Raw genomic sequence first — 72,089 nt, 5'->3', positions numbered from 1 at the left:
TTCAAGCTTTACAGAATCTTTATTTATTTTTACTTTTGCCTGCCATTGTCTAATATCCAATTTATACGACAAATAAAGGAGATATTCCATAAAACGGATCCAGCAATAAAATGTGGACACGATTGATAAGAAGTTGTTTCAGTGATTTACGCTAAAACATTTTTTTATTGATGGTTGTTTAAAATAAAGAGCTTTAGATATGAGGAACTTTTCCATTTGATAGCTGCATCATAATATGAAGAAGTTTATTTATTTGTTATTCAACAAAAAATTTTGCTTCGAGAATAAACACTTTACTTTCTTTAGTATACTTTAAGATCATTGGTCTGCAAAATTTAACATAATTAGGATTTGGGTTAGCCAAAAATACATCCTAGCCATATGTTTGAAACCTTAAGGGTAGAGTTGTAACAAAAAAAGCGAATCATCTGATAAACTTTCAGATAACTCATCAAACTTTTAGTTGAATTGGGAAAATTACTGGCTCCATCAAACCCCTAATTTACAACAAAAATCAATTCAATTGAGTCCCGTTCTTTAAGAGTAATTATATATATGATTTGCGTCTCTTGTGGTTCTCTTATTCTTTGAACAGTATCTAATAGAAGATTTTTTAATGGCACATTTGCCTTCTTGTCAGAGATATGCATATTATTTGGTCTACAATTTTTATAAGATTCCAGAATACCGCTATAAAGCGGAAAAATATCTGCACCACTCTCTTTACTTTCCAATCTTATAGCCATGTATTGAGATTGTAAAACCATAATTAAATAGAAAAGAAAGCCCTTCTTCTGGAGACATTTTTTCTATTTCTTTGTCAATGTTTTTATTGATACCATATACGAATTGTTGATTTTGTATAATGCACTTGATTTATTTTTCAAGTCCTTATTACCTATTTGTTTGGCTGTGTATCTTGCTGTTTCGAGTATATACTTTGTATCATATTCAACTTTTTCAGACATTTGAAATTGCTATTCTTTTAGCTTGTTTTCCTTTATCTTTGAAAGGCAATGTATGCCTATTTGAAAGGCAATGTATGCCTATTTGAAAGGCAATGTATGCCTATTTGAAAGGCAATGTATGCGTATTTGAAAGGCAATGTATGCGTATTTGAAAGGCAATGTATGCCTATTTGAAAGGCAATGTATGCCTATTTGAAAGGTAATGTATGCGTATTTGAAAGGCAATGTATGCGTATTTGAAAGGCAATGTATGCGTATTTGAAAGGCAATGTATGCCTCTTTAAATATAGCCTTTCTGATATGTTTAAGAGTTTTCAAATAAGTTCTTTAAATTCAAAATTAAATTCATTTTCTAACGAGTAAATTGACTTTCTATGAAGTGAAATACTTGGAGTATTGAATATCCTTCATTTTTTGTTTGTACGTGGTTTGTAATGTTAATAATTTTTTTTCTAACTCTTTTTCTTGAGCACCTTTAACTTTCGTAACATTCTTCTTCTCCGAAATCTTTACACATTCCGAGATTTTAATAATATCACCAGTCGCAAAGAAAGAACATCTTGATTCTTTAATTTCATTTAAGACGGTTTGTACTTTATTATTTAGAGCCGATGACTCCGGGGAGGAGGAAAGAGAGAGGACACTGGTCCTCCCACTTTTTTTCTGAAAAACTTCTTTTTTTTTTAAATTTCTAGATATAAAAAACTTTTTTTGTAAATTGACAATTGTGCCAAACCCCTCCCCCTACTTCGAAACCCGTGTCGTCGGCCCTGTTATTTATTTACACAATTTTAAATCAGCAAAAAGGTTTTTTGTTAATTCTTTCAACTTGCAGAGATTTTGAGGTTACATTAATTTAAAAGAAGTATTTTGATGTTTTATTAATTGTAAACCTTTCAGTTATTACAAATATATCTTTTTATGATCATAAAAACAGCCATTTTCAATCAAATTCAATAATATTGTCGACAATATTATTGAATTTGATTGAAAATAGCTGTCAAATTCAACGTGAAAAAAAAAATTAAAAAAAATTTGAAAATAGTTGTTCTTGGGCGGGTCCGGGCGTCATCAAAACCTATACATTGGTTTAAAATAAAAAGGGTCGAAGTTTATCCATACGTATTCAGATTCTTACAGTAACACAGAATTTAATAAAAGTCACATTCAAGTATGCTATTATTTCCTAGTCTTAAAAGTTATCTTTCTCTGAATTTATACGGTATGAAATGTAATTTTATTAAACATTTTCCATTAAACTCTGAAAGCCTGCTTAATATTCTTCCGATATATATATAATATATGGAAGTTCACATGTGTGGTTTAAGAAATAAAATAAAAGTTCAAAACTATTGCTTTTTCACTAAAAAATTGTTCTTTAATAAATGACAACTTTGAGCATCTGCGGGTAAGCGCCAAGTGGTCTAAAAAACCTTTCAAAATATGAAAATATGATCAATTTGCAACAATCTTGCAAAGTCAGAACTTTTTATATCGGATTTTTGCAAATCTGAAATTAGTGCCACTTTTTGATTATTTCAAGCCATTGTGGAGCGAGAGCGCAAAAATAGAATTATTTTATGCCTTGAAGTATAAAGTAATACAAGTTAACCACAAGGACCTATAATTTCTAGAAACATTCTTGTCGCCATTCTTATATTTGGTAAATTCGCCTACTCTGAATGCTTTGAGAATGCTTTTAAGATGATCAGCAATCCTTTCTATTCTGTTTCATTTTTTCGTTTTTCAGAGTTTTTTTTTTTTGTATTGTTGTGAATTAATATACTTAGAAAATACTTTTTAAATTTGTTTAAAAAGATTGTTGATAAAGCTTAAAATCCTTTTAAAGCCTTATCAACAATCATTTATTCATGTTTAAGAAAATTTCTATGAAAATTGATGAAAATAATTTTTTTTTATGGTTTTATAAGTTACGGTTATTTATAGGTTACGTGTAAGTTACATTTTTCTTTTGCATTGCTAACTTGTCATACATTTCTTAAACATTTTTTTTGTAAGCGTTTTCTCTCGCTTATTTATATAAAATTTCTCAACCGCATATGTCACTCGATTATTATCCGTCAAAAAATATATTGGAAATATCGAGACATTTGTGTTTAAACGACGTCGTGACTGAAGCGAAAAACCAATTCTATCTGGTTTTGTATAACAAACAAAGTTACTGACAATATTTTATAATTATATCTATTGCTTGCTAAACATGCCTAAAAATAAGGGTAAGTCTATTTTGAAATTTTTTTAAAAAGTATTATAGTTTAAGTAATAATGTATAAAGATTTTATATATGAACTAGCAATGCAAAAAACAGATACATTTTTACAAGAAATCAGTAATTATTTATAGACAACTCTTAGGATATGTTTCAGCGTGTTCCTATTTTAGAAAACGAAAATGTTTTTATTTAGAATTTGTGTTACTGATACAATTACTTAATTTATATTAATTTTTAGTATAAGGTCTACTTAAGAACCATAATTTCATAATAACAATTTTGTGGTAATATCTATCCCAAATATTTAAAATAGTATTTTTAGTATAAAAATAGCTCTACTCTGTTAGATCTGTTCGTTTTAGACTGTTTTAATATAATGATAAAATATAAGTAACCAAAATTTCTCAAGGTGTGTTATTCAGCTGATCTACTTGTACTTTGTGAGAGATCTGGTGGAGGTGTACTTGATTCACGTGTGAATAAAAAGATGATTAATTTTAGCTGTTTTTTAATTGAAATCAACTAGGATATGTTGCCCTCCCCTAACACCGGGAATCAAGTGCACCTCCGTCAGAGATCTTGCTTTTTGTGAAACTAATTTTTCTGTTTTGTCTCTAAATTGTAGTGCTGAAAATAATTATCATCTGATTCTTTATAAATCATTAATGGCCAAATTTTAAAAGTTGCACGTTTTCCCATTTTTATCTTATTTTGATTGAATCTTTTTATATTAAGCTCATTATTATGGCAGGTCACAATTGTTAAACTATTGAAACAGGTTCAAGACATTATTTAACATTTTTACCTATAATATGAAACAAATATATGACTTTTTTATTTAGATTATGTTTTAGAGGGTGTTTATGATCTTTAAAATTATATAACCTTGCCGAAAATTTATATAATTAATTAAAGTTATAAATTAAGCATTTGTACATAAAAGAAGTTTTTAATAATTAATTTTATTTTTCCTTACATAGACTGTTAACTAAAAAAAAATAGTTTCTATTATTCTTTTTTAAGTTAAAGATATACTCATCTTTTTAATTTAAAAAATTAAACTTTATAAAGAAAAAGTATACTTCTGTTTGCAACTTATAGGATTGTTTGCATTTGCTTTGTCAAGTTTACTTTATATAAATTCTCTTATTTTTATAGCCATATTGTATAACTCAACCATTGTTTTGATTGATTAATTGGTTTTATCAATAAAGTGTCTATGCATACACACAGTTAAAATTACTTTGTAATTGATTATCATGTAACTCATCAAAAGAATTAGTTGATATGCCTTTGTGTTATCTGCATAAACATTAATATGTTTTTTTAGGGTTCTAGGTTAAATCTCATTTATATGAATTATAAAAGGTAGTTTACCTAATACAAAAACTTAAGGACTCTACTATATTACTAAGTTGAAACATAATTTCAATATCATAAGCAATGATAACAATTCTCTATCTTTCTTTTATATTATAGATAAGAAAGCTTTAAGCTAATAGAGCCAATAATGTGCCATTTTTTAATTATTATTATTTATTCTTTATAATATTTTAAAACCATGTTTTGTTGTAAAATATAAAGTGTAAAGGATACAATAAATTAGATTAAATAATAAGAAACAAAATAACATAGAATATCATAAGGTCTTGTATTCAAGAACCACTATAACAGTGTTAAATTTTCTTGTGATAAATAAAAATAGTATCAAAATTTTACATGGAGGGTGTTTGCAACTTTTAAGATTGTTTGTATTTGCTGGTTTTTAATGAGCCATTTCTTTATACATCTACAAAAAAAAAAGTTCATAATTCTTTTATTATTATTTTTTTCTTTGTGACAAAAATTTTTTTAAATTGTTTACTCCAATTTGAAACAATGAAATGCTAATACTGCACCCTCTAGGTACAATATTAGCATTTTATTTTTAATTAATTTTTGGTCACTTTATCATACCAAAGGTCACAAAATTATCATACCAAATAGTAACTTTAGTTCCAGTAACTTTGCTTTTGAACTAAGATTCAAAACTTTTATTTTTTTCTGTCTCTTACGCAGATAGGTAAATTAATGACTCCAGACAACCCAGCTCACTTTTATCTCTTGGATTTAGACAGGCATGGAAACTTTTTTCCTTTTTGTTGGCTTCAAGTCAAGTCTCACTCAATAATTTTTTTTTTTATACAACTGCTATTTATAATCATTATTTCTTTTCTTCTTTTTTTTTCATTAAAGCAACTCACCAACAAATAACTTTTTCAAAATTCTTTCAAAAATCTATTGTTTAATGCTAAAGCTCATTATTGACCATGTCATGACTGCAAAAAATTATGCTAATTTATTTAACACATTCTATTTGCTCTTTTGATCTCTTTTAAACTTTGTGGTATGAACAGTTTTCCTGTTGCAGTCTTGTGGAAAGGTTCTCCAAAATGCTCTTCAGTGATTTCTTTATTTAACAAGAACTTGACCAAATCTTTATTTCTTGCCTGCTGGAAAATAGAATCTGGCATTCCCATTTTTATAAACTCTAGAGGTTCTTTTGGTTTTTCCAACTATTATCCAAATAGTCTTGTTTTTTTTTTTAAATTAAGAAAGTCTATGAGTTTTCAATTAACATAAGCATTAACAAAACTTGTCTAACAAAATTAAAAAAATTAGTTTTAAATTTTATTTTAAATGTTAGTGATTTTTATTTTCCTTATAACAGGCCTTCCCAGGAGAGGCGTGCGGTCGCACGCCTTGAGTGAACACGGATATATATTTTTTTTTGGATAACTCGGCCACGCTTTTTTAGCATATATTAAAAATAACGCATTTTTAAAAAGACGCTGAAAAAATCAAATTAAATTCGTTGTATTATTTTGTAATTTTTTTAATAATTTATTCTTTTCATTAATAAGGAAATAATAACATAAAAATAATATATATATATATATATATTTTTTTTGAATTTTTTTTTCTTATAACAAATTTTTATTTTTTTATTTTACATTTTTTTTTTTTTAATTTTAAATTTTTTCGCATAAGTATGTCTTTTTACAAAAAATAACTTCTAAGTTCTAGAAGAATTATTATCTACAAGGTTCTTGATAAGTATATGAATGTTTAGCTCATTCGGTTAAGACATTACAAAGCGCCGCGGAGACCCGGGTTCGCATCCCGCGTCGGCAGAGCATATTTTTCAAAATTGATTAAAAAAGTTTTCGGTCACATTTTCTGTTTATTTTTTCGACTTGTCTCAAATATCGTTGCTGAAAAAATCAACACCTAAAAATATATTATAAATAATTATAATATAAATAAATATAAATAAATAAATTTTTTTTTTAATGTTTACTAGACATAAAAAAAAAAAATTGTAATAAGAAAAAAAAATTTTTTTTAAATAAGTATAAATATATATATTTCATTTTTATGTTCATATTTTTATATTAATAATAGGAATAAATTATGAATAAAAATAATAAAATAATACGACAATTAAGTTAGGTTTTTTCAGCGCCTTTTTAAAAATGCGTCATTAATATATGCTAAAAAACCGTGGCCAAACTCTCAAAAAATATATATATATGCGTGGTCACTCAAAGCGACCGACCGCACGCCTCTCCTGGGAAGGCCTGTTATAATTTTTTTATTTTTTTATATTTAATTTATTTTTTTTATTTGTTACACAGGAAAAGGAGGTAAAAACAGAAGGAGAGGTAAGAATGAAAATGAAACAGAAAAGCGTGAGTTGGTTTTTAAAGAAGAAGGACAAGAGTATGCTCAAGTCATAAAAATGCTTGGAAATGGTAGACTTGATGCACTATGCTTTGATGGAACTAAACGTTTATGTCATATTAGAGGAAAGCTCAGAAAAAAAGTTTGGATTAATGCTGGTGATATTATATTACTTGGTCTCAGAGACTACCAAGTAGGTTTTTTTTTTTCATTTTCTTAAAACTTTAAACTATCTATTAATTGTGATACAATTATAAATAATATTAAATTTTATGATATTATATGCACATTTAAAAACGTCGAATACATTTTTTCATATTGTTTTTTTTTGTTGTTTGTTTTTTAAATCAGCTTTTATAAATAAAAGTTTGTTGAAACTTAAATTTCCCATATAAAAGAAGTTTTTCTAAACTTAACTCAGACTTCAACATAATTTAATGCATCCTTTTATGACATATTGCAGTGTACTACCCAGCGATAGTTTGGGCAGTACCGTTTATGAAAATACCCCTCCCCTATTGGTGATTTCACCTACATCTTCAGCAATTTACGTTAAGCAAAAACTTTTATCCATTGGAATATTTAAATTATTTTTTGATTTGTTTATGCAGTGTTGATTTAGATTAAATTAATTATAAAAAACTTTTTTACAATAATTAAAAAAAAAACAGACAAATAAATTTTTTTCAATTAAAAAACAAAAGGAAAAGTGTTTTTATTTAAAAAATTTTTTCATGAATAGAATTAAAATTTTTTGTTTCTTATTGTTTCTTAATCATCTTAAATTCCTATAAACTAAGTTTTATAAAAAAAAATTATGTTTTTAAACATCTTACTGGTAACTGATAAAATATATCTAGAAATTGTTTACAATTTTTATATATAATCTCATACCGTCAACAATCACATACATATATTTAAAATAGTTCATTAGATGTGTGAATGTTCTGATACTCTTCGTTTTCTACTAGAACTTTTAATTGTATTCAAAACAAAATCAGTTATCATTCTTACAAGTTCTTTGTATTGAACAAAAACATCTTTTCCATCCAAAGCATGAGTAATTGTAAAGTGGAGTTTTTTTCTTCCTTCAATCTTAATTTTTTCATTTATTTCTTACCAAGTGTAAGGAAATGCATTAAAGCTTTTGAGTTATTTATATTAAAGGTTTCTTTTGTTTTTAATTGGTTTGTAAAAAATGCAATCCCAACAAAAGCAATACTTCTATTATTTTGTATATTATTTCTTTGTAAGAGGTAATTGTGTAAATAAGTGGTGATTTTTTAACAATCTGAGTTTGTCAATTTTAATGAGTTTTTTGAAAAAATCAAACATGGGTTTTGCATTTTAATTTTTTAACATAACAATGGCTTTCTTAGTGTACTTTGTCTGAAAAACAAACAAACTCAAATGAATAAATAAAATGTCAAATATTTTACTTGTTTTTAACTAAAAATAGAATATTTAATTATTTTTAGGAAATACAGTGTTTACAGTTTTTTAAAAACTAAAAATTTAAAGACAAAAAGCATTTTTAGATATTGCAATTCACAATCACTTAATTTGCTCTTTGCGATGGGTTATTTTTAAAGTTTTGTTCCTTTTAGCTATAGTTTTACAAGCATGACAAATTTATGAAATTTAATAATATGTTCCTGACTTTGTTATGTCAATACAAATTTTGCTATTATATATTTACACTAATAATTAATGAATGTTATATGATTAATAAAAGATTGCTAAATTAAATTAAATTTAATTATGTTTCAATCATGTATAAGAGGAAGTCATATAGTATGACACATACATACAAATAAAGTGTCTCAGTAATTTTTCATAAATTAATGTGAATGTTATCTCTGAAAAACATTAATTTTATTAAATCTTTCGCGATCAAATTTATTTCAATATTAAACTATAAAAACTTTGTTTATCTTTACCATCCCAAAGAAGACTTTGATATTGATGCTAAATGTTTTTGTTTTTTTGTTGTTGCTACATGTTTTGTTGTTACAACATTGTTACACCATGGTTAGGGATCGTCCATAAATTATGCAATGCTTAATTTCCACACCTTTCCAAAATTGGTAGAAACTACTTTGAAGCCCTCCAGAAAAACCCTTTTGAGGGATGATTTTTGTAATATTCCTGATCACAAAAATGTAAAATTTGAAATCATCTGTAACCGTCCTTGGAAGAAAATTTGATTTGAAAATTACATCCTACACAATAGAGAGAAAATGAGAGCATTCTGTTTATTTTGATTTTCTAGAGTATTCAAATTTGAAAGTTTATATTTAAACATAAATATTATCATATGTGTACATAACTAGATTAAAACATAAGGTAAAGAGCTAAAAAACTTTGTGACATTTTCATAAAGTGATGTATTCTTTAGTAAATATTAGTTTTTAAATTCTACATTGCAAAGCATTCTTAACCACACATGAAACCACAATCATGTCCATAATATTGGTAGGAATAAAAAGAAGTATTCTGTGTGTTCCTAAAAAAAAAAAATCTTAGTTTACTGGCAGAATAAAAAAATAGTTTTTACTCCCAATTTAGATATTCTTGCTGTTGTAGTCCACGAGGCAAGTTTGCAGCCACTTTCCATATTCTGGATGGTCTACTGGCCTCTTGTATCTGCTCCAATGAGACTTGAAGCTGTGGTGAAGAGCTTCAGTGGCCTGCTCATTATATTTTCCAAGGGAGTCTTGATTCTTTTCTATGAAGTGTTTGATGTGGTAAAACACTGCATGGACTTTTGGAGTAACACTTACTCTGTCAAGAGCCAGATAGGAGGCTTGGAATGATGATAGTTTTTCATAATAGTCAGGTTCCAAGGTCATTCCAAAGCAGGCAGACACCACTGCATCAAATTTTCTCAGCGCATCAACAATGCCAAAAATGTTGAACGCACAGTCTTCTTCTGCAAGTCTTTGAAGGATATCTACATTTTTGAGGAGTTTTCTACACTCATTTCCTGCAAACTGACCACCATGGAAAGGCTGAGGCTTGATGTGAAGAGCCTTGGGCCACTCATCAGCTTTCAACCACTCTTTCTTCAATGCTCTGAGCAGATGGTTGACTACTCCAAGTAAGAGATAGAGTTCCATTGGTGGAATGAAGTCCAAGACTAGGACATTATCAGGCAAGCTTAAAAGAGGCTCATGGACAACATTCTTAAAATCTTTGGCTCTTTTGTAGTCCTGACCATTGTCCTGGAATGCTTTGAAGCATTTTCTCAATGAACCAAATGTTCAACTTCCACATGGAGACAAATCCTTTGAGTCAACTTTACACCAAGTGCATGGGTGAGAGCTTGAATGGGACTGCAAACCACAGATAATATTGGCTAACTTCAAATTACATGAGATGAGGAAATGGGCACCCTCAGGATGAATAAGATTCAAAATTTTTCTTACATTGTTGTAGTTTTCTGGAACTTCTTCTGCTACAGCAACAAGAAGTTGACGCTTCACTCCACTTTCTTTAGCTACTTGTCAAGGTTTTCTTGCAAGGTGGAGACCTAGACTCTAACACTTGCTCCATCTCTTGAATGCCCAGACTGACCTTAAAGAAGCCACCACCACCATCTAGACCAAGCTTCACAATGTGCTGTGTATAGACTTGTTTTTGAAGCAGGACATCATTCAGAAGTTCTCCTAGGTTTTTGCAGTGTACAACTAATTGCTTCCTTCTCTGTGATTTATCATTGCAGACTTCAATGTCAGTTTGAGTGAAATGAGCAGACAGCTTTTTTCCAATCTCAATAAACTTTGTTTTAAAGTTTGGTTCCACAACGTGACTTTTGGTGACTTGGTTTATGGTAGACACCAATTTATTTATTGAGGAACAAATCGGACAAACCAGTGTTGACTTGGACATTCACTAGATCTTCTGCTGTCAGTAGTGGGGTGTCTCCAAAAAGTTTTTTGGCACTTAATGGTCCTAAAATAAAGTTGAAAGCATTTATATATAGTTGTATTTGTTTGCTAGAAGTAAAATAGACACTTAAAGTATAATGATATTATGATGGATAAACAAGCATAAGTAGTAAAAACATTTGACTATCTAATTAACAAATTTTGATCTTTGGCTAGGTGCTAGTCTAAATGTGTAAGAAAGTATGCATTTACTGATTTGACACTACACTAAACCTGGATAATTATTTGATATGTTTGATTCAACTAAATTCAGCTGTAGGTTAAGTTTGGTGTACTTTATCATGCAACAAAATAAATTTTGTACTTATTCAAACATTGTCCTATCTCAAATTTAAGGGTACATTAAACACTAACTAATCTTTTATTTTATTATAAGAGATAACTAACAAACATATCTCTTTTTTCTCATGTTTTCACGAAATGAGAAGTCAGAGCAGTTATGTGATATTCCTTTTCCAAGAATTGACAAGCACTCTGAACATCTTTTTTGGTTTGAAGAAGACTGTGAATGTTCAGAGGAAGTCTCCAGTGGGTGTTTTTCATAAGACTTCAAATGTCCTATTTGACAAATCAGGCAGTCACAGTCCTGTTCCCCAGTTGAAGGTCTGACTTTTATAGTTTCAAATTGAAACATAAGAGGAAGTGAAACATTCTCACCATTTTTCTTCTTTCCAAGAGCAACCCTGCATGTGTCACAAATCCCTTTTGGAACTCTAGAGTCTGATATGTCAAGTTTCATTTGGAGCACAGTTTCAATTGTATTGATCAATTGATTGTTCAACTCTCTTGTACATTTTCTCAAGCAAAAGATACAAACTGTTTTTCTACAGTCTTCATGAGTTTTCTTTGAGTCTGGCATTTTTCTGAGACTTTTAACAAAATTTTGCTCAATAAAGGTCTAATTCTAAAGGTAAAGTATCAGAGAATTTGCTATTTCCCAAAAAAATTTTGTTGACTTTTAAATATTTTAAATTCCAGGAAAGCTAAAATTATTGCAAAAAAAATTGTTATTTGAGTATTTATTTAAGTATTTGATTACTATTTTATCCTAAAATGCTGCAAAAATGCAAATGAGATATTAAACCATTGTTTTAAATTATCTTAAAACAGAGAAATTCTTCAAATCAAATTTTCTTCCACGGACGGTTACAGATGATTTCAAATTTTACATTTTTGTGATCAGGAATAATACCAAAATCATCCCTCCAAAGGGTTTTTCTTGAGGGCTTCAAAGTAGTTTCTGCCAATTTTGGACAGGTGTGTTTCACTAATAACAAAACATATAAAATCAAAGGTTTTCCCCTCGCAGAACCTTAAGGTAAATGAAAAATTAAATTAGCGCATTAAGTTTAATAAAAATCGCTGCGTAAAAGAGCTAAGATCTCCTACTTCTGTTTTTTAAATAAATTTAGCATTGCATAATTTATGGACGATCCCTGAGCTGCTTGTGATGGAACTGGTAGCACAAAACTTTGCCAAGAACAAGTTGCTTTCACCATTCTATACCATTTAATAATTTTAACAATTTCTTTTAAATGGCGAGTCAACAAATTGGTGTTGAAAATTTACCTTGTGCAGATACCAAATGAGCTGGTTGTGCAGCAGGTTATTCATAGTTATATGTATTACATAGCTTGCAAGTATGATAACTTATGGTTTAGGAATTATAACAAAAAAAGACTAAAAAGGTGATAAAATTAAGTTTATGCACCCACATGGTCCCAGTCCAAGCTTTTCTTAGCCTACACACGGAATACGTGTTGGGTTCCAACGCTATTTTTCTAATTTGAAAAATTAAAATATTTAAACATTTTTTACATGCATAATAATGTTAATACTATGTGTTATATTAAATAATTGATTTATAATAACACATTAAATAGTATAACACTTAGTGCGTACAAATAATGCATTATTTCTCAAACACATGAGATATTCTTAGTTACAAAAATGCTTTTTTATTTCCGGAATTTTCCGGATATTTCTTGAAAAAATTTTCTGGATTTTTAAAATTTGACCAGGATAATCTCTGAAAATTATCAAAACTTATCAAAAAATAAATTAGACAGAAGTATAAAATAGTCTTCCAGTTTTGCAGTAACAAACTTTATTAAATGTTTATTTATTTAGGACACAAAAGCAGATGTAATTTTAAAATATACTCCAGACGAGGCCAGAAACCTAAAGTCTTATGGAGAATTACCTGACTCAGGTATTTATTAAGTTTAAATAAAGTTTTTATTTTTTATTTTAAAGTTTAATCTTTATGATATATGTTAAATCTACATAATTTTATTTTTCAGTTAAGATTGAAACAATGGTTTCTAATGAAGATGCAAATGGAGATATCGAATTTGAATTCCAAGATGGAAGTGATGAAGATGATGAAGAACCAGATGATGTAAGTTCATTTATTTATATATAATGGTTCTTATTTATTCTTATCTTGGTATTTTGTAAATTTTTGGTATCTAGTATTCTGTTAAATTCAACTAACAAGTTGATGCAGTTATTTATTTTTTTGTTTTAAAAGTTATTTAGAATATCTATATCTATATATATTTTGTGTCCAAATAAACTTAATGTGTATCTGAGCATGCACATTTCAAAGTTACTTTTTAAGCTTTAAGATTCTATTTAAATACGTCCTTTTATTACTTTAGATTGATAACATATAATTGTTTTTACAATGTTCAATATCATCATGGATTCCTTATTCATCGGTCAACGTGGAGATATCGTGTGAGATAATCGGAGCTGATCGTTTCCCATCCATTTTCAATGTTTCACAAGAAATAAATTGAACTTACTTAAATTGTTTTTATGCCTGGAATTTTTTTTTTAATTTTGCTGACGTAGTACATTCTTTTTTGCAGCATTTAAAAAAAATCTTGTTTAAAACTATATTTTCTTATATTCATAATCATTACTGATTTGTTAATTTGGAAAATAATTTGGGGTGTAGTTTTAACATAAAAGAAAAATTTAAATTAAAACCGCGAAATGTTAAAAATATTTTTTTCTTATTTAGGTACCCCTGGCTCTAAATGTAATCCTATAGTATTTTTTAGACTGTGTATGTAGGCTGACCCCGGCCTACTTACACAGCTCAACACGCGAGCGCGCGAAATTCTGAATTCAAAAAGAGCGCTGTTCCAGTTTTAGACCCAAAAAACCCATAGCATAAAATCTTAACGCGATTGTAATCGGACAAGCAAATTGTGTTTATTTAACATCAAATGTATGAACCTAAAAATTTTTTATAATTTTTTTATTATCTGATTTCTTACAAGCTTATGTGAAATGTTTGAAACGCATTATTTGCTCTGCGTTAAGTAATGCGAATTCCAATTTTTTTAAACAAATGGATTTCTGGTTAGTAAAAAAATTGCAATTTTTTTGATTTTTGAAGTGTCAAATTTTTAAAAGCTGTTGAACGTTTTAAGGCTCCATGTTGGAAACAAGGAGCCTTAAAGGTGCAAAGTGTTAAAACAACCATAACATTGATAGAATGCCCTCGCTTTTTCCATTTTTATACTACCTAATTTGACATTTTTTTAGACAAAAAAATGCGTTCTTTTGTTTTAGGTTTTTTTTACCATCGTAACTGCGTAAAAATTTTACGCAACGACTTTAGGCAATAATCTATCTGTTATCATTAAACAATATACAAATAAAACAACTTTCAGTTCACAACTAATCTTTAGAAAAATATATATTGTACAAAAATAAATATACATTAATATAGTCATAGACACATTACACATTAATATAGTCATAACTCTATTACAACATTAAATTGTGAAAAAATAAAACACAAGGTTGCCCAATTTTAAATTTTCTTAAATATTATAGATACAATATTATAAATATTATAGATCAATATAAAAGATATATATCTATACATATATGATATATATATATCTATTAAATATTATCTAAATATATCTAGATAATATCTATTAGATATTATCTAATTATATCTAGATAATATCTATTAGATATTAACTAAATATATATATATATATATATATGTATATATAAATATATTTATATATAAATATATATGTATAGATAAATATATATATATACATATATATATATATATATATATATATATATATATATATATATATATATATATATATATATATAATATATATATATATATATATATATATATATATATATATATATATATATATATATATATATATATATATATATATATATATATATGAAGACCTCAGTGGAAAAACCGGCGTTGTCACATTTAAAAAGTATTGAGAAAGTATTTATTGGTCATTAATAAAAGTCTTTATTAAAGCAAATGAAACTAAGCAATTTAAAAAAATTTATATTATAATTATTTTATTTAAAATTTATTCAAAAACAAAACATTTTTTTTTTCTTTGCTTTAAATAAAAACATTTATTAATGATCAACAAATACTTTCTTAATACTTTTTAAATGTGACAACGCCGGTTTTTCCACTGAGGTCTTCATATATATATATATATATATATATATATATATATATATATATATATATATATATATATATATATATATATATATATATATATATATATATATATATATATATATATATATATATATATATATATATATATACATATATATTGAAACAGTATAAATAATATAGATTAATATATACGACTAATTTATAATAATATTATATAATTTGTAATATATTTATATTTTAATATTACTAATGATATATAATAACTATATACGATACGTTATAATAACTATAAACGATATAGATATAAATATTATAGATTAATATATACGACTAATTTTTAATAATATGTTATAATTTATAATATATGTAATACAGGGCTCAAATTAAGCGTATCGCGATCGCGAATTGCGATTACTTTTCGCACCTTTGCGATTAGTTTTTTCTTAAAATTTGTTTTTTCGCGATCTTTCTTTTTTTCGTGATTATAAAAAATTATCGTTACTTCTGTAACGATAATATTTTTTTTAAAGCGGAGCATAAAATAAAAGAAAGAAAAATAAAAGATTTAGAAAATCAATTAGCAAAAATGTTCAAATGCAGGAAAAAGACCGATTATTTAAGGAAGAAAAAATTTATAAAAAACAAACGATTAAACACCTATTCGAATCAAGAAATAAAAGATTTTGATTGAAAAAAGAAATAAAAGTTAATTGATTGAAAAGTCACTTTCTTAACTCGAATTCTCAAGGGCTTTATTCCGATTTAGCTCATTCATTATGAACAAATTTAATGATACTTTTATAAGTTTATTTTGTGAAGAATAGTGGAAGGCAATATAGACTCTAAATAGTTATTAAAAAAAAACTTTAAAGTTTGTTAACACACTTGCTAATTTTAAATTAATAGCAATAAATGGATGCAAATAAGGACCATAGATGCAGATTATCTACAGTTAAAAAGTGGGAAAAACCTTTGAATTGCGAGTTAGAATACGATTTAAATGGAAATGAAGTTACAAGGTTAAGATGCAGTTTATGTAAACTATTTGATAAGTCAAACAAAATTGTTTTCCATGACCTGGATCAAACCAGGAACAATATCAATAAAAAAAGATTCACTGGCATCGCACTTAAGCAGTGCGCAACATAAAGAGGCAATGCGAATTCATCAACAAACAACATTAGGTTCAGTTTCATTATCTAACCATGTTATTCATAATACTCCAATTGGGCGTGGTTTACGTAAAACGGCCGTAAAAGACGCTGACTCGTTACGGAAAAAGTTTAATATTGCGTATTACTTGGCAAAACGAGAGCGTTTATTCACAGATTATCCTTGTTTGATTGCATTAGAAAAGTAGAATAAGGTTACAAATTTAGGAAATTCTTATGGCGCTGACCGTGCAGCTGCAATATTTACAGATTACATTGGCACTGTAATTAAAAACAAATTAACTGAATGTTTAAAAAATTGTAGATTTTACTGTGTTATCTGTGATGGAAGCACACATTCAACTGTATCCGAACAGGAATTGATTTACATTCTTTATTTAAAAGACGGAAGTCCGAAAGTAGAATTCTTATCTATTGAAACGGCAGAGAATTCTAATGCTGTTGGCCTGAAAAAATGTATAACAGACGCTTTTACAAGAGTTGGTATTACCAATTCTTATAAACATCTATTGGGTGTAAATCTTGATGGAGCTAACGTTAATCTAGGAGCTTATGCTGGTTTAGGCGCATTACTAAAGGAAGGTTCTCCTTGGCTGGAAGTTGTACACTGTTTTAACCATCGACTTGATCTTGCTTTAAAAGATGCGTTTGAAAATTTATCTGCCTTCAAAACTGTTGACGAACTACTTTTACAACTTTATCACTTGTATCAAAAGTCACCAAAGCGCTACCGAGAACTACAAGGATTAGCCGAAGCTTGGGGTATTAGCGTTCCGAAACCAACAAAAGCATGCGGAACTCGGTGGATTGATCACAAGTGTAAAGCAATGAAAATTGCTTTAGAAAATTATGGTGTGTTTATGACACATATTGAATCATTGGCTATAACAGACTCCCAGGTAGCAAAAAGAGCAGAGTTAAAGGGTTTTTAAAGCAATGGAAAAATGCGTCTGTGCCTATTCATTTATCAATATATCTTGATGTTTTATCTCCCCTTCGGCGTCTGAATTTAAGTTTTCAGAACAATATTCATGATCCAGTAAAAGCTGTAAGAAAAGTTCAAGAATTTACATGGACAATGGCCAAGCTGCAAATTCTTCTAGAAAATTCGCTAGGCAATTTGCTTGATGATACAAGTGTTATGACCCATTATAAAAAACTGTCTAAAGATATTGAGACAATTGATTCAAAGCAATGTTATCAAAATATTGCACTTTCTCAATATACCGAAGTTAATAGCCATGTTCTTTACCAGTACAAGCTAATTATTGCAAATATTACCATATGTATGGATGGCCGTTTTCAATCTCTCCAAAAATCACCATTGTTTATACATTTGGTAGCTTTACTTGACGTTTTCATGTATGAATCGCGTAAAAAATGACTGGAGAAGTTGTCTTAGACGAGACTTCTTAGAATCTCTACTTCGGATAAATGAAGAAGGTCCTGAGATTGACAAATTTGAACCTGATACTGCTATGGACAAATGGTATAATGATAAAGTTAGACGATTGTCAGCAAATTTTCATCGTTATCCGGAAAAAAGAAAGATTTGGAAGAAAGTGAAAGCGAGGAAGAAAATTTAATATTCTAAGTATTAAACTAGTGAAATGATTACAAAACGATCAAAATATTTACGATTATGATCTAATACTTTTTCTATTAGCAATCAAAAAAAGAATTAGATCGTAAAAGATTCTATTATTTAGACACCTATAAAAACAAATTGATTGAACAACTATGAGATAGTTTCCAAGTTTTATATTTCACAGAACCTTTACGACTCTCCCACATTTTACATCCCCGACAAAACTTTGAAAGTACTTCTACATCAACACATTTGTCTGCAATGATTCCAGACACGTAACCATTTAATGAAATATATCCTCTTTTTTGCCAAGCACCATCAATTTTAATACATCTTCTTATTGGTTCATTATTAAAGTCTATTTCCTTACAAGCTGCATTTTTCATGGATACAATGGCTACATTTTTATATTCCTTTGCAACTTTTTTTTGTAAGTAATTAAATGAATTGTTTGTCATACTAAACATATTCATGCATTTTGTAAATTTCTCCATTCCACTGAAACCTTTTCCTATCTCACGAAAAGCAACAACAGCACGTAGGTTTGCTTCAAACCCAGTTTTTCCTTGAGACTTATCTGTTGAACACTTCACTGATGTGTATAAAGACTCATTCCAATCACAACAAGTACAACTAATTTTGAATAAATGACAAAAACCCTTTCGAGATGTTAGGTTATCTGTTAACGTTATTGTACTGTTACACTCCGGGCATTTTAGAAGTGATACTAGATTCTTTAAATTCCAAAAGTTTACAATACATAAATAATTTTCATTGTTATTAATAATTTTGTTTGTGTCATTGCATTGATACTTTTTTTCAACTAATTTTCTTCCACTTGAAGAGGCTACCTCGTGTTGAACAGACACAACATTCTGCTTTTTTGCTTTTGTGAATTGATTTCCATGAAACTTTTTCTTTTTTAAACGCACAAAGTTCTGTTTGTTAGAAAGGTTCACAATCTCCATATTCCTAGCATGAAACGTTTGTATAACAAATATATATTAAGCTGAGATGAAACTCAAAGCAACTCAAAGAACAGCTGAAAGCCTTATTTTTAATCTTAAAAAATGTGCTTTTGTTACTTGAAAGCATGACTAAAAGTGTTCATAATTTGCATAACAAATAAAGCAAAGTATACATAACATTCATATTTCAAAAAATATAATTTAAACGAGTTAAAGATAGGATAATATAAATAATTTTTTGGTTGCCAGTATGTTGCTATGTGCGTTGCTATGTGTTTTAAAAATACATAGTACTAGATTTTGTTTAATAACAAAAAAACTAAAATATATTTTAAACTTTTTTTTTCACAATAAGAAAGCTGAATAAATTTTGTACAAAAATCATCCAACATAGAAAAAACGTTTTTTTTTTTAATTCTGTGCCTTATTTCTATAGGTGAACCACCTTAAATTTTTCACAAACAAAATTAAAAGAAAGTTTTAATTGACACCCAATAGAATTTTTCCAGTTACCGCGAAACCTCAAATGCCTTTTTCATGACTTTTTATATTTTATTGATATTATTAATTACTTCCAGTCTTAAATTACAAAGTATACTAGGACTACAAAACTCAAAATACAAAGAACTTTGTATTCTTTATACTTTTCTCAATTACAACTTTTATCTTTTCAATTACATCTTACGATTGCTTATTTACAACTTTCGTATTCTAAATTACATCTTACGTTTCTCAATTACAACTTTCATGTTCTAAATTACATCTTGAAAAGGTGTAGTACTAATTGAAAGTTTCTAAATACAAGCGATATAAAGTAACTGTATGTTAGAAAACAGTACTACAAGTAGTTAATTTATTATAATACTCTTTTTAATTTTATTATATTTCTTATCCCTTACTTTATAGTATAATCGATTTAAATATAAATCGATTTAAACCAGAACAAAGTTATTTATAAAAAAACTAAACACTTAACAAGTCAAACAAATAAAGATACATTTTAAGACCGAAATTAAATTAAAGCAACGGCCAAAAAGTATTTAACTATAAAGAAAAGAGTAGTAATATAAAGGTAAAAAATAATTTCAAACTTGTACAGTTAGAAATTCTCATTTATTTCAAAAAAATAAACAAATCAATGAATATTACAAATAAATTTTTTTGCCAAATTACAAATTAGGGCATTTTAAATTATTATTTAGCTTATATATTTATTTACAAATATAAAAAAGACATTTATTGTTTGAATTAGACCAATAATATGGCTGCAACACAGATTTTTACAAAAATAAACTAAAAAAATAACAGTAACCATCTAAAAAAGATTATATAGCTAAGTATTGCAGCTATTTTAAAACCTATAAATGTTCTATCAACCTGTGACGTATGCGCGTCTAAACATAACGCTCGTAAACTACCTTGTGCTAGCTATATTTCATTGATTTATAGCTTGAGAAATTCGTCATTAAAAATTTTTAATAAAAAATGTGGTAATGCAAATGCACATTAATTCGTAAAAGTTAATTATGGTTGTTAGTGACAAAATCTACAATTAGACATGTTTGTATTAAGTAAATTTTATGCCATTTGATTTCCTGTTATGTTTATAATATAGAAAAAAAATCACCTTTTAACTTAGTTTCGGTGTCCGTAAAAGTATTTTTAAATATAGTTTTTACCTGATTGGCGGTCAAATAAAATGTTGCATGATTCTTATATGAAATAAGGGAGATCGAAGATGTGGCGATAAATCATTAAACAATCATGGGAAGAATTCCAGACCGGTAATTGCGTTTTATCGTGTGTAAAATATATTCTTATTCTATATTAGAAAAAACATTATGAATAAACATTTGTTTGTTTTATGGTATATGTTCTAATTTACAATAAGTATTTTATTTAAATAAACTTTTTGATTGTTATTAAAACTTTATCTTTTTATAATTGATAACTACCTGCTTCTATTATTGTGATACCCGTAATAACAACAACAATAATAGCAACAATAGTAATAAATAATAATAGCAACAATAATAAATAAAAACAATAAACAATTTTAACAGCATTAATAGCAATATCAGTTATAGAATATTTTTTGTTGTTGTTGTTAATAATATTATTATTGTTATTACTGTAATTTGAATTATTATTACTAGATTTGTTATTAGGTTTAACCTAAGTTTTTAACTTTTTTCAAATATCCTTTGAAAGCCTAATTATTATTGAAATATTATTAAAACTTATTGTTAAGTTGTAGTTGTGACATAAAAGTCTAGAAAAAATTAAAATAAAAAATATAAACAAAATAAATGAATATTTTTACTGTTAGTCTTAAACAAAAAAGTCACTATTAGATCATCTTATCTTAAATTGGCAGATGTGTATTTCAGGCACCCTTTTACTAAGTCCATAAAAAACAAGTCATGTTTTATGCATAACAATAATTGAAAAATATACTCTTAACCTGAACCCAACAATAAAGTTTATTTTATTGAGAGCAAAACCCTAAGTCAAACCCTGAGTCTAACCCTTAGGTTTATAGTTAGGGTTTGGTTAGGGTATGGTTTCAACAATATGTCCTTTGTATAAGAAATTTTTACTGACTTACTAAATTTATATATATATATATATATATATATATATATATATATATATATATATATATATATATATATAGAACCCTTAGATGTTGTCCGAAAGTTTTTTCCATATTTTGTTGACAAAAAGTAAAAATTAAAATGCAAGACCAGAATTTTTTTTTTTTATAAATGATAGACTGCCTGCCCCAACCAAACCCTCAGTCGATGTAGCAGCACTCCCTTGCGGGTCAGGCTATTTGTCAGTCGATGTAGCAGCACTCCCTTGCGAGTCAGGCTATTTGTCAGTCGATGTAGCAGCACTCCCTTGCGAGTCAGGCTATAAGATAGCAACACTCGATGTAGCAACACTCCGCGCATGATTTACAGTAAAAAAAATAAAAATAAAAACATTTTATTAAAAAAAATAAAAATAAAAACATTGTTTATATTGTTAAAAACATTCAAAATGTTTTAAAAACATTCAGAATGTTTTTAAAAACATTCTGGTCAATTAAATTTGCGTTTTTGTGGTTTTTTTATATAACAATTAATTTGTAATTAAATTAATGGTTTTTACTTTCGTCCAACACGAAAATGTTGGACGAAAGTCAAAAGTAATTAAAAGTGACGTATGTGTTGGCGTAAGAATCACTTTTTTCCTTCCGCTCTTCCCAAAGCCAACAAACTATAGATCTCTCTCTCTCTCTCTCTCTCTATATATATATATATATATATATATATATATATATATATATATATATATATATATATATATATATATATATATATATATATATATAATATATTTAAATCATCATCTCAAAAACATTTTCATCATGTTTCAAAGTTATTTCATTCTAATATGAATCTTATAAAATAAATAAAAATTGCAAAAATTTAAACTAAAACTATATATGATCATTTATATGTATTTTTAGAATTACAATTATTTGAAATATGGCTATTTCAGCATTTTAATGATAATCTGAAGAGACAACAACTTAATAAAACCTTTAATAGTATTGATATAAATTATTGGTTTTTAAAACTAAGATTAATACTGTCACCTGAAATCCTCTGGAAAAAAAAGATTGATTTCATCTCTTCAGAACTTTTAAAACATAAAGACATATGTAGGCTTATATAGCCTTGGGTATAAAGAAGGAGCAAGGAACAACTCCCGCATAAATAAATTACATAGAATAAGTTATTAAAATTTAGTTTAGAATGTAACCTATTTTTTTCAAAAAACTGCTTTTAAATCAAAATCAGATATGCTGCATATGCAACCTAATATTGATCTTGGTGTAGAAGTCAGGCATATAAAAAGTTAGCCTTTAAAATGCTACGTATGCCATCGCAAGAGTAGATTTTATTGTTTCAGACTATGCAGCTGTATGTTTACTGGATTTTTTTTTCAACATCTTTACTTCCAACAAGGCTGCAAGCAACCACTATTAGAGTTGGAAGTTACTGGAAGGGAAAAGACAGACAGCTTAAAAGATTGCAAGTTATATGAATCAGGAAAATAAGATTAAGGAAGTGAATTCCAAAGAACTAATTTTCGAAGGAAAAAACTAGATGAATAAAAGTTTTTAGAGCACTTTGGAACAATCGCAGATTGACCAGATAACAGGCTTTGTTATGAGATTTTGTTACATAATGGAAAAGCGTAGTGTGAATAAATGTAACTTTACTCAATAAAGATATTTGCATCGCTAAAAGTTTAAAGTACCTTATTGTAATTAAATTTACAACCACATTAAAAATTGTTATAAGTCTTTATTTTTATGAAATATCTTCAAATTAAACAATATTGTTATAAAAAAAGTTATAAATAAGATTTAAATTTTGTTTAAAAATTTTACAATCTTACTCTTATTAAAACTTTTTCTTCTTCTTTAAAACATTTTAACATATTATGGTTATTTTTTTTTTATGAGTGAATTTTTTTTAATGAAATTTGGCAGGCACATAGAAAATTGATTTATACAGTTGACTGGAAAGTTTCAAATATGTACCAACATGCCTTCAATATCAATGCAGTTCCAGAACAGGAACGAAATTTTAAATAGCAATAAAAAAACTGAAAAATTTATTACACGTAAAAAAAACCCATGATTTATTCAAGATAAAACATTCTACTTTTTTAATAAAGTCTAAGCTGATATAAAATTCTAAGACAAATAAATACATTTTTACCACACCGACTTCGAGCACGCTGTGAAAAAAAAGGTCACAGTTTTTGTTTTTAAAATCGGTGTCGTAAAAATCCAGATATGCATGTACCTAATATATATGTGTATATGTATATATATATATATATATATATATATATATATATATATATATATATATATATATATATATATATATATATATATATATCAGCCTTTGAAATTAGGAAAATTGAGGTCTGCAATAAACTCCCAACCTCTTACTGTTAGAGGTTGGCATCAGGTCAGCAAAAATATTTTAACACAAAAGTTTTACTAAAATACTAAGAAAGGAGGTTGGCATTTTTTTGCCGACCTCAAACACTGTAAATGTATATATGTATATGTATATATATATATATATATATATATATATATATATATATATATATATATATATATATATATATATATGTATATATATATATATATATATATGTATATATATATATATGTATATATATATATATATGTATATATATGTATATATATATGTGTGTGTGTGTGTGTGTGTGTGTTGTGCAGGCAATACTGCCCATGTGATCAATTCCAAAGTTTACTGGAGGAAGAAAAAACTTAATTACAGACGCATTTTTCATTCGAAAGGCATATAAGCTGCTTATATGTGAAATATGTATTATAACACTATTATGTAAAATAAATTTAAGAAAGTGAATTTTTTATTAAATTGTGTCACTTAGGCGATACTGCCTTATTTTTATATCACATAGGTGTTATGGCCTTGGATTAATTTCTATGTAAATTAGTTTACTAGATTTGAAGTTAAATTAGTTTCTAGTACCAATAACAAAACAAACTATTTCCTATGAACTTCAAGGATATGTAGGCCTATTTTCTGTCAAAACTGTAATATTTACAAGTAGTAAAAAAGACTCTGCAAGAAATAAATGTTTTGATTAATGTTTAAATTTATTCTTCAACAAAAAACAAGATCAATTTTTTATCAATGGTTCAGTTCCTAATTTTTATATTCTTTAGGGCAAAAACAATGAAAAAATATTTATAGAGGTTCAGTGAGGTAAGCTATCATAAAAAGCGTGAGCTGTTGAAGAAGCTGATATTTCTTCGGCTTTATTTTTAGCCTGTCTTGATGGAGAGGGTTGAAAGCGATCGGAAAGTTAATTTTCTTGAGTCTTCTTGGCCAGAGGTTTCCAATCTTCATCAAAGTCCAGTTTGTAGAAAATTTTTCCATCGGGCTTGTACCATTGACATCGAAGGTTTGTCATAGTTGGATTGCTGGCAGAAAGTCCAGGGCGTATTGATGAGTATATCATTCTCGATGTTTCAGAATACTTCTTTGCAAAAGTGTGATCCACTTCAAATACATTGTATAGTGAAGGTTTTGTTCAGGCATCCCTTAAGCATTTAATGTAATAGCTCGGAAGAAAAATTTCTTTCTTTTTTAAGCTCTGTTCAATTGTGCTATGCACTAAGTCGCACTCCATTTGGGTGTGCCCCTTTTTCAAGAATTTCTGGTAGATGTCAATATTTAACTCTATACTTAAATGAATCAGAGCATTTGATATAATGCTATTGCGGTCCTGATATGTACATCCATCTGAATATAAAATCACAGGAAGTTTTTCCTTTTTTGTTACTTCTCTTATTGCGTGAACAGCGCAACTCGCAAACATTTCAGCAGACAAATCAGCTTCTGATTTGTTAAACCAGTAGCAAGTGCCATCATGTGTGGAAAGATTGTAAACAGCGAAATTGTGGCAATTCAACTTGGTTTTGTAGTATAGGGCACTGGCATAAATGCAAGGGCTGATTTTCACCGCTTGAGCGTCCATAGCAAACATGATTTTTAATCTCCTTTACTGTCTTATCTTTATTTAGGTTATCTTTGTCATTATTTTTTTCTTCTCTAGCTTGGTTCTTTTTTACAATGTGTCTTTCATAAGTTTTGTTTCTAAAGAAAAGGTAAAGCTCTGTGCTTACTTCCCTTCTAGAAATTTCATCTTTTGTCATTTTTCTTTCTTATCTACATTATGTACCAAGTTTGTGACAAACACTTTCCGTTGATCCCAATTCATTTTAGTCCAGAATTTGGAAAATATTTTTTTTCTATCTTCCGTAAATTTTTCACAATCCTGATTTATTGTCTGAGCACACTTTCGTGATGTGCAAGCCACTCCTATTTTCCTTCCATCACTGGGTGTATCGTGTCTACTATATTCTCCTTTCGGTTTGGAGAATCCTAAATATAGCAAGCCCTCCATTCTTAGTCTTTTGTTTTTTTCTCTTTTCCAATCTAATGGTGATAGTTTTATCTTTCTTAGATGTTGCTCCTCATCATTCTGATTAGGGTCTTCATTTTGAGGGATTTCCACCTTGTTAATAATCTCAGCATCAGGATTAATACCCAACTCACAATTTAAGTCTGGATTGCCAATTGTAATTGTGATTTGTCAGTAGTTTGAAGTTCATTATTGAACACTGTATCAAAATTGTTGTCACTACTGAGTGTTGAAACAAATTCAGCTTCAGGCATTACTTGAGTATTGCTCTTTTCTTCATAAATTGAATCCGGCATAATTATGTTGGTATCATTTCCTGTAACATAAGGAAAAAACTATCATTAGGTACTTTCAAACTAAGTTAGTAAGTCATAAGTAAATACTTCATAATCCATATTGTACATGCACTGAAAAATTGTTTCAGTTTTTACTTGCAAAAACAGGTTGTAACTTTTTTTCGAAAACTAACAAGTCTTTTAAGAATAATAATCTGTTAACTAGATTTCTAAAAATCAGATTGTACTTAAAGTTATATAATTCTATGATAATCAATGATAAAACAAATGATAAAACAGCTTTAATAATAGTTTCACATTAATGAATTTTTTTAAAAAAACATATATTTTTTAAAATTCAAACACAGCCATGTTTTACAACTTCAGGGTAAGTCAATAGAACAATTAATTTCAATAGAATATGGTCAATGAAGCATTACAAAACTCGTTAAAGCGCAACACAATTATTTAGTTTAAAAATAAAGTAAATAGAAAAGACACGTGCTGCTCAGATAGACGATCTTGCGCGCAAATCTTCACATAGGCGGTCCTACATTACTTCGATTGCAGCGCCTCAGGTGGCTATATTTAAAGTTATGATGGTACCAACAGATGTGTCATTTTTAGACGAAAAACTCTAGGCGCGTATCTCAATATCGAAAAAATTGTCACATAGGCGGTATTGCCTGCGCAACAACCACATATATATATATATATACATACTGGGATGTGCACTTGGACTTTTGGTTGGTCACCAGAAGAGCGACTGAAAGTAACTAGTTTGTTAATTTTAGTCGCCTGCTGACTATTTGAGTTGCTTGTTGCTATTTTTTATAAAAACTTGCATTCAGCTGAGTTATTGCATATTCTAGTCATTTTTCATTATAGGGCAGAGTTTTGGCTAGTAATAGTTTGCGTAAATCAAAGTAATATTGTAACTATTGATCACTTTTCTACTTTTAGATAAAGCACATGCTGATATATACGCCATTAGGTTTTTCATTTGAATTAAGCACTTATTATATTAAAAAAATTGGCACTTTTTTTTTATAACAACAAAGTATTGACAAATATAAAAAAACAAATTACAAATACTTTTAAACCTTTTGTTTTTAATGTGTTGTAATTATTAAGGGGCTGGCCATAAAGGGCGTCACCTTTTTTTAAACAATTGACTCCCTACCACCCTTTGTCACCAGTTGTCTATTTTTCCTATACCCCCCTTAAAAAGGATGTCATAAAATTAGGACCCCCTCTCTCTCTCTTTCTTTATTTTAAAACAAAATTTATTCCTTTATTACAGATTTTTATTGAAATTTTTCAAATGAATTACATTTTTTGGTGTTTGAATATTATTTAGTAGCTTATTGGGTATTTCCACATTATTTTCAGTTGTTTGTTTATGTAGGCCTCCTCGAAAAAATTTTTTTTGTAATTTTTCTCATATTCTATATATTAAATTTAATCAAAGTGTGTCATGGGAACTTGCCTCACTCTTCGTCCATCTAAGTATTTTTTAAATAAAGGTCAATTGCTTTAATTTGAATAGGGCAGTCTGATTCGTCTGAAATAGTTGCATCATTTGGATTATTAAAGCCCTCGGTTTCGATTTCGTCCTCATTGAACCATTCAGCAAAGGCCGCATTCTCTATCACATTTACGGCATTTAACTCTCTTTTGCACATCTTTTCTGTTCTTTGTGAGCAGGTAACTCACAAAAGGGTAATAGCCATTTAGTTAATAAAAATTGGAATGAGTAATGCTGACATGCTTTTTTAACATGACTTAGGTGGCAAAACGCAAGTTATAATGCTCACAGATTCTCTGAGAAAAACTTAATTGCACAGAGGGACAAAGCAGATTGTAAAGAGGAAGTTTGTATTGATTTCAATGATTAAGGAATGGTGCTTTGAATATTTGAGGCGATAAGAAAAAATACAGAAGGAAAACAATTCTTGCTGGTGACATCTGAAATGGGTACACCTTTCAAGCCATCTTCTGACTAACAGATTGGAATAGGTGGAGGCAGAAATCGACCAGGATTAACATGTAAATAAGAGTTCCTTTTCAAAGAACAACATCCAAGATCCTCATATTTTACAATTTGCGTGATATATTGCGCACATGAGAGGTTAACCATTCCTAGTCCTTCGATAAGATCCGTCTTACTGTCTGGATCAAAAGCTCATCCAACATTGGAAACTGATCAATCATCAGACCTGAAAAGATCAAGGAGCAAATCTTTCCAGCAAATTCAAAATTCTGTTTCTCCTAAAGAAGATCGACTGTCCTACTTTAAATATAAGTGGCAATATAGGTAATTAATTTCTTAAGCCTTGCTATATATATTGTATTTTGATAAAGAGTTGGTATTAAAAATGAATTTAAATTCCTTGAGAGTCTAGATAAGCTCCATAATGATCATGATGGAGAATCAATCCGACTAAATCAACACTGAAAACAACCATTGGTTTGACCAACATGGTCAAATGGTCTTTTCTATTTGAATCGAACTCTAGCAGAGTCAAAAGTTGTTCATAGTCCAACCTATGAGGATACGCTGTCAATGATGAATGCTTTGTCAGATTGAACAGCAATATAAGTGGGACCAAAATAGAAATTTAAGTTCAGTTAGAAAACTTAAATTAAGTTTGATTTCCATGCCTGCGTAGAAAGATGGAATGAGCTTGTGGTTTGCGGCGATGACCCAATCATGATCAGGAAGAGAAAATAGATATTTCATATGCATTAATATAAAAGCTTGTTTGTTAGCAGAGGTGATTCCAATACAAGCTTTATCGTATTGACTTAAAAAGCACACATCCTTAGGGCCTAAACAAGTGCAAACTTTTATCACATTCCTTATAGTTGACTTGAATGAAAATTGTTTTGGGCTCACATCAACTTGATTGGAACTGCGTGTATGTGTCTCTTTCCTTCAAATAATTTTCTCTGCTTTGGCTTCAACTGAGTATATAAAGCACTTCTGCTAAGATGGTAACCTCAGATGGTAAATATTCAGTATGTTGAATGATGATGTGCAATAGCTCAGATTGTTCTACTTCAATAGTAGGGCAACCAATTATGTCATGTACAGGTATATAATTAATTGTAATATAGTCAATATATATATACATACATACATATATAATTATATATATATATATATATATATATATATATATATATATATATATATATATATATATATATATATATATATATATATATATATATAAAATTCAGGGTGCGACAAATCAAAGAATGTGCGAACGCTTGTTTAAAAAAGAGGCAAAAATACAAACGCTACATTTCTTTACTTTTACTTAAGCAAACGTTGGCGTTCGCTCAAAAAAATTTTAAATGAACTTATAATTTCAGCAATTTTTTTTCAAATTAATTAATAGTTTTTTATTTATAATAAAAAAAAAATAATTAGTTACTAAAATTTAAAACACATTTTCAACGACTTTTAAAGAAATCAAGCTAAAACAGGATTACTTTTGTTAATAGCATTACTTTTAAGTTAAATAACAAGTATGCTATTAAAGAAGGTAATTTTCTTTTCACATGGTTTTTACATGCGTTTCATGCATTTACAAAAGCTTGCATAATTTTACTTAAAATGAATGCATTTGCTATTACTTTAAAAGAAACCATGCTCAAACATTGCCTTATTTAAAACCATGCCTTTTTTTAAACTTTTTTATCGTTTAAGTGAACTAACATTCATTTGTAAACTAAAAACACTTTTAAATGTTTGGTAAGAATTTTTAAGTTTTACTGAAATATATATAATCTATTAGAATATATAGAATTATTTTGTTTATTATAGTTTAATTTATTATTATAGTAATAATATCATATTTTTAGTATTAAATACTTAATATCATAAATATAATAATATAATAATTTCATATTTAGTATTTAATAATAACTTGATATAATAACTTATTAAATACTTCATGCGATATTATTATTTTTTAAGGTTTAAAAAAAGTCAAAATAACTTCTATTTTATTTTTAGTTTCGTTTTATTTAATTTCAAGTTAATTTATTTAATTTTAAGTTAATACGTTTTTTTTTTATAAGTAAATAAATTTAAGGAACTAAATTAAGAAAAATTCATTATTTTTAATTAAAATAGATAATCGTTTACAATCATTAAGTTATTGCATATTATTATATTGGAACATGACCTTACCATTTTCCACAAGACAAGATTTTTTTCGCCAATCTTCTTTCAGAGTTGAACCATTTATTACTTCTTGCAGTAACAGATTTTCAATAGAAGTGTTCCTATGAGAAATCCTCTATCAAAAACTATTTTTTATACTTATATTTTTTTTCAAAAGCATACAGTGTAAACTTATAACTGTCATTTTTTCTTGAAAGCGACTATATTATTGCGAAAAATGTGGAAATCAAAACGGCGCTTTGTCATAATGAAAAAATTCACTTTATGGGATTTTTTTCATCTTGTGAAAATTGGTCTTTAGTTATCATTAATTTGCACAGACTTTGGAAATGCATAAAATATTGTATTGAAATAATAAAAAATAAATAAATTCAATAAGCATGTTTGATATATATATATATATATATTTTTTATAATTCACCTCCCCAAAGCCGAGAAGGCCACTACAGATGAGGAGACTACTTGTGGTTATCACCCTCTCTCAACTCTATAACTCTGAAACACGAACCTTGACTAACAAGGCCGCTGCGCAGAGAAACAAGTTGAGCGCGGTACTACCAGGGACGTGGTGGGAATCGAACTTGGAACCTCTCGCTTATGAAGCGAGCGCTCTACCACTACACCACTACCGCATATATAAAAAAATTTATTAACTAGAATAAAAGTTATTTAAAAATAAATCTCTTTTATAATTTAATAACGCATATACAGTAAAAAAAAGTATCGGGACGGCATCCCGGACCATTCTGGCTCTATGACATCACTGATTTTTAAACAAAACTCCCATATTTGACACATACCTCTTAAATTAGACGTTCGTCAATAAATAAAGATACAAATGTCGACGTTTATTTAAAATAAAAATGATTTGTCGCGCCCTGTAATTACAATAAATAAAAGCATTACGTTCCATTATGTTGACTTCATAAAAACACGTTTACATTGTTTTACATGTTATTAAAACTAAAATAAAAAATTCTTTAACATGATGTCCTTTTCTAATGACCCCCTCCCCCTTGTCCTTTTTTGTTCTTTTTATCTTGACCCCTCCCCTCTCCCCTAATTGCATTACATCCTTTATGGATGGCCCCAAGATCCTATTTGTTACAGTAGCCTGAAAACTATTGATATTTTAAAAGTATTTTTAAAATATCAGCCGTTATTTTTTAAGAATCATTTAATTTAATTTTAAGCCGCGTTAAAAGTTATTTAAACTGATTTAACAAGTTATTAATAGAATCTAAATTATTCGGTATTTGAAAAAAATTTAAATACATTTGTTGAATAGATTGTCTCAAACCAAAGCGTTTTTCCCTTTTTATAAGAAAAAAAGTTGTTTTGGCAAATTTAGTTCTTTAATAAAATTTGTAAAAAATAAAAAATAAAATCGTATTTTGTTAAAACGATAAAACTTTTTAGTTTTTATTTAGGAAGTATTTTATTAAATGTTTAAAAGCTTGTACAATTTTCTTCTGTTCTAATTAATGATAGTAAATGCAGAAAACAAACTTTCACCCTGTGACTTTTAAAAGTATTTATTATTATTTTAGATAGTTACTTTTCTTTTTATAGAATTCTTTAATCATAAAAAACACAAAAAAAAACTAGAACTGCCCATAAAAATTAATAGTCGTCCCTACATGTGACTTTATTGCATTAAAATAATATTTTTAGTCGCCCTTCACAAAATTCTGTCGCCTGGTACCACCGGGCAACAATGAGTGCACATCTCTGATGTGTGTATGTATATATATATATATATATATATATATATATATATATATATATATATATATATATATTTTAATCATCTCCCCAAGGCCCAGAAGGCCACTACAGACAGGGAGGCTACTTAATTGTGGTTATAATCCTCTCTCAACTCTATAACTCCGAAACACAAACCTTGACGAGCAAGGCCGCTGCGCAGAGAAACATGTTGAGCGCGGTACTACCAGGGACGTGGTGGGGATCGAACTCGTAACCTCTCGCATATGAAGCGAGCGTATATATATATATATATATATATATATATATATATATATATATATATATATATATATATATATATATATATATATATATATATATATATATATATATATATATATAATAGTCACACACATTTGTGTATATTGATAGCCTGTTGAGCATCTTATTCTAAAGAGTTTATTTCAAAAATATTTTAATAAAGATTATAAACAATTTATTTTTAGATGGTTAGAGTATACTAGAATTGGAAAGCCGATTGAAAGAGTTCCAATTATAGCATTTAAAACACCTATACAGGTATTATATTCATGTTTTCATAACTTATTTTTCATTCCTTTTTTTTTCTTCTCTTGCCTAAAGTTTTTAGCTCAGTTTTCAATTTTTCTACTAAGAGTTTGCAGCTTAGCTTTCAATTCTCCTAGCGTTTGCAGCATTAAAAAGCTGAATAATGATACTGTGCAGTAAGAAATAAACCAATTAATAATTTATAATCTTTTTTGATTATATTTGTAATGATAACAGGTTTTTACAAGGATTTTGGATTGGTTTTTTCTTTTTATTCAAATTTTTTTTTTTTAATGATAGCTTTGTTTTATAAATTTTAGTAGTCTCAAAAAAGTTAGGGTATTTTGTACTATTGTTTTTTGCTTTTATTTTATTGAAAGGATGTTGTTTCATGGTTGATGGTGGTTGAATCTTTATTAACAATAAACTAAAGGCAAAAAATTACACAGGTTGTTTTCAGGCAAAAAATTGCATAATTGAACATCATTAAACAATGATATCATAAAGTATCATTTTACTGAAATTTCATACCAAAGAATCACAATTCAAAGTAAATCACTACTATTTCTGAAAGATATGTCTCAATATATTGACACATTTTTCCACATTATGACAGTATCTACTTGTTTTTGAAAACCAGTAAATAATATTTATAGTAAACTATTATTTGGAAAGCATCAAAGATAAAGCACAAAGTTTAAAAAATACAAAAGTTATTTGTTGTTGTACAATTTCTACACAGTTATGTCCAGAAACTCCCAAGTAAATAATTTATCAGTAACTAGTTTATTTTTATATAATTTATTGGGTGCAACCAGTACATTAACTGACAGATGTATTTTCACAATCATTTTAGATATGATTTGCAGTGAATGAAGTAGTTCCCTAGTTGAGTTACAAACTAATGTTCAAACTGCAAAACTTAATGTTCAAAACCAGCAAAATGCAAACTTTCTTGCTAATCTTATTGATAGTTGGTTTAAGTTATTTTTTAGACTATAAGCATGACTAAACCTTGGCCTCCCCCTCCCCCCTCCCCTACTCTTTTAATTTTATTTTGCTTACTCCCCCCCCCCCCCCCTACTCTTAATTTTATTATGCTTACAGTCAGTCACTGTATTTACTTTTATTAATATATGAAATATCAATATGTAAATTTATTTATATTTGATTTAACAAAATATCTTTGATATCTAAACTGTAATGTTTTGGTTTGCGAAAAGCTTCACAGTTTGCAGTTTGCATATTACTAACGAAAACTAGATAAGGGGTAAACAGGTTCTATTTGTTGACCAGCCTCGCACCCCTTCCTCATCTATTAGGCTGGCGCAAATGTATTTATAATACATTGTTTCCAGTTTAGGATGTTAAATGCTGGATCTTCTTGACTCAATGCATGGGTTTTGGTTGTGTCTCTGTTTTTATGACTAGGCACTATTCTATTATCTCCTAATGAGGGTACAGCTCTAAAACTCAGTTTATGGTTCTGAGGCTGGCTGATAGTCAGGTTTTCTGTACTCTGTGGTAGCTCTCAGAGGGGCTTATTTCATCAACAGCTGAAAAATATCAGAGTACTAGCAGTGCCATGTTGCGCATGGATGGTGTCCCTGTTTGTACTTTTGGTGTGCATTGTGGAGGCCACCTTTGTTATGGCTTAGGGTTTATTAATAGTAATGAAGCTATTGCTTAGGCTATTACACAGTATACTGAGTATTGTCTATGCTTTGAGTCAAGTTCTTTAACAAATTTAAAAATGAATAAAGTACCAAAAACTATAAAACACAAAAAACTATTGTCATCACCAAGTTTTCTAAACCTATCATTCACTAATATTTGTGGTCTTCAAAGTAACTTTTCTTCTGTTGAGTCTTATCTCTTGCAAAGTTCACCAGACCTACCTGCTCTTTGTGAGACTAATTAGGGTTCAGCTGTCTCATCTTGTGATCTTAGTGTTGAAGGTTATCTTTCTTTAATTCGTAAAGACTCCAATCTTCACATGCTTGGCCTGGGCATTTACATTAATAAGAATTCACCCATTTGTCGTGAAACTAGGTTTGAATCCACAGACTATTCTTTTATGTGCTTTCATTTAGCACCACTTCACTGTATTGCCTTTCTCTTTGTTCTATATCGCACTCCTTCATCTTAAGACTGCACTCTTTTTGATGTTATTTCTGATCATATTGACCAAGCCCTCTCTCTTTATCCATCAGCCAATATTGTTGTTTTTAGTGACTTTAATGCTCATCACACTGAATGGCTTGGCTCTAGTGTCAGTGACTCTGCAGGCATTAAAGCCCACAACTTTTGCCTTTCTCAATTCCTAACTCAAATAGTCAACTTTCTAACCAGACAACCCAAATCATTTACCTTCTCTACTTAACTTATGTCTTGTTTCTGATCCTAGTCAGTGCTCAGTTTCTCCACATTCATCCTTAGGTGCTTCTGATCACATGTTTTATCTCTCTAAAACTATTATGTCATTCTTTATAATCTGAATCCTCCTATCATCTACCTCTTACAACAACCTTAAGGCTGACTGGGACTCTTTCCGTGATTTTCTTCGTGATGGCCCTTGGGTAGAAATCTTTCGTCTTCCTGCTGACAAATGTGTCTCTTACATATCTTCTTGGATTCAGGCTGGCATGGAATCTTTTATTCTCTCTCGACAATTCAACTCAAGCCTCACTCTTTTCATGGTTTTCCTCACATAATGCAGCTGCAATTTCCAATCAGAACCATTACTTCCATATCTATTAGCAAAACAATTCTCCAGAAAACAGACATCTGTTTATTACTGCTATAAACCATTGTAAAAATGTTTTGTCTAATGTCAAAGCCTACTATTCTCAGGTCATGAAATCTCCTATTTCATCACAAAAGTTAGGCTCTCGTGACTTTTGCAGAGTCTTTTATAGTATCAATAATAAGGCCAAATCTGCTATTCCACCTCTCTTGTATGGTTCAGACTTTGTCACCTCACCTAAAGACAAACCTGAATTGTTTGCTAAGAACTTTTTATCAATATCATCTCTTGATTCCACTAGTTGCGTTCTACCTGATATTGCCAACAAACAGGTTGATCCATTGCTTGACATTCATATCACTCCAGCATCTGTATCTAAAGTGATTTCCTGCCTAGACTCTTCTACAGCTTGTGGCCTGGACAAGATGCCTGTTATTGTCTTGCAAAAGTGTTCTCCGGAGCTGTCACCTATACTCTCAAAACTATTCAACAAGTGCTTATCAGAGTCTTGTTTTCCAGCCTGCTGGAAAGCAGCATCTGTTATCCCTAACTTCAAAAATTCTGGAGAGCGATCTGATTCATCTAACTACCGTCCCATAAGTCTTCTTCCTATCATAAGCAAGGTTTTTGAATCTTTAATTAACAAACACTTAATTTCTCATCTTGAATCTAATAACTTACTTTCTGACCATCAATATGGATTTCGATCTTCTCGTTCTACAGCTGATTTGCTAACAGTAATAACTGACAGGTTTTATCGTGCATTAGATAAAGGTGGAGAGGTTAATGCCATTACTCTTGACATTTTTAAAGCTTTTGATAAAGTTTGGCATGCTGGTCTTCTCCATAAGCTATCTTCTTATGGTGTAAAATGATATCTTACGAAGAAGACCAAGGGTCTGCGTCTTGAAATAATTTTATACCAATACCAGGATTAAACCTACACGGTCTTGAAACATTTTAAGACCTATCAAGACTTAATTTTGCAGTCTTGTTACATTGTAATTTCAAGAATATCAAGACTTCACAAGACTTTTCAAGATTGCCAATTTTGGTCTTGAATTATTTTTCACTCTCTAAATAACAAGACTAAATTTTTTATTTTATTTTACAAAAGATGAAATCATAACATCAATTCGAGGTAAATGATTTTAAATTGTAACACTTTTATATAAGAATTAACTTTGCTGATAATGTTTTTGGACTTTTTAGACGAAGAGTTTGTTATTCATTATTTGGACTAAGGTTGGCTGGAAACTGGTAATTTTCCTCATCAAATTTTGGAGCTGCATCGGGCTTATATTTGGAGACAAATTTCCAACGACGTATTTCCACACTGTCATAATTTTGTTGTATATAAAGCAGGTTATCCACTTTTTCAGGCTGAAGCTTTGTTCTTTTGCATGAAACAATGCTTCCGCATGAAGAAAAAGCTCATTCTGATGAAGCAGATGATGCTGAAATGCACAACCAATGACAAGCAACATCTGCCAGAAGTGGATACTTGACCTCATTAGACTTTTACCAGTTTAAAATGTTGCTTAGACCATCATCTTTTGTTGGCCTAGGCATGGATTTGTACTCATCCCACTCAGTTTTAATTGGAGATTCGGCCAGTTCTGGTCCTTCTCCAGAGATCCTCATCTTTACGATTAGTTGGAGTGGTTTGAGCTAAAAAAAACTCTGATTAGATGATGATCTATTAAATATTCTAGTTTTTACACTTGTGTAAATCTTATTTAGAAATCTTTCATAATAAAGTTAGATTAGCTATTTTTTATTCTGCCAGCTCTTTTTCCTAAAGTTACAGAAATAATAATTTAAAAAAAAAAAATCTAATTTCATTAACATTTTCTGACAAGTTCTAGTAAAATATCTAAGTACCTTGAGTTTGTTCAGTGAGCCGTGTGTGGTGATTTTCATAATTGATGATCAATCACCTCAGATACTTCTGCTACACGAACCATAACATCCAGACACTCTTCGAAAAGCTCAGAATCTTCTGTTGGAACAACCTCTGCCATTTAAAACTGCGTTTAAAATTTTTCTAATTTAGAACATAGTAGAGTTCAACCTTTTACTTGTGAGTATTTGAAAATTGTTAATACAATAAACATATCTAAGAAATTATACCTGAATCAATATCAAATTCATCTTTGTTAATGGCTATTTCTTTTTGAATCCTTTGCTTTGCAAGAGTTGACTTGTGTGATTTAGTTGCAAATGCAGTACAGCATTTCACTGCTTCATTCATAGTTGGGCAAGCTGTCACAGCTCCAGAGATTGCCAGTTGGAGCAAATGATCGGTGCAGGGAAGAGATTGGTTGATGATGCTACTGTGAAGTACTGCATTCTTCATGTTAGCAGCTGAATCATGGACTGCAACAACTTGGAGATTTTCAATGTGGGGGATGTCCTTCAACATCAGCTCTTTTTTTGGAGATGGCCTCACCAGTGTGATGACCTGCAAATAAAAAAAATTCAAGATTATCGAATTTAATATACATTGCTTTGAAATAGACCAAAAGAGATTTTGAGTATTGAATAAAAAAAGTTTACCTAACATAAGATTCCTACAAATTCATTAAAAAATTACCTGTAAAATATACTGCGTTGAGCACAAATTGTTGAAGCTTCCACAATTTACTGATGTAGATAAGTGTAAAGGATTGGTATGGATCATTTGCCTTTGATGTCCAAATATCTTTTGACAATGGCACTGCAGAGGAGTAGCTCTTCCGTCAGGATTTTGTCAACTGCCACCGTCAAATTCTTTTACAACAAAGGCAGCTTGAATCTGCTGAATGTAGTAGCTGCGTTGACAGTGAGTCTGGGGTCAGCATGCTTGAAGAGATCTTTGGTGCCAGGTGTGCTTACAAGATTAAAAGGCAGGTTGTTTCTGGCAGGGAATTTCATAGTTTCTAGATAACATCTCAATTGTTTGCTGTCATTGGTTTTATACTTTGCAAAATTACTGAAAAAGCATATAAAAAGAAACATAATAATTATTATTTACATGCACTCAATTAGAAAAATTAAGTTTTTTTGTGGCTCAAAAATAACTCAAGGATCAATTTAATGTATCGAAGATTTTGTTGAGTTTTAAGTTGGGATGATAAATCTGAAATGGCTAGATTTAATTTTTTCTTTGAGGTGCCAAGGACTTCTGAAGAGTCTCCAAGCTGGTTTTCATCATCAATATCTGATCCTGCAATGGCTTCAGCTGCACTTCTCTTTAATGAAGCTTTGACTCCTGCACTTCTCTGAAAATTTGAGGGTGTGTGAGCTTTAGATGCTTCAACATTTCAGACATATTTAAATTTTTGATGGAAAATGTTTTGAAACACTTCTTCACTTTCCAACAGCAGCTCCATCAGATCCTTCAATTTGTTCAAAGTGCTCCCACAAGACTCCACGGTTACGAGGCATGATCACCAACTTATAATTTTAATCAAAACTCAGACAAACGTTAACAATGTTTGTATTTTGCATTGGTTGCTAGTAGACCGAAAATTAATGACTCAATCAGCTGAAAAAACTCTTGTACAAGGTTAACTTTTTGAAGTAATTTTAGAAATCGTAGTCATGCTTCAATTATATTTCCGAAAATTTGATGAAATCTTTCTTAGACGAGTAAAAAAGAAGACTTCCCCTTCTGCAGATGTAAGAAGTGTTTATTTAACCAGATGTTTCTGCAGTGTTTTGTTTTCGTTGCAGTGAATAAATTAACTTGTGTAGTGCTGTTTCATGTTATACATACTTGTTGGAATTTTTCGTATTTTTTTTCTTAACCGAAGTTATTTAAAATTACGTCAAATATTCAAAAAGGTCAGCTAGAGGCGGTTAAAGCAGAACTTTTGGCAGAAATTGAAAATCTCAGAAAATTAATTGAAGCACAACAAAAAAAAATTGAAGTTCAAGATTTAGAAATAAATAATTTAAAACTAAAAATTGGAGATCAACAAACTATACCTAAGGGTGTCCCAGAAATTGATAACTGGCCATCAGCCGTGTCAAGAAATAAAGCACCAATAGAACTACTAATAGTTATAAATGCTACAATGAATGAACAGAAAGAAAAGGAAAGGAGGTTCAAAAATGTTGTTAAATTCGTATTGCCCGAGTTTCAAAAATCAAACTTAAAAGAAAAATCAACTGAAGACAAAGATTTTGTAAACCAAATTTTAGAAGATATTGGTTCTACAGTTAAGCCAGTTTTTATTAAGACTGAAGTCAAGTAATTCATTAAAACCAGGGCTTATCATACTTATTGGTCTACAAGATGTATTGGAACTGTCAACGCAAAATCCTTAAAGGAGTTTAAAAAAATTTATGATTATGATTTTACAATATATAAGTGACAAATTACACATATTTACAAAACCTTTATTGGTATTTGATAAGGCTGTCAAAGTGTGCAATTCACACTTGCTGGTAATTTTACCAGCCACATCATAAACTAGATAAAAGAAAAATAATAATAATAATTTCAATACTGGTATTGTTAAAAAAAATAACAAGAAAAGTCTTGATATTTCTTGTTTTAGTTGTCACTCTATAATGTTGGTCTTGATTAATTCAAGACATTTCACGACAAGACAAATTCAGTCTTGTGCAAATTAGTCTTGTTTTGTCTCGTCTTGTCTTGCTAAAAAGTGAATAACAAGACTTTTTGTTTCAAGACACAGATCCTTACTGGTAACATCTTTAAGGTTATTGAATCCTTCCTTTCCAATTGTAGTATAAAAGTTGTCCTTGATGGACAGCATTCTTCTTCATATTCTGTAACTTCAGGGGTTCCTCAAGGTTCTATTCTTGGCCCTATACTCTTCTTAATTTACATTAACAATCTTCCAGATATTCTCACATCTAAAGTGGCATTGTTTGCTGATGATACTATCATTTATTCTTGTCATGATAAAAAGCCAACACTCTCTGATTGCTGGGAGGGGGCATTTAAGCTTAAAAAGGGTCTCACTTCTGCTACAGCATGGGGCTCAGTGGGTGGTGAACTTTAACTCAGATAAAACTCAATTTTTTTCAGCCAATCGTTATCATAATGATTTAGATCTTCCTATATTTATAAATGGTAATGTACTCGATGAATCATCTACCCTTTATCTTCAAGAATTAACTCTTTGATTACTTTTGATCTTTCTTGGAAACCGTGTATCAAATCTGTTTCAAAATTAGCATCCACTAAGGTTGCATCTCTTTATCGAGCTCGAAACTTTCTTACTCCGGTTTTTATTCTCTATCTCTATAAATCTCAAATCCAGCCTTATATGGAATACTGTTGCTATATCGGGGTGGATTTTCTAATGATGCCCTTTCTCTTTTAGACAAGGTACAAAAATGCATTGTAAATATAGTTGGACCTGCTCTTGCAGCCTACCTCCAACCATTATCACATCGTCGTAATGTTGCTTCTCTTTTTCTTTTCTACAAAACTATAATGGGCAGATTATGTTATACATGCTGGTGAAAACAAAACAAAAGCAAACAATAAAAAGTGAATTATCAACCTGTTTTGCATCAACCAAAGTTAACTCTTGTTCTTCCCACAATTTTTGTGAATTTAATCTAAAATTTTTGTGTAGAAAATCATATATATTTTGAATAATATTCAAATCCAAGCTTTGTCAGGAAATGTGTGCGGTTTTTTGTCTTGTATGTCCATGTATGAGTATTTTATTTTAGATAACTTGGTCACGACCATTGGCAAGTTTTTTTATATTAGACATTGCACAAAAAACTAAGTTTCAAAATAAAAGAAAGCAAAACTAACAAATAGGAAATTGATATAAATTTAAATAGAAAAAAATAAAAAATTAATTAAATAATTTGTGTACTGTTTTTATTTCTTTACAGCGGTTGTTTTTTCAGCAACAAAATTTGATAAGGCAAAGCAAAAAAAAAAAAAAAAAAAAAAAATAGTTTTTAAGTTGACATTAAAAAGAATAATTTTCCTATATTTTAATTGTTTTTTTTATTTAAAGAGGAAAGTGAAAATATAAATTGCTATCTGTTTGTAAAATAAATTTGTATAATTTTAATGTAACGCATATATTGTAGCATATATATGTAAAGTATATATTGTTCCTATATGAAAACAATTATGTAATGCATGTGAATACTTTTATGTATAACTTTTTTTATTATATAATTATTTTTTTGTTCATAAATATATGCACGTTTAGCTTATTTGATTAAGGCAATAACTTCATACACGGTATGTCCGTGGTTTTTTCTTTTTTGTACATAAAAATCTTTTTGTTGTATGTTTATAAATGATACACATCTCTTCACATTTAGATTTCTTATACCATTCAAGCCTTTCAGTGTATTTTCTAAGTAAGGCGCACAAACATATATACATAGTTTTAAGCTTTAATTAGGCCATTCTGTCTGCACATTTTTCACCTAGCCTTAATTGTTTCATATTACCTTTCTATTCCTGTATGTTTTTTATCCCCAATCTTTTAGTGCTTTGTAATTTTGGATACATGTTGCTTTTTAATATTCTGCTCAGTGCGTTTAATTCTACCCGCCCCCACCCTTTTGGTCTACTATATTATTGGTGAACAATTAATAATAATAATTGTTATTCAATTATTAATAATAATTGTTAATAATTGTTTAGGTATATCACCAATAACATAGTAAACCCAAAGGGAAAGTAGGAAAACAAAAAAAAAAATTGGGAAAAAATGGGATTCGAACCATGGACATACTGAGTATGAATTTAACACCTTACCCATATAAGCTAAATGTGCATATACATGTGAACAATTAAATATGATTATATAATAAAAAAAGTTATGCATAAATTATACGCATGCATTACATAGACATTTATATAGGGACAAAATATACTTGAAACTGTTTTTTTTTTATATATGGACAAAATATACTTAAAACTGTTTTTTTTTTTTTTTTTCTTGCTTTGCCTTATAAAATACTCATGTGTACATACAAGAAAAAAACCCCACGCATTTCCTGGGAAGGCTTGAAATCAGAAAAAAAGTTGCATTTTTTCTGTTTAACATGGACTATTAATTTTTGTATTTTGATTATCACTAGGGCCATTTTTTTTGTTATAAATTTTGTCATGTCCTGGTTAGTACAGCAATCAAGTACTCCACACAGTAACCTAGGTCGCCTTTATTCATATTTTGTGGTTAAAGCATTTAGAGAAGGTTTATGTATGTCCGTAAAACAAAAAAAAATTTTGTTTTATGGACATACATGGAAACATACATAAGCTTGAATGGTTCTTAAAACATCTTGGTGCAAAAGAATGAAAAGAATATTTGCAAACACTAAAAACCTGCCAAATCTACGAACAAACTAATTCTATTGGTTCAAAAAATACGCTTACTAAGTGGAATAAAGTTTTAGAGTATTCTGTTGAAATGTTTTAAAAATTGTATTATTCGAGATTTTTTATGTTTTCAGATTTTCAGATTTCATAAATTGTTTTAAGAATATATTATCAAATGTATATATATATATATATATATATATATATATATATATATATATATATATATATATATATATATATATATATATATATATATATATATATATATATATATATATATATATATATATATAATTAATTAGTAAAAAACACTTATCTAACTTTTATCTTCGACTTGAAGTTTCACCATTGCTGGATCATCAGGAAGAGTTACTAAATCTCAAAAAAAATTCAATTTATAGAAAAAAATATTTTACAGGAAGTTATAAATTATTATAAAAAATTTTTAATTACTATATTTTTTTTAATTAACATTTTTTGTAATTGAAAATTTTTTATAATAATTTATAAATGTGTGTGTGTGTGTTCTGGTCATTCCCTGCTATGATTATAGAGTCTTCCATTGTTGAGTGGTTCATCTTTAAACGCCAATCAGTCAGTATTACAGTCAAAATACTCAAAATGCGTTTGACAGCCGAATTAGAGCCAGAAATACACATCATAAGTTTAACTAGAAGACTAAAGTTTTAAACATTTTCAGTAGTGTGAATGCAATGGTGTAGTGAGTATTTATTACTAGTTTTGCAGCTTTCCATTCCGGAAGAACCATTTTAAAATCTATTCCTGCAGCCTCTAAAAGGTAAAAGAATTCCTTTAGTAATAAAGAGATGCTGGCATCACCATACATGCTGTCTGCTGTCCATAATTGTGGATCTAACCAATCCATTGATTCGAATATGGGATTTGACAGTGAACTCTATTGTTTATCAATGGCAGAATGATTTTGATTGCTGATTTTCTTAATTTAATGGCAGAACTAAGACATTTTTAGTTAAGATTAGCCATGTTACCGAGCTCAATCTCAACGAACTCTGGATTCGATTTTTTCAATTCGCAGCCTTTGAAATATGAAGAAGCAAGATTAGTTGTACCATTTTTTTGATTGATTCTAAACTTTAGTAAATATGAATCAATAATATCATTGATACCTTCATTACTTAATTTGTCTAAGCTAGCCTTAGTTACATCCACTGCTGGTTTTAATTCATTCACCATTAACATTTTGTTTTCAAAAAACAATGATAATGGAGATAATTTTTCTAAAATATTTAAATGACTACAAAGTATACATAATAGTCTGTATTCATGCAACCGTTTCGGTATTCCAGAAATCTTAGCACGCATATCTGCTTTAGTGTCGCGATCCGCAAGAGCATTTTTGAAACCCACAATAAGCAAAGGCCAGTTATGTAGTAATCTTGTGAAACCGCGTCTCCTGCAACTTATAAAGTGCATTCCCAATATTTTAGGCAAGGTGTAATATGTAATATTCAATGCCTCAGCAGCTTTTTTAACTGCGCTTTTTAATTTGCCAGATTTGTGAAATTAACTAAAAATAGAAGTATAAAAGCGTTCACACTCTTTAAAATGTGATATATCTTTTACAGCACCTTTTATAGATAATTCTAACGATGGTTTATGCAGTGAATTTTAATCAGTCACATTCTATTGTTTTTTAATTGTGTTAACACACCATTATAAATTCCAAAATTGACGCTTGATCCGTCGGCCGTTGTGCTGACAAGTTTGGATTTGTAAGCTGCCGCAGTTAATGGAATATTATCTGATTCATTAAAAATACTGTCAATAGCCTTTTTAATGACATTAGCACCCATACCACCCAAATTGTTTATATCAAGTAAAGATACTACAAAGTAAGCAGGGATCCTCTTGCGTTCAACGCGCACAAGAATCAACTCTTTCTTTCTTATCCTTCGTTTTTCTATCCTGTGAGCCATCAGAGAGAATGGTGAAAAGCTTTTATTGTTGATGATTTTAGCAACTTTTTCTTTTAAGGCTCTGGCAATGCAGGAGATATATGCATCTGCTAAAACTTAAATAAAAACTATATATAAAAAATTTAAATAAAAACTATAGATAAATAACTTTTTAAAAACAATATTTAAAATAATTGACTAAAAAGTAAAAAATAAACTATTCACCGGACCCAAAGACTTGGTGTACATACATAACCTGAAAAATCCATTAAAGTTAATAGCTGAAAATGTTGGGTTCCAATAGGAATGAGTTGTACTTAGTTGCCCAACAACTTTGTTGCATTTAACCTGCTTTATTGTTGCGTTTAACCTGATTTATTGTTGCATTTTCCTTCTAAAAGAAGTACACCATTAATTCTTTGACATTTTATTAGCGTCTCAAAATGACTATGTGGCTTGCTCGGTTTTAGAGCCATTTCATAGACAGTTCTTAGCATCTTTAATAGTACATCGCAGCTGTTATTTGGTACCGAGTTTTCTATATCGAGATTGGTGACTCGACTACTTCCAGGATCTTCAGAGTAGCCATTTTCAATTTGTACCGCCAACCTATGACATTGTCCTTTAAGATGGCAATCAACCTATATTATTATCAAAAAATTTCATGATTAAAATTAAATAATTCAATAAATAGCTGGTTCACTTTGTAATGTAATAACTTATAAGATAAATTATAAAATACTTTACAATTATATAATATATAATTATATATTACAATTTACAATTACAATTACAATTATATAACATTATATAAGACTTTATACATAACACTTTTAATGAAACATGTTAAAAGAACTATATTCTTAAGTAAAAATTATGCTTAAATTATTTCCTGGACTGAAAAATTAAAATTAAAGTAAATCATTTTAATTTTACCTGATGTTTTATCACCAAACAAGTTCCCTCAATAAACGAATAATCCAACGCTCCTTTAACTAAAGGATCTTTTAATATAGCTGTTTTGTGCCTAGCACAAATCTTAAACCATATTTCAACAACTAATCCATTTTCTTCCGTGTACCCGATAACTGATTATTTTCCCCGAGAAAGAAAAGTTTTTAAGTTATTAAATATGGGTTTACTAACTCTAATTATTATCATTTCAGTTGTCATTCTTACTAACTCGTTATACTTAAACTTAAAGTTACTTTTTTCTGTTTTAAATACTAATTAAGATTAAAAAACCCACTCAATAAACATCATCAGCGGTATTGTGAAGCAGTTCCGCTTCCTCTTCATAAAGTATTTTTAACCTTTTTAGTTGGTTTTTATCTACTTAATTTAATTTCTACAGTAACTCAATGATTTAGTTATTTCATTTGTTTATCTTACTAAGAAGAATTGTTTCAAATATGTTAAACTTTTTAAACTACGCCAAGCAAAAAATAGTTATTAAAACAATTAACTTTTTTATTTATAAAATAATTTAGCTTAAATAAAACTTAAATAAAACAAAAACTAGCATTAGTTTTATTAGAATCTTGTTGGACTTTTCGGGGCCGGGGGCTATTTTTATTTTGGTTTCTTTTTTATGAGTATATAAATAAAAGTTATGTTATACTCTTTAATAAATAAAAGAACATTTGTTTCCTTATTAAGCAATCATAAGATGTTACTTTATATAAAAAATGTCGCTTAATTTTATAAAAAAGTTATAAAAGAGCGATGTTTCAAAAATATTTGTTCTAAACGTAATTTATTTTGCTTTAAGTTTTTTCGCGTTAAAAGTTATTTTCTTTTCCTAGTTTTTTTTTTTTTTTTTTTTTGTAATTTCTTTCATCAGTCTAATTAATCTTTTTTGCTCTTTTTTGTTTTATTTTTTGAAATGTTCTCAAAACGACTAAAAAATCTGGCCAGTTTTTTGCAACCAAATATTTCCGTGGTCAGTAATCGAGAACGATCGCTCCCGCTTCCCAGCCAAGCCTGAGTAACCTTTCGCTTTGGTTTTGAGAAGGTGAATCAAAACTGTGGATGTAGTTATTGATGGAAACTTAATACCCTCAAAACAATGTTGCTTTAAAAGTTATATGGAAAATTAATAATTTTATTTAGATAATAAAATATGGCTAATGGTTTAATTTTGTTATTTGATGATATTTTAATATTTTATGATATTTTTAGCGTAATGATCCTAATCAACAAAACAATCAACCAGGCGGAATTCAGAAAGAGGATGAGTAAGTTGCTTTAAAAATAATTTTTTGTCTAATATTTTAAAAATGCTTTTCTTAAGGCCGATTAGTATAACCATTTAAGTCATGACTTTTATTGACATAAAGTGAGAACACACGCATATTACCATTTTTATAGACAAAATATTTTGCAGTAGATGTCTTATAAGCAGTAGAAGTCACAAATAAGGATCGCAAAAAACTGGTTTACTAATAAATCAATAATTGTGTTACCAATAATTATATCAGTTATTATAAATTAGTTCTTTAAAAAGTTTAACAAATTGAGACTAGGTTCATTTATTCATTTTAAAAGCATTATTAGTATTTTATTGGACAATGGTATAGAATTTGTAATGAAAAAAGTAGGAGCATTTATTAGTCTGAATCATCAATTGTGTGTATTTGGTATTTGGCATTTAATAAATCTTTATTAAGATTATTTAAGAAATAGATTTTTCATTATTAGTGAACAGGAAAAATCAACTAGTCTAGAATATTTTTTTTAAGGAAAATTACAGATGTTAATGATTTAGAGCTAATATCTAAAACAAACATTGATCTAAAACTTTTCAGTCTCTGGAGTAACACGTGTTTTAAATCAACTTGAGTTGAATTTTAAACAACTTTACTGTTATTTGACATTTTTATTTTATAAATATGTTTACTAGAAACATTTCAAATTTCAATTTGTATGTCAGAAATTCTTGATATAAAAAGCCTGTTTTGCAAAGATTTTGAAAATCGTTTAAACATTTTTACTGAAAAAAAACCTAATATAATTCTCAAAAAAAAAGAGTATAATACAAGGACCTTACTAGCAGTGAAATGACGTTTTTTTTGTAATTAACGATTATATACAAAAATGTAAAAAATATATATCTTGCTATTTGACAAAAATGATTCACCATAGTATTAGATTTTAAAAGTTGTAGTAGAAGCATTGTGTTACAAACATATATGATTTTTGAGTTTTATGTTTATTTTTTAATATATCGAGGGTATACTGCCAGAACGCACTAAGTCATTTTTCATTGTTTTGAGATAATGGCAGTTTAATAAAAAAATTTTTTTCATGCAATGGTGTATATTCCCATTGTATACTTGAGAATGATCAATAACTTGGTATTATATAGAATATAAGGTCTGGTGCGTTTTAAAAGTGATAAAGCATAAATTAATGAGTGTTTATGTTGACTTAACTCAAAACCAACAAAAACTGACTTAGTGCATTCTGGCAGTATACCTTCAATATGTTCTATGTCTATGTGCTTATTATTACTTATATTATATTTAAAAGCTTTGATCAGACTGTATGAGTGACTTATAAATCATTAACTTAAAACTATCATACTATTTTATTATTATTTTTATTAGCTTATAGAGAAAATTAGCCAGACTTTATCGAAAGCCTTTGATACATTAAGAGCTATAGTCTTTACCTGGCAGCCTCCATCTAATGTACAATAGAACTTTTCTGTTATAACAGTTAACAATTTAGTTGGAAAATATGTCATGCAAAATAAAATAAGTTTAAAGTTCTATAATTATTAGGCTTTTTAATAATATTATTTTTTGATTTCAAAATAATTTAGGAAAAATACTGGTGACTTTTTTTTCAGGGCAAGGTGTCAAAATTATTTATAATATTAATTTATGAAAGCCTAAAAAATATGATATTGCTGTGGAGCTAACAGTTCCATGTTAAAATCTATACTGATTTTAAAAGATTTAATCTAATAAAAAATTTAAAGTAATCTTCATAGAACTGTTCATTGTGAATTTCTATTCCCTCACTAAATCTAGGTGGTTAATATTCACACAGTTGATCTGAAATTTTTTTCTTTTCTCAACTCCATAACTCTGAAACACAAACCTTGACAAACAAAGCTGCTGCGCAGAGAAACAAGTTGAGCGCTGTACTACCAGGGATGTAGTGGGGATCAAACTCTGAACTTTTCGCTTATGAAGCAAGTGCTCTATCACTACACCACAACCGTGTATTAAAAGAGACATCCTATTATCTTAATTTAGTTATTAAAATTATGGTAATAGGAGCATTTCAAGCATTCCAGTTCATATCAGTCAAATGTTTTTTCTTATTCTTACCAAACAAATGTTTTTCTCAAAGAAGTTATCAGATTTAAAGATCTGTTGTTTTTTTGCTGTTTTATTTTATTTTAAGTAACTAAGGATTTATATGTTGTTTTTTGAAATTAAAACTGAAAGTCTATACAAATATTATATTTAACCTGAAAAAGTATATTTTAGCTTTTATTTTTTTTTTTAATTATTTTTTCATTTCTCAGATCTTTAGTTTCTAATATTATATATATATATATATATATATATATATATATATATATATATATATATATATATATATATATATATATATATATATATATATATATATATATATATATTATTTACTATTAAATATTTTATTAGTTTTATCTTAAGTTAGACTAGATTAAGTTTATTAAAATTTGAATTTAATATCTGATAATCTTATTTGATATCTGGTCTAAGTGGATGTTGAACATTTTTTAAATGTCATTTTTAAATGTGATAGTAATTATGTTATGTCATAAAGAAGGTCCTTCTATATAAGATGATTCCGATTTTAAAATTAAACTTAAATGTATGAACAAATTGGTTCTTGCAAAGTTATTTATAAAATCAATGTCATGTGATGTAAAAGTTGTTAAATGTGACTGCAGTTGTGTAAATAAAGTGTTTTTATAGTTATGACGTTCTATTTGTGGAAAGCTTTGTAAAATAAAATATATGGGGATGAAAATTATTTACTATTTAACTTTAGAGAAAAACTGGGGAACTGGTGTACAAGGATAATGTTATTTAAAGAACAGCTATGTGGGAACACCTTAAATGCTTATATCAGTTATAATCAGAAGAACTAGGCTTGAAATAAATTCACAATAGCCTTAAAGTCGATAAAAAAGCAATGTCTTTCTACTTGTCTTAGTGTTTTTTTTACATATTGTGTTTTGCTCAGTCATTCTAGAGTAATTTCAAACTCAACATGTTTGCTGAAATGCAGCAAAATAACCTTATTAAGAAAACAAATTTAAAGATAAATTTATACAGTACTATCTCTCTAATTCAAATTTTATGTGGAAAAATGAAAGTTTGAATTAGAGAGATTTTCGAATTATAAAAAGTTGACTTTTTTTTTCAAATAATTTTTTCAAAGTAACAAATAGAAATCAAACAAACAAACAAAGAAATAGTAATTCTTAGGCCTAAATAGCAGTATTCATTATGTGCTTTAAACCTTTAAATTTGAAAAAAAAAAAGTTAGTAATTGTAGATTGTCTTTATGCGATTTATATCTTTAAAACCCTTTTTCAAATTATCTCCAAATTAATTTTCTTTTTCTTAAATTAGTCTAGCCATCCTTCCGAAGCATGAAAATTTTTGAAGCTTAACTCTTTTGCAAAATATAAAGATTTTTATTTTACCAGCAAACCACTAATTAGTAAATTATCAGCTCTCATTCATTTGAGCAATTCAAGTACAGTGTTGTTTACTAGGTAATCATATCAATTTTCACTCGCTTTAGTCAAATTTCCTTGATTTTATTTTTATTCTTCTTCCAGGTGAAAAATGTCTTTGTTTGTTTTTCTCCAATTCCATTTTAGCTTTCTACTTCCGCTTAAATTGTTTTCTTTGTGCAGTCTCTGTTGCATAAAGAAAACAATTTCTCTGATTCACATTAATCGTTTTTTCAAAAACTCGAAACATTCGAAATTTGAAAAAAGAGTTTGACGGTTTAACAAGCTTTTTACTTGTCAGAAGTATAAAAAGTTCTATTTCAATAAAATAATCCATTCGAATTGTGGAGGTTTTTGAATTATTGAGATTCGAATTATAGAAAGTTAAACGTAAGAGTTTCTTAAGGGGATTTCACTGTGACTTTGCATTTAATCGATTTATTTTATTAATTTTTAGCCATTTTGAGATGGTTGAATGTGTTACTAGAAACCAGTGCCCCTCTAAGTTGCCAACTGGCCTATGTGAAGGGTGCAACTAATTGTAAGTTATTTCTTAATAAAAAGATTGGACTTAATAAACAAGTGGACATTTTGCTTTTAGATATTTTGAGTTCTAAACTGCTACAAGCTGCCTATATTTTGCCAATTTATTGCAGACAGTAGTAGCTAATCAGAAAACTTATCTGTAAAGACTTGTGGGCAAATAGAATAATGCTACAGTTAGTTTCATTTTGGCATATTTTAGCAATTTTATGATTTTTTCCAAAGTTGAGGAGGTCATAATTTTTTTCTAATTTAACACAAATTAATAAAAACCACTTTTTTAAAGAGAACTATCTAGAAAATAGTTCTAGAAAAAATGAGACACTTCTTGAAAGTGAAAAAAAAAGTTATACAACTCTAAAGTAGTCTGCTTTGACCATTTGTAAATCAAGTGGAACCACAGTGTCATGTTTCTAAGGCTATAATTTCTGAACCTTGGAAGTCTGAAATTTCAAATTTAACCTATCTACATAATGCACATAACAATATGTAAAAATCAGGAAAATCAGAGATAGTGACCCGCAGGCTATTGGTTGAAGTATAATGATTTAACCTGTATATCATATTTGGATTTAAATATTAATTTATAAAGCTAATGTTATTTAAAATTTTTGATATTGGAAAAAAATATAAGTTTCAGCCACAAATTATGGCTGCGAGATGATTAAGTCTTTGCTATAGATTGTTGTCATAATTATTTTTGAACACCATTTCCTGAGGTAATCAAATAAAAAATTCAATCCTAAAAAGTCTGCACAGTACTAAAATATTTTGTTTTAAAGGTTATTTTTAATTCTAAAAAGTCTGAACAGTATTAATATTTTGCACATTTTAATTTTTGAAATCAGTGCTTAATCCAAATTCTTTTTTATATTAAAAAATTTTTTTAATGGAATTTGTTCTTACTTAGGTTTACACCATATGATTTGTGCAATCAGGTTTGGGATGATGGGTTAGATCTAGCAGTTGTTATTGACTTGACAAATACATTCAGATACTACAATGGGGTATGTATTTGGCTTTTGGTATTTTTTTCTTAAGATTCATCAATATACATTTTTCATGGATTTTTTAATTAAGCATTTTTTGTTCTTTTGATATTAAAAATTTTGACTAATAATTTTTTCATAAATTGCCAATAAAATTTTTGTTTTTTATTAGGAAATTTTTTGCGAACAAAGAATTCAATATGAAAAGTTAAAATGTGAAGGCCGTATAGTTCCAGATGATTGTGTTATTGATCGGTATGTTTGTTATTGACCAATATTTTCGTTTTAAAACTTTAAAAATATTTTTAATTTAAACATATAGTTTGAGAATGTCATTTTGTAAGAGGAAAATTTGTTTAGAGTGACGCGTATTCTCAATGATGTTATATTTCGCCATGGGCGAGATAGCAAAAGTAAGTGTTCCAATGTGTTCCTTATGTATTTATGTCACATTTTGGGTGATAGTGATAATGGCTCATAGTGTGTCTAATTTTGTCAGTTATGTGTTTGTTAAGTTTCTAAGTGTCTTGGTGCAAATCTTAAATTTTATTTTTATATGTGTGTGTATATATAGTTTTCTAAAAATTTCTTTGTAGCACAAAATATTTTTTCGGAAGTTTTTTGGTATTTGTTTGAGTACTTTTAAAAATAAGACCACTTATATTTTTTTTTAATATCATTTAATATTTCCAATGCATGTTCTGATTATATATAGTTACTCTCAGATAAAAAAGTTATTCATATATATATATATATATATATATATATATATATATATATATATATATATATATATATATATATATATATATATATATATATATATATACATATATACATATATACATATATACATATATACATATATACATATATACATACTAAAGCGTATATCAATCAGCAATTGCTTACTCATTTTGCTTATCTTTATACCATACAGTTTTTTCAGAAAAAGAAGCAAAAAACAAAGAATAATGAAAGAAAAGATTGCTGCCTCAGTCCAAACCCTCAGTTGATGTAGTGGTACTACTTTGCAGTAATAGGCTATAAGATAGTTAATGCATTTACTTAAAACCTTGTCAGCAGGCTATTTCAGTATGACGTCAGACATATTGTCTAAAAAAAATTATAAATTTTTTTCAAAGTACATCTTTTTCACTATATATAGTGATAGTATAGACTCAATCTATCAAAAGAAAAATAAAAAATAAAAAGAATTTAAAGATAAATATAAAACAAAATCATTTGCTTCGTAAAGGCAAATTCATGTCAGTTTCATAGAGATCTTGTCAGATAATTCAAATGCAGTCAAAAAAAAAGTTACTGAAATCTCAATAATATAAAGAACATCATAAAATCAAAACTCCAAAGCGATCCATTGATAGAGAAATTAAAGCAGTTCTTTGTTTTAAAAAGCTATATAAACTGAGAAAATATGTGTACAATTGATGTTGATGAAACTCATTGCAATAAAGATTTTTCAGCCAGGCCAGCTAATCATTTTTTATTAGTCAAAAGATAGAAATCTAAGTATATTCTACTCAAGAAATTTACTCACAAGTTGCTTTTATGGCAAGCAATCTTCACCAATATTTTACCTGTCAGCCTTTAAGCTTGTATTTGTATATAGGAAAATGATTTAAAAAATATGTTATACCATTCATTAAGAACCATGATATGCCCTATTTTGACCTGATTTGGCTACAAGAAGTCTTTAGAATGTTATGAATAAAATGGTGTTGAATTTGTACCTAAAAAAGCAAATATCTAAATCATCTTTATTGAAAAGTAATGGTCAATTATAAAAGAAATCTTACGGAAAAGATATTAGCTTTAGATGAATCAGATTTTAAGAAAGAGTGAGTAGAAGCTTAAAAAAAAACTCAAAATCAGAGATGAAGATCCAGGAGATGATGTCAAGTACTTGCAAAAATATTGTTTCCATCTTAACATTTAACGGAATTATGTTTTTTGGATATATCCGAAAAACATAATTCCTTTAAACTTTAAGGAATTAAGAACTTTTTTAGTCAATAACCATACAAAAAATAAGTAAAATTTCAAAAAAATAGAAAAAGTCGTCAGCTTAAAGTTTAATTAAGATAAATATATATTTTTTTCAAAATATTTTTTAAATATGTATGATCATTAGTTTAATTAAAAATATAAAAATGATTGAAATAAATAATTTAGTTAACTTTTCTACTATCTCATCATCAGTAAAATCTTGAGTTTTTGCTGGTTTATTTACTATACTAAAGTATATAAAAATCAGCTTAATGAGTATATTTAAGTGTTTTAACTATCAACATTAAATAAGTTAGGAGAAAAAAAGTAAATATTAAAGTTTTCATTAAATTTTGGATTGAAAATAAAGTTTTTTTATGGTTTTATCTAGATGTAACTATAATGGTGTTTAATAAATAAAACTTTGCACCTGTTTTTTAAATGACTATATAACAGCATTTAAATAACTTATAAAATTAACGCTTTTAAAAAATTGTATTATGATTTTTTAAATATATTTCGAAAACACCAAACCCTTTTCACTTTTTATCATGTTGCTTTTATATGAAAAACTTTATGTATGTTTTTTTTATGTATTTAATTTATCACATTCTATTATGAACATATTATAACAAGTTATGAATAAGTTTTTGGACTGAAGTTACCTCTGCAAAGAAATGTACAAGTTCATAGTAGTCTCATCTTGAGGCAGTGCTTAAATAGTGTTTGAAAAAATCGAAAAAAAAAATTTTTTCTTTAAATTTAACCACTTAACGAACCTATTAATTTTCAAAAGTGTGTCAAAAACAAATCTATTTTTTTTTTTAATTGATTTTACTGTTTTAACCATGCAAAAAAGGAAAATAATAATAATTAATAAATTTTAATATATTTTAATAATTTATGACCTTCCTAATTGACCTTTGAAAACTTGCTCGACATATGTCGAGCATTGCAATATTGCATAAAATTCTTGCAAAATTCTTGAAAAATTGAAGTGAACCTAGTTGCAAACTTAATTTCCTCTATTTCTAAACAATAAAATATAAAGTTGATTTCAATAAATTTATAAATTTATGATTTTATTAAAAACTCTAATTATATAACATTACATAAACTTTATCGTAAAAAACTTTATCATAAAGTTTATCGTACAGGAAGCGCATCAGATATCATAATAACCAATCAGAAGCTTTGCTTGACATATAGCGAGCTAGCTCTCAAAGTATACCAATTTTTAGTAATGCTCGACATATCTCGAGCAAATTTTTTTTGGCTAAAAAAGTTTGCTCGACATATGTCGAGCAAATTCGTTAAGTGGTTAATGTTTTTTAAACAATGGCAAAATATGAAAACATTAAGAGTGATTTGTACAAGTTTTGAAAAAATAATCATTATAAACAAAAAAAGGAAATTGCTGGCCATTTTATGGGTATGCAAAATCAACTCTTTACAATTGGATTAAGTTTATTGAAACTAACAGTGCATTAATAAGGAAAATATCTTGTGGTAGACCTGTTGTTATTATAGATTTTGTTTTAGACAATGAATCACTCTTTACTTTAACTCATTTGTTGCAGCCTGGTAAATCTGGGTTTTTTTTTCAAGTGATATTACTCTGACTCCCCGCATGTAAAGTTTAATTTTTAAGCCAAACATGAAAAAAATTATTGGTTTGGCTTTGTATTTTACCAAGAGGCGTATCAAAGCCGTATTTTCTTCCATCAGGATTGGCAGAGAGCTAACACAGTCCACCTGGAAACCATAATTAAAAAGTATTTACTTTTATAAATAAATTTTATAGTATAGAAGAGTATGTATTTTGGCCAGATTTGGCATCTGCTCATTATGCTAAAAGCATGGTAAATTACCTAAATGAGCAAAAAATCAATTTTGTACCAAGATCAATCAATCCTGCAAATGTCCCTAAAGCACAGCCAAGAGAAGACTTTTGGGGAAACATAAAAAATAAAGTTTATGAAAGCGATTGGACAGCAAAGAATCTAGAATTATTAACTGTCTTGGCAAAATGGATCTTGAGTTTGTACAAAACCATGTTTTGGGTGTTAGGAAAAGACTTGACCATATAAGAAGACATGGTGTCTAATTTTTTTTCTCTTTATAAATACTAAAAATAGAAATTTTTTAAATATTATTTTAAGTTTTGTGTTTTAAATAAAAAAAGTACGGCTTTTATTCCAATCCAAAAACTTATTCACAACCCGTTATGTTGTCAATTTATAATTATGTCAAATGTATTGTTGACTAATTATGCCAAATATGTTACAAAAAATGCTGATTAGACTAATTAAATAAAGTTCAATTGTTAAATTGTGTTTTATATTTTATTTAAATGTAGGACTTGTTGGAATACATTGCACACATGGTGTAAATAGAACAGGTTATGTTATATGTAGATATCTTATCCAATCTCTTGGTTTTAACCCTGTAGATGCTATTCAAAGTAAGGGAATTTTGAGTGTTTTTTTATAAAGTAAATTATCTAGCTAGTTGTATATTATAAATGCCTCATAGTTGTAAATTTAAAAAAACAAAATTGTGAAAAAAGTTTCAACTATAACACTAAGTATCAACATAACACTATTAACATAACATCTGGAAAAGTTTTAGTTATTAGAGTCCACCTTAAAATTGTGGTATTAGGACGGGCCATAACTGTAACTTATACTCTAGCATATCTACGGCTTAGCCCTAGAGACTGATTGTCAGAGTTTAGTTACAAAAGCTTGGTTAATTCCATAGCAAACTTAAGTTTGGAGGGCTTTTATCACTTGCACTGCTACTTTTTTGTGTGTAAATCCCATCGTTGAAATCCCATATGTAACCTGATTTGGCTTTTGCAATTACCTGCAATTTGAATAATTTCAGTGCAATGTTTTGATTTAATCAACAGCTTATTTTGATCAGGCTTTATATTCTGCTCAAATTTTTGGATTTTGTCAATATGTTGTTAGAATTTTCTTGGCTTGTTGATTTATGTTAATTTATGTTAATAAATTAACATAAATTGTTGGCTTGTTGATTTATGTTAATAAATCATGTTAATTTCATTGTCTGGGTCCACAATATGTAACATTTCCAAAAAGGGACTTAAATCATTCTCTTGATGCTGCATTCTTTTTATTTGTAAAAGTTTGTAAACAATGAAACTGAAAAACACATCAAACCTTTTCTCCACCAATACCTATGTCAAAATACCATCAGCGAAAAGTTACTTTAAAGATGATAAATTTTTATAAGATAGGTTGAAACAATTTGGTGGGTAATAATGGTTTATTTTATTTAAAATTTTAGGTACATTATTTATGTTTTTAATTAATAGAGAACTTGACTCAATCATAGATAGTCTATGATAGCCTAAACTATGTGGTTGCTAAGCAATAAGCTATGTGGTTGCCTGCTAATCAACCTGAGGTTGTAACAAAGAGCTCTTTATGCTCCGAACCTCTCGCTTACAAAGTGAGCGCTCTTACCACTACATTACTACCGCATAGAATATATCAGAAAGAGTTGCTGAGCCACTACCAAGGAGTCACAGGCAAAAACCCATAAGTTAAGATGATCCAGCATTAGGCACTAGGTAGAAAACAATTTTACAAAACTAGCTAGGTGCAGTTAACATTTGTCTAGGATGAATATTTTTATTGAGACACTATCTCTAGTTTTGGAACTCCAAGGCAGAGGAAATTTTATGTCAGAGTAAACGTCCCCTAGCTTTTGTCTGGAAAAGTAAATTCTAAAAAGTAATAATTTTTCTCTAGTAATAATTTTTCTATGTTGCTATATCTATATTCTATATTCATTTTTATACTTTCTAAACTCATAATCTAATATGAGTAATTATATTGAGGATAATAAAAATTTATAACATAAAAAAATTTTGATATATGTACACTTTCTCCTGCGTATTACATGCCAGAACCAGTATACATAAGCGTTCGAAGTAATGGCTAAAATATAGAGTTATACAGTAAATTCCCGGTAAGTCAAATATTAGTTAACTCAAACTTTTGCTATCTCGAACTGTTTCATTTGGTCCCTTGAAATTGCCTAATTGATTACTAATAAAAATCTCCAGTTAATTTGAACCTCAGATAGCTTAAACTGTTAAGTTAAACCATTTTTTTTGTCCCCAAAAGTCATATATAATACATAAATAACAGTAGCCTAATATTTTTTTAATATTTTATATCTGAAAGAATACTAGTTAGATCTGAATAAAATTATCAGACATAAAATAGAGCTAAAATAAAGCTATTACAAAATAAATCAAAATAAAATAACATTAAAAAAGCAGTTATTTTATAGTTTTAATGAATTTCTTAATAAAAGATCGCTTGCTTTTAGACACAATTTTATTACCAAACAATAAGGAAGTCATTGTGTTGCTAAACTTTTTTCAATTCTATCTTTAGAGTGTTCTAGTATTGTCACGGTACTGAAATTCAGTATTTGGTACCAATACCTATCAAAATACTCAGTAATCGGTACTAAATTTGGTACCTAAATGAATGACGAATTATACTGACCACAAACCAAATTGTCAGCGTGCATAGTGCACAACATCATAAATTCGCATTTTTAGCAAAAACTTTCTGAATAAAGTATATAAAAATATTTTCTGATGTTCTTTTCAATTTATAGATTCTTATTCTATAAGGATTTTTAAAAATTCTCTTGTTGTATGTTGTATTTTGCGTTACCAAACTTTTATTATTTTACAAAAAAAAAAAAAAGAAATATAACAGAAGCAATTTTTGGTAAAGGACTAACTTACTACCTATCAGAAACCGCTACAAATTTTAAAAAACATTTCAAATTAAGCTTTAAACCTAATTTGGAATGTTTTTAACAGCACTATCCGTCATTTATGGTGCCGCCAAAAAAGATATGAAGTGGTTTTTTCATAAAAGATTTCTAAGAATTCTACCATATCCCTAATAGTACCGCGCTCAACTTGTTTCTCCGTTTGTCAAGGTTCGTGTTTCGGAGTTATAGAGTTGAGAGAAGGTTATAACCACTATTAAGTAGCCTCCTCATCTGTAGTGGCCTTGAGGAGGTGATAACAAAAAAAAAAAAATTCTAATTTTAGGGCCAAAAAATTGTAAAATTGAATTAATCTTTTCTAAAAAGTCTGTTAAAATTAAATGCCTATTGATATTCAACCATTTAATTTTATTTGAATAATCCAAGTTCTGTCTGTTTATCTTTAAATACTATGTTTAGTTTCAAGAAAAAAATAATTAATTTAATGTTTAAAAAAGTTTCATAAATTTAATACTATTACAAATTGTTTATGTCCGAAAAAGGAAAAAAGCAAGTCAACCAGTTATAATTTGTCATTAAGCATTTAAACTTTTAAACATGTCAGCATTTTATAGGAGTATATCAATCTTATATTATAGTTTTAAAATATTAATTAAAATGGCTCCGTATAAAACAAGTTTGCAAGAAGACCTAAGAAAACACATTTGCCAATTTAGAAATTCGCATCTGGAAAAGCCAAAAATCTTCACAGTAAAACACTTTCTAGATGAAGGAGCATCGAAAGCGACCATATATCATGCTCTAGAACGTGTAGACAATAATTTAGGCTATCAATGAAAAAAAAGAAGCGTTCCAAAGGCGAAAAAAATGGACAAAAAGCACATAGACTAATTGAAAAAGGCATTTGATCATCATAACGGTGTTTCATAACGTCAAGTAGCTGGAAGATTCAATTGTGACCAATTGCATATATTTAAAATTCTTAAAAACAAAATGAATATTAGATATTACAAAAAGAAAAAGATTCCACATCGAAGTGAAAGCCAACTAGCTCGAATCAAACCTTTGTGTCTGCATATATATCGCAATTTTAGGAATTTTGATTTTACCTTGGATGACGAATCATATTTCACATATGCGAATACAACATTGGCTGGCAACAATGGCTTCTATTCTAGCGACATATCATCTACAACTAGTGACGTCAAATTCAAAAGAAAGAAGAAGTACGAGAAAAAGGTGCTAGTCTCTTTGATTATATTGCCCAACGAGACTTCAAAACGAATGTTTTTTGAAAGTGGCCAGGCAATCAACAAACAAGCAGACATCGGATGTCTCCGCAAGCAGTTAATACCCTTCATTGATGAACATTATAAAAATGAAGAGTACTTGTTCTGGCCAGATTTAGCTAGTTTGCACTATGCAAATGAAGTGGTTCCTTTTCTCGATGTCAATAACATCAAATACCTGCCAAAGGTAAAAAAATCCACCCAATGTATTAGAAGCTTGACCAATTGAGGACTTTTGGGGTCAGTTGAAATGCTTAGTCTACGAGGATAATTATCAAGCAACAAGCATTCCTCAACTCAAACAGCGTATCGTGAATTGTTTTAACAAAATGGATCCGGAAGTGGCAAAACGTTATGCCTCAATGACTTCAGTTCATCTAGGTCGATTTGCTTTTAATGATGTTATTGAAAACCAGTAAATATACTTTTTTGAATATCATATAATTGTTTATAAATTTATTTTAAATTAAATTTGATAGCTATGTAACTATGGCTATAATAACAATTTTAAAGTTGTCTCATTTTTTAGTCATCAGGTGTTATTAATAATTAAAGTAATAATAATAGTGGTTTAAAAAAAGTTAACATAGACTTTTGTAGAACAAGTAAACATAAAGTAAGCACATCTTGAACTTTTTCATTTAATCAGAATATCTATCTTTTTAATGTAGGGATAAAAATTTCTTATAAAAATTAATTATAAAATAACTTTTTCTAAAAAGTTATTTTATAATTAATGAGTAAAATTTGATGTCTTATAAAGGCAGTTGTTATGGACAATTTTATGGAAAAATATTGTGAAGCAGGTTATAAGAATTATAGAAGAACATTTTTTTTTTGTATTTTGTTGAATTTTTTTATTATCACACCAAGTAGCAACTATGTTAATTTGTTCTCAAAATTTTCTAAAACTGTTTTATCCTGTTATTTGCTAAGCATATTGATGTTCATTGCTGTACCAAGCTTTGTTTAAGACTTTGTTTATATAAGACTTGATTAAATATTTACAGTATTTTACAATTTTTCTTGATTTAAAGACGTTATTGATTAATGAAGTTTCACTTAAAATTCTGTGTGATTCCATAATAAATTAAGATCGTTTCTTTCTATCTTTATTTTTTTTAATTTTCTTTTAAATTACCTGTTACTTTAGTGTTTAACATATCACGTGGTCATAAAATGGAAAGAGAAGATTATATCACAGATTTAATGAATTTCGAACCACAATTGTAAGTGCAATATATGTTAAATTAATTTTTTCTAGTTCTATCTGTTGAAGATTCTGACAAGAATGATTTGACAATTGCTTTAAAAAGGGAAATGTGACAAAACAGAAAAAGAATCCAAAAAATTGGATTCAGTTTTGAAACTGTTAAATACAAAGAAAAATTTTTTCAAAAAATCCCGGAGAATTCTTCTCTTATATTTAAGTTTGTAGTTCTATATTATAAACTTATTAAAACACATGTAACTCACACAAAATATGGAACAATAACAAACTTTTTAATGTCAAACTTATTAAAAACTCCTAATATCTACTATGTTCTCCTTTTGCCTTAATCACAACCGATATTTGCCGGGCAATAGACTTATACAATTTAGTTATAAAATCTTGGGGTATGTTGTGCCATTCTCTTTGAAGTACTTCAAAACATTGTTCAGCATTTCAGGGAGCATGTTCAACCTTCTTTCTGTCCAGGTAATCCCAAATATGTTCAATTATATTTAAATCTGGACTCTAAGGAGGCCAGGTCACTAATTCCAGTACTCCTTCCTCTGCCATTTCATTTAAATAATTTTTTGCCACTTGGGAACAATGTTTTGGGTCATTGTCCTGCTGCAGAATAAAATTATGACCTATTAGTCTCATTCCGGAAGATACAGCATGGTGCCTTAGTTTATCGACATAGCGTTCCCCGGTGAGTCGCCCCTCTATTTTGATCAAATCACCTAATCCAGATGAAGATAAACAGCCCCAAACTTGTATAGAGCCTCCTCCGTGTTTAATAGTAGGGTTTAAACACTCGGGCTGAAAGCTTCTCCAACTCTTTTTCAAACATATTGGCGTCTTTTTGTTTCAAAAATTTCGAATTTGGACTCATCGGTGTACAGAACCTGATTAAACATTTCCTGGGCCCAATTTTTGTGTTGTTTTGCATTTTTAAGTCTTTTTTTTTTATTGCCACGCCATAATAATGGTTTTCGAATTGCAACACACCCTCGTAATCCCATATTGAGTAGGTGTTGTCCAATACAAGAAGAGCTGACATTTTTCTGAGTTGCTGTGTTAATGTCCTTTGTCAACTCGATTTATATTTTTTTCCTATTTCTTAAAGATAGGGTTTTTAAATATTTATATTCATCTTTTGTTAGCTTAGGAGGTCTACCACTTTTCTTTCCTCAAGGGAGCCAGTTTCTCTAAATTTTTTAATGATTTCTGCAACAGCTTTCTTCGAATATCCTGTTTTGAACGAAATTTGGCGCTGCGAATAACCTTCTTCATGAAGCACAATAACTTTTTGTCTCTCTATTAAAGATATTTTATCCATTTAATAATCTAAAAATGCAAACTAAGCATTTAAAAATAAAATAAGCATTTAATTTATCTAAAAAGTAGTAAATATGTCTAATTATACAAGTGGTCTAAAACATATTCACAGTCGTATTCACAGTGCTATATATATGCCAACTTTTTTGTATTTATAGAAATTGCTGTTATTTTTTATAGCATCAACAATGTCGACCTTTTTGAAGAGAAATACTCATTTGACATTTATAGCTGTCAAAATCTCGTAAAAAAGTTATCAATGCTATTAATTTATTTAACGATACGCGTTCATTATGCAACAAAAAACGCAAGTCTCGCGAACGAAAGTTAACCCCCAGAGAAGACGCAGTCATTGTCCGTATCGCTAAGCTAAATCCTTTTGTTGGCACACCAAAAATTAAATAACAAATTCCTCAAAATTTAAAACTCGATCTGTCTGTCAGCACTGTTAAAAGTTGCTTACGCGAAAATAAGCAATTAGGAAGGGTTGCCCGAAAAAAACCATTGGTCTCAAAACATAATCTCGTCAGCCGTTTGAAGTTTGCAAAACAGTACGTACACAAGGATTTAAGTTTTTGGCAAAATGTGCTTTGGACTGACGAGACTAAGTTTAATCGCTTTGGATCCGACGGAAAACAATATGTTCGTCGTCCCCAAAACCAATCAGCCCTTGGTATGCTCTTAAGACCGTAAAACATGGTGGTGGTAATGTGATAGTTTGGGGCAGTTTTTCGTGGTGTGGGCTCGTTACATAGAATTCAAGAGACTATTGATCAACACTTATTCAAAGAAATACTAGAAAAAGTCATGTTGCCATATACTAAGGAAAATCTCCCTGTGGTTTGGAAATTCCAACAATACAACGACCCTAAGCACACCGCCAAAAGTGTTAAAATGTGGTTTAGCGATAAGAAGATTGATGTATTGGAGTGGCCCGCACAGTCACCAGACCTAAATCCGATTGAAAATTTGTGGGAGGAAGTTGACAGAAACATAAACCGGTCAATTGCAACAAATTTAGACCGACTTTGGATCGAAATAAAAGCTGCTTGGGACGCCATTACGCCTGAACGATGCCAAAAATTGATCTCATCAAATTGACTCAAAAGGATACCCCACTAAATAATAATTTACCTCTAATAAAGTTTTCTAAACTATTTATACAAAGAAGCTCCATGATTTTGGTAGCAAAAGGACGAAATTATAATTTTGTACAGGGTGTGCAATTTAAATTGCCCCCTTATTCTGTACTTCTAAATCATATATATGATTGTACTTTTTTTTTTACTAAGTTACTTTCTTTTTTTAATCAGTAATGTTATCTTCTAAATTTAATATTTTATTAGGCTGAAAAAGTTTAGACCTCAAAAATTCAGATCTCTGGAAAATATATCATTACATATTGAACATCAATCTGTGCTATTTATTTTGTCGCCACTGTGTGTGTGTATATATATATATATATATATATATATATATATATATATATATATATATATATATATATATATATATATATATATATATATATATATATATATATATATATATATATATATATAACATTTGTATGATGGTTAATTTTTATTTTATTTATCAAAATCTCGGGAATAACCTGGAAAGATAATGGAAAACTCAGGGAATTTAAGAAACTAAACTTGGGGGAAAACGTTTGTTATACAGGAACTCAAGGAAAACTTGTGAAAATTGAGTGGCAACCCTGAATATTCCAATATTGATTTTCTTATACTGAAATGTTTTGTTTTTAGTTTATATCGTTCCTGGGAAACTTACGTTCTTGGTTTAAATGGCTGGAAATTTAACAAGTTTCGCTTCAAACGTGATAATCGATTTATTGAAGAAAGAAAAAAAAGGAAAAGCGAAAGCAACGATAATTTACAAATTAAAAAGCCTAACTATGATACAGAATACAATAACGATGGGACTGAAAAACCGTTCGCTTCGACTGCAAACAATACAAACGACAATTTGCAGGGCGATAAACATCCATCTAAAAGTACCAACGATGACAAAAAATTTGTTTCAGGAAAATCAAAAAGCAATGAAAGCGAAAGCTTTGTTGAAAATGTTTCGCTTGACTTTTTTCAAGAAGATTTTTATTGTGATGGTAATTAAGAATGGAAGAAATTATGTTCAAATGAAAGCGATGTTTTTATTTATACCTTAATTTAATGGTTTTACTTTGTGTATGTGTGCGTCTGTGTTTATCCTTCACTTCTTATCAGGTGAAATAAAGTTCACTGAACTATGTCATTTTGGAGTTTTTTTGATTCTTTTTATTAAATGAACTATTTTTCAAAAACTTTTTCTATTAAAGAAATAACAGGTTTGCTCCTCTGCAAGATTTCAGCGAACGTTAAATGATTGGTTTTATTTGTGATTGTAATGCATATGTAATATTAATAAATTTTATTTATGTATGTGTGGGTATGACTATACGCACATTTATACAAATCTACGCTTGCAGTATAAAAATTACAAAATAGTATGGCACGTGAACATATATTTTTCCATAGGCAGTACCATAGTAATAAAAAAAATTATTCAGACCAGTTAACCCGTTTTCGCTGAATTCCATTGATTTTAAACAGTATTTTAAATTTACGTTAAAAGTAGTTTCTCCTTATCGTACCCTGACTTATATTTGACACTTAACATCTCAGTAGGGCAATTCCATTTTTTCCATCAAATATTCATATAGATGAGGAATATTCTGTGAATAAATCTAAGAACAATGATGTAATTACTTTTTAATGAAAAATGTAAACTGATTAGAGAAAAGTAATTTAGATGTTAATTTTTTTATCAAAAAAGAAATGTTAAAAGCTGAACCAGTTATCAATCTTTTCATTCTGGGTAACATTGAATTTTGCTACGAAAGGGATATATATTTCCACTCAGCTAAAATCTAACTAAAATCAGGGTAACTTTGAATTTTCAATTCAATTTTACCCAAAGATGTTTTTCTTGCTGTTTGGGTCGTCCATAAATTTCGTCACGCTCTAGTGGCGGGGGGGGGGGGGGTTATTGGTTTTGTGACTACTCTTGAAACTTGATACGATTTTGTGACGAGGGTGGGAGGTCAAAAACGGTCGAAATTTGCGTGACGTAATTTATGGACGGCCCCTTTTTGTTGTAGCCTAATTAAATTAACTATTGTTATTACTTTGATACATACTTTGATATTTTAATATTTATGGCTATTTTTATAATTTTGACTAATATACTACTAGTAAACTAATTTTTATTAATAATAGCAGTTATCTGTATATTTTTAGCATTCAAAAATGTCAAGAAAATTTTCGAGAACTCATCCTGGCAAAAGGAAATATTGTACTAAACCTAGGTTCTACTCTTAATATCATTATTCTTTAAATTAAAAAATAAACACTGTAAATCAATGGTGCACCATATTGTCTTTAGTATTGAGTAGAAATATTGTTTTAAAAATCGCTTACTTTATAAGTATAAAAGGAATATCATTTGATGTTAATGACTTTAAAAGTTTTGTTAAAATCTATCGAGATGATAGCGGAAAAAACACGACAATAGTTTAAAGATTGCCAACCGGGTTGAAGATGTTGTTAGCTTTATCTTTGCAAATATCCGTTGTTGAAAGAAAAAAAGGCCTTATAGCGTTTCAAGGAAACGTGTACTGGATTGTCATATAAAATTATTATTCCGTTATTCAAAAGCTAGAGATTGAAATGGAGTAATTCCAGATAACATGTACAACGTCGATATAATGTGAAATATTGATGTTTAATTCAATATTGGATAATTTTTTAAGAAATATGTTGATGCTTATCAAGTTATTTGGAACAATGAGCTATTTAAGTTTCATGTCTAAAAGTCATGCATTTCTTTCATTGAAACAAGTTAACAATTACAGTGCACATGGTTTCGAAGATTACGGTTATGCTATAAAAGAGTTTAATGTGACTCAACCAAATGACTTGTGTCAATGAAAAATCCAAGTTGTTTGTAATTTTTCAAGTTGAACAAGACAATGATAAAATTGAAAGAATTTGTCTCTGAACAGAGTACTTATGACATCTACTAACACTAAAAACCAACTGCTTGTTGAAAATTTATTTTGTCGCATCGAGTATGATGGAGCGTAAACCCTGGCCAAGTCAGAAAAATGAATATGCTGATAAATTGTTTGGAAACATTCCAAATGTTCTTCTCAATTGATAAGAGTGTGTATGCAATAAATGACGATATGTTGGATGCAAAGTTGCGTTAATTTTATTCACATTCAGATAATATAACTTTGATTTTTTGTAAACCTTGAACACCGTAATTTTTTAGAGTAAAGGATGTTTATGAGTAGAGAATTATGTCTTTAAAACTTTTTCTTTCATAACCTTAAAATTTGATCAACAAGTTTATTTAGTGATTTGCATTATTTTATTGAATAATTTGTATGTTTACAAAATATTCTTATTAGATGCATTTAAAAATTATTTTAAAGCAATGCAAAGAAATGTAAACAACTTTTTAGAATAAAAAGATTAATATTGACATTAATTTTAATAGTATTCAAAGTTACCCTAAATGCAAGTGTAACTTTGAATCCTTACTTGAACTTTGTTTTCTTAAAAATAACTTGCAAATTGATAAAAATTTTAAAAATCTAGAAATAGGCATCATCAAAACAACCTTATGCAAAAATATTTACTTGCGTCGCGCTCTAGAGGGGAGGGGTTATTGGTTCTGTGACGACTCATTTTGGTCTTGTTACTAAAGAGTTACGATGTTGTGAAGATTCCCGTCATTAAAATAAAATACAGTTGAGTTTACTTCCCAGTTAAAAGCTCTTCCGCGGTGCTCTGGGACAAGACCGTTAGGTCTTCATTGGGCACCTAAAATAAAGATAAATAAAATATAATACAAATAAAAAAAATTCGCCACTACATAAATATCATACATGATAAAAATTGAAATTTATTTAGCAGGGAAACAACTTTAACTAAAAGTGTAGCTATATAAAAGTCACAGGCACAATGAACTAAAGTTAACTAAATCAACAGACCAAAGGTAATTTTTATTTCAAAGTTTTTAAAACACTTGTCAACTAAAAAGTCATATCTAAAACAACTGTCAACAAACAAGTTATATCTAAAAAGATTGTCAGTTTTCTACAAAAACTAACCAAATCTTTTTCATTTTTTTACCGGTGGTTTAAACCTTTTTTAATATAAAAAACTATTTTGATAGCTAAAAAGCTACATTTGTAGTTAGCTGCATTAAGTGTTTATGCATATTAGGTATTTCCTAATAGTACTTTAGTAAAAAATAGATAGATTATTGCTCTAAGTAAAAGAGTATTTTGTAACCATATTGAATTTCAAATAACTTTTGAATTTTTATGAGATTTAACTTTAAGTTATTCACTGTGATCCAATAGCCTTAGAAAAATTGAATGCATAGTATATATTTTTTTCGTGTCAGAAATGTCCAGAATAATTCATTTTATGGGCTAACTTTAATTTGTTTTAGAGGGTAAAATTTACTTTTTTTGGAAAGTAAATTTTTGTTTGTTTGTTTTGTTTAAGACCTAATGGCTATAATTGTTTTTATGATCTAATGGTTTTGTCACAGAACACCACGAAAGAGTATTTAACTGGAAAGTTTGCGCTTCCTTTCTTACCGACGACGCAAAACATGTCCAGAGACTACATTACAGGATTATATTACAACAACTCTATGTAATTATCCTTACAAATTCATGGATTCTAATTTATTTTAATATATAAAATAATTTATTCTGATTTAAACAAAAAAACAACATTTTAAACTTGGTGCAGATTTTTACGAAACAGTCAGTAAAATACTACAAAAGGGTTGAACAAACCAATAATGGGTCGTTTTGCATTTGAATAAATTTTGAATTGTTTTAGATTATAAATTATATTTTAATTGAAAACAGTTCTACAATATTTTTACAAAATGAATTACTTTAATATACACTAAACATTATATTCTCCGAATCGCTTAATGCTGGCGAAGTACCGTCATAATGGAAGAAAGCCAAAATTACTCCTATCTTCAAAAAGGGCTGCTAATCGAACCCCTCAAATTATTGAACTATCTCACACACTTTTGTCCTTTGCAAGGTAATGGAGAGTTTTTTACACAGGCACTTTACTGACCACTTAAACAAAAATAAACTCATCAGCTCTGCTCAACACGGGTTCCGAAAGGGATAAGGTTGCGTCACAAATTACTCGAAACTTGCAACATCCTAACTGAAGTTGCCTGTAAAGGTTACCCAACTGATAATATATTCACAGAACTTCATTTTTAATAGAATCACAGACTCAAGCAAGTCCAACACCGAGCCACAAAACATATTGCCACGTTAAAACACCTTCCGTATACTCAAAGACTATCAAGCCTTAACCTGACAACACTAACTAAACGACGAGAAAGAGGACACCTTTTCGAGCAATATATAATCATTAGCTAAATCAAAAAAGTTATCTTTCAGGTTCCTCAACTTTAACCAAACATCGAGTCTTCAAAGTACAGTCTTCGGGCGCGTGGACACACTAAACAACTAAATGCACAAACTGTTCGAAACTGCGCTGAAAGAAAAAACTTCCTCAACAACCATGTTGTAAAATTATGGGATTCTTTAACCCGAAATACGGTGGACACAAAGAACTTGAACAATTTCAAAAACGAACTTTCTCTACTCCGGCATCTTCACTTTAGTTGAAATTGAAAAATTGTTTTTTCATAACAGAGAGGCCTGGCGTGCCGCTCTTTGTCAACAGTTTGTAAGTTTTGTTGACCATGAATAAACCAAACCAAACCAAATATAAATAAAATTTCTAAATACAAAGAAAAAAAAATTCAAAACATAGTTTTTATAATTTCTACATACAAGTCCGCAGTAAAACTCCTTCGAGAAAGCACAAATAAATGCTTGTTTTAAATAGACGGAAGGCTATACCTCACTCGGTTACTGGTATGCGCTAAAAGCTTTACAACTTTGAAAATTATTTGGAATTAGTAGAGAAAAACAATTAGTTAAACAATAAAAAATTTAGCAAAAACTTATAATTATATTGCGTTATAAATATAACAAGTATAATTGTATTGCGTTATAAATATAGCTGCATACAATATAAGTCCCATACGTATACAACGAATGATTCAGAACATAATACAAGAGTAATCATTAAACCAAAATAATTGCGAATAAGATGTATGAACAAGGTGTACATATAGACAAGTATAAAATGCTAGCTGAAAACCATCTTAAAAACAAATGCCTTCTTTATGACTGATTTGTATTTCTTTTTATCTATCTATTTCTTTTTAGTTTATATAAACACTGCAGTGTGTATATAAACTGCAGTGAATATATAAAGTTAAAAACGCGTTTTTAACTTTATATAACCAGGGTGACAGGCATTTTATTTTACGCAGAACGTTTGCCGGACGTCTACGGGCTTTCGATGTCTATAAAACGTCGTACAGGTCCTACTATTACGCTGGTAATATTATAGAACAGTGATAATAGATACAATTAATGCTTATTAAAGAAATACTCAAATAAAGTTTTTATTTTGGTTTCTTTTTAAAAAAACCAACCTACGAGTAAAAGAGTTAAAATATGAACTTTCTTAATGAATAGTATTGATTTGTTATGATTGTATGAATTTGTTATTAAATAGTATGAATTTGTTATTAAATAGGATTGATTGGTTAAGATGTAAAATACTTGGAAAGCTTGCCATAATTAACTGTATTAAAAAGAATTAAGTAAACTTTACTATTTTTAGTATTTTAATCTTGTTTAATTTATTGTCTATTGTTAAATCTACTTGTTAGATAGTTTTATAAAAAATATATGGCTTTAGTATAGATCTTCGGAAAAGGTTAAAAAAAACTATATGAAAATTTCTAACTTGATTAATTAATAATATTGAATTAAAATTTTGAATTGAGGATATTGTACTTATCATTTTAAACAGTTGTTTAGATTTTAACATTTGGTTTTACTGTTTGTTTGTTTTTAATTCAATGGTTTACTTGATAAATATCGGAATGTTTACACATTAGTCTTCGTACTAAAATAAATACGAAACCCAAATACATCTCATAATTGTCTAAATTCATTAATATTTATGCGCCATGAAAGGCTGGTAAATAAAAACAGAAAAATGTTTTTAATGATCGACTTTAACAACCTTTCTTTTGTGACATACAAATCCTCTTTTTTGTAAAATTACCAACATATAAGTAGCAAAAGATAAATAAAAATTAAAAAAAAACTAAAATTTGAAAAAAAAAAAAAAGATTGCAAGATTTCAAAAATCTTACTAATAAGTTTAAATTCCTGCCACTAAAACTATAAAGGCTGCCACTGAAACCTAAAGCAATTCAAAACACGTCTGAAAATTAGTAAGAGAAAAGTAACAATACAACACATTTTAAATTGTATGTAAATATTTTGTTTCACGTATTCCTTCGAAAGTGTCAGTATTTTGAGCACTTAACTTCGTGACATAGAACCGTAAGCAAGCCAAGCAAAATGTAGCTGAAACAAAATATTGACAATGTGTCAAAATATTAAGTTACCTAATATATAATGTGGGGAGCCGATCTGCAAAACGCGCGAAGTCACAAAAATAAAAAAAATTTGAGTTTCCATTTCCACATTTTATATACTGAAATCTGTCGTCTATTTAAATATTAGACCAAATATAAAATATTTTGTCCTAAAAATGCACAAAGAAAATTTCTGTTGATGCGCAACAAAGAGTAGTTTAGTTTTTCGTTGTTTTCTCAAAATCAGTTTACTCGGACTTGGCGCGTTTTGCAAATGCTCCTCATATGAATGTAAATTAATTTTTAGCTTTTATTTGTTAGTGAGTAAGATCTTGGTATAAAATAAAAACGCATTTTGGTAGAAGATAAAATTTTTTCACGACGTCAGAATTATCTCGTTTTATCTCTTTTTAAAAAAACTGAGTTGTTGATAGTGTTATGTACCTCAGAATAATGTTTTTCTGCTGTATTGAAACCTAGGTTTTAAGTAAAAAAGTTGCAAAGAAAACATAAATTATAAAAATGTTTTTATATGCCGTCTCCTAAGGTTTTAAATTTTTAAATCATTCTATCTCGAAACTCAATAATGTGGAGACAGAACTAGTTAATTCTAAAATCGCGAAGTTAGTGTTCGTGGTAATTAAATAAAATTGAAATTTTCTTTACAAAATCAATAAAAAAAAGTA

General features: G+C 28.6%; 2 protein-coding genes across 2 annotated transcripts; both read left to right on the top strand.

The window, feature by feature from the left end:
* Nucleotides 1-3,003: 3,003 nt before the first annotated feature.
* Nucleotides 3,004-13,778, top strand: LOC136071842 (eukaryotic translation initiation factor 1A, Y-chromosomal-like). The gene is made up of 5 exons (XM_065797322.1): nt 3,004-3,205; nt 6,879-7,117; nt 13,005-13,086; nt 13,178-13,275; nt 13,538-13,778. The coding sequence occupies exons 1-5, from the start codon at nt 3,190-3,192 to the stop codon at nt 13,550-13,552; spliced, it is 450 nt and encodes a 149-aa protein (XP_065653394.1). The 5' UTR covers nt 3,004-3,189; the 3' UTR covers nt 13,553-13,778.
* Nucleotides 13,779-20,728: 6,950 nt separating this feature from the next.
* LOC136071841 (RNA/RNP complex-1-interacting phosphatase-like) lies at nt 20,729-64,978 on the top strand. Its single transcript, XM_065797321.1, has 9 exons — nt 20,729-20,872; nt 32,831-32,903; nt 47,083-47,138; nt 52,104-52,200; nt 52,355-52,437; nt 52,543-52,595; nt 56,549-56,653; nt 61,420-61,495; nt 64,584-64,978. The coding sequence occupies exons 1-9, from the start codon at nt 20,853-20,855 to the stop codon at nt 64,948-64,950; spliced, it is 930 nt and encodes a 309-aa protein (XP_065653393.1). The 5' UTR covers nt 20,729-20,852; the 3' UTR covers nt 64,951-64,978.
* The last annotated feature ends 7,111 nt before the right edge of the window (nt 64,979-72,089 follow it).

This window comes from Hydra vulgaris, chromosome 05 (assembly GCF_038396675.1).
Source record: "Hydra vulgaris chromosome 05, alternate assembly HydraT2T_AEP".
Classification (NCBI taxonomy): domain Eukaryota; kingdom Metazoa; phylum Cnidaria; class Hydrozoa; order Anthoathecata; family Hydridae; genus Hydra; species Hydra vulgaris.
Note: the sequence above shows the minus strand (reverse complement) of the source record. Positions and strands in the feature narration are given on the sequence as shown.

Coding starts and splice junctions, on each gene's coding strand:
- LOC136071841 (XM_065797321.1), top strand. CDS start 20,853: ATGGGAAGAATTCCAGACCG. Junction 52,201..52,354: donor CATTCAGATACTACAATGGG/GTATGTATTTGG, acceptor GTTTTTTATTAG/GAAATTTTTTGCGAACAAAG. Junction 52,596..56,548: donor CCATGGGCGAGATAGCAAAA/GTAAGTGTTCCA, acceptor ATTTAAATGTAG/GACTTGTTGGAATACATTGC.
- LOC136071842 (XM_065797322.1), top strand. Junction 7,118..13,004: donor TTGGTCTCAGAGACTACCAA/GTAGGTTTTTTT, acceptor TTATTTATTTAG/GACACAAAAGCAGATGTAAT. Junction 13,087..13,177: donor TGGAGAATTACCTGACTCAG/GTATTTATTAAG, acceptor TTTATTTTTCAG/TTAAGATTGAAACAATGGTT.